Source organism: Rhipicephalus microplus, chromosome X, assembly GCF_043290135.1.
Source record: "Rhipicephalus microplus isolate Deutch F79 chromosome X, USDA_Rmic, whole genome shotgun sequence".
Classification (NCBI taxonomy): domain Eukaryota; kingdom Metazoa; phylum Arthropoda; class Arachnida; order Ixodida; family Ixodidae; genus Rhipicephalus; species Rhipicephalus microplus.
This window is the reverse complement of record NC_134710.1, coordinates 57,398,405-57,470,493: the sequence shown is the minus strand read 5'-3', so window position 1 is coordinate 57,470,493 and position 72,089 is coordinate 57,398,405. Positions and strand designations below refer to the sequence as shown.

General features: G+C 46.9%; 1 protein-coding gene across 1 annotated transcript; it reads left to right on the top strand.

Annotated features, from left to right (window-relative positions):
* The first annotated feature begins 38,284 nt into the window (after nucleotides 1-38,284).
* Nucleotides 38,285-46,847, top strand: LOC142775400 (uncharacterized). The gene is made up of 2 exons (XM_075876769.1): nucleotides 38,285-39,480; nucleotides 46,705-46,847. Exons 1-2 carry the CDS (start codon nucleotides 38,326-38,328, stop codon nucleotides 46,816-46,818), a joined length of 1,269 nt encoding a protein of 422 aa, XP_075732884.1. The 5' UTR covers nucleotides 38,285-38,325; the 3' UTR covers nucleotides 46,819-46,847.
* The last annotated feature ends 25,242 nt before the right edge of the window (nucleotides 46,848-72,089 follow it).

The window sequence follows — 72,089 nt, the reverse complement described above, 5'->3', positions numbered from 1 at the left end:
CGACGTACATCCACAGCACAACGCGAACATGCGGAAGGCCAGGGGTGAAGCACTGCTCAAGAGTGTTCGTGCAAACCCGGAGTCTGCATGCATCGTAGACGCGGTGCAATACGGTCGAACAGCCAACTTCTTGGTCATTGCAGTTTACCACGCAGGTTGTGCTATTCACTCCGCGTCTATCAGGAACACCACTCCCGCTAAAGCTGAACAGGTAGCCATAGCTCTCGCTCTCCTTGACGACTCCCGGCAACACATCTATACAGACTCACGAGCGCCAGTGCGAGCCTTTGCATCTGGATCAGTATCGGGTGAAGTAGCTCGCATCTTAGGTAATAGGGATATTTCAGAACACACCATAATTTGGTTTCCGGCTCACCTCGGATCGCATCTGGCCTCCATGGCAAATCAAAACGAGATCGCCCACGCCCGAGCACGTGAACTTACTCACCATGCTGGACAGCCTAGGGGATCTTCAGATTCCATCCTAATGATTTTAAGGAATGTTCTCCTCACTTTTAACGAGGTGACAAAACATTACCAGCTGAACAGGAAGATTTTCCCCTTTCTCATATACAACTTTGTAGGGCCCAGGCATCTACCCTCCGCATGCTTCAAACCAGGTCGTACGCCAGTCTTCGTTCCCACAGCCAGTTTATCGAAAGCATTAATCCAACATGCCCAGATTGTGGCGCCGTGTCCACGTTAGAACACATGCTCTGGCAGTGCCCCTCATCACGCGATTCTCGGCACATAACCGAAGAGGAATGGAGCTCTGCGCTCAGGAGCTCAGAACTTGCACATCAACTCTGGGCTGTCCAGAGGGCCCACGACGCGGCGGTGAGGCTCGGCCTACCCGTTCCGACGTGGGAGCGACCCGCTGCTCTACCTTCTTGAGGTAGTTTTCCTCAGGACCTCAATAAAGTTCTGTGTCTGTCTGCCTGTCTATCTCTATTTATTTCCTCCTGGCTTTCTTTCTTTTTTTGCTTTCTCTCTTTTGTCCTTATTTCTTTCATCCTTTGTTGCTTCCGTTCCTCTTTTCTTTTCTGTCATTGTTTCTTGCTGTGTTGCTAACAGCCGTCTACGGAAGGCTGTTTACGGCCAGAACCAACATGGCTTCTTTCATTTTCTTTATTTAGTCAGCATACCCCCCCTCCCCCCCAAAAAAGAACCATATACGCGATTGTGGAAACGCGAGTCAAAAATGTAGTTTTCATGCACTCGACACTTTTCTAGAATATGGGTATCAACCTTATGCGTTGTCAAGCAGATTGCTTTTAGTGCGCCAACAAAAAGTATTTCAATGAAGTGCCCATAGCAAGACAATATAGTTTATGAAGCTGGAACAAAGTAAAAAGTGTGAACAAAGTAAAAGTAAGACAGGTTAGAAAAGAGCGCGGCAATCTTTTTTCCTCTGTTTCATTTTTCCTGCAAATTTTTTTGTAAAATCTACCATCAAGAACTCCGACCAAATATCCCAGGCTTCTACACTTGTATACAGTTTCCCCCCCTTTTTTTTCAGTTCAATTTTCATTGAGCAAGCATATGTCACGCGGCCTGGAAGCCACTGGGTTTTCGGAACAGTGAGACGCGGTCATCTGTTGCTGATTCTTTAAATAATTGAGGCAGTTTATTAGAGGAATATTTACCGACAACATTTTTCTCATAGTTCTAAATTACTTTCACAGTTCCGAAATCTATGTGCATGTGGCAAAAGTACACTTGGTAAGCAAGCATATGCGGCGGGGGCTGCCAATTTAAAACTCTCGCCTCGAATGCGGTTGTGATACATTTTTTATATGAACTATTAGGTCCCCGAGTAGTTCCTAGTCGACAAAAATAAAATACATAGCCCTCTAAAGGAGTCTTAACATAGCAAGTTTCAGAAAATTTTCGTGAGATACTGTCGAAAAAGGAGAAATATGCCTTTAAAATATGTACCGTCACGTGCGGAGGTTTCCCGCGAAATTCAAAATTACGCCTATGACGTTGTTAGTTTGCTTTATTAATAAGCTTTCCTTAGTAATATTAACGACATTACAATTCTCGTAGTAGAATTTATCAATATAAATCTATTCATAGTTTTCGTGAATCTAAATTTTTCATTGTTTCTCGTTCAATACATTGTCCCTTGAAGAATTTGTGGATATACCGAAGATGTGAACTATTAGCACGTTTATTAGCACGTTTATTAGCAGTTAGAGCGCCTACTCACCCAGTTGCTAGACGAGCAGCACAGGCCTTTCATTCAGTTAACCTAGACGCTAATCAAGCAAAAAAGTCACAGCTTTGCCGCAAAGGTGAAGCAATGAACGCGATAGCGAAAACTTGGAAGGTCGTGCGCAGGATGGCAAGCAGGTGAAAACGTGCCCCGCGTTTCTCACACACAAAGGACGCACAAAACGTACTCACAGGTACAGATTAACGCGAGTAAGCGTCTTTGTTGTTACTTCGCTGTGTCTGGAAAGCGTGCACTTTTCGCAAAAGGTGGCTGTGCAACGATTGCGGTGACCTTTGTGCGCCCCGTTACTACAACAGAATCGTTCCGCTAAACTCAAAGGCTAGCCAAGACGTATAATTTTCCCCACTGCAAGATAAGGGCGCGTTATCGAGCGTACACCCCCTTATTTTCTACGCGGGTCAAAGTACGCGTGGGAAATGAGAGCCACCGCGCGCTCACTGCGCCATCTTGCTGGTAATGCGGAAAACACGATAGTTTCCCCACGAGATGTCCGCCAACAGTAGTAAGGAATAGATATGAATAGCTTGCCGTTTGATCGCTGGCAGATGTGCCTCTTTTTTCCTTTCCTTAACTTCGCTACTAAACACTGACAGAACTTTGGTAGTTTTTGGAGACTTTAATTGTGTTTGTGACGCTAGAGATCATTCATATATAACAAATCGTTATGATGCAAGTGCAGCCTTATTGCAGAAACTATTAAATGACCACAATTTAATAGATGTGGGAGCGCATGCACCTTCCTCGGTGAGGTTCACACACTTTCAAGGCATCTCTCACGCTCGGCTTGACCGTGTATATTTATCTCTAAGCTTATGGTCTCACATTCATAATTATGCTGTAAAGCCCATATTTTTTACAGACCATTGCTTGGTCACTGTTTCTTGGGGTCCTAAAAATTTTCGTAAAACCCCTCTAAACTGGGACCTATGGAAGCTTAACGTACAGTTGTTGCGCGAAGATTGTTTTGTTAAAATAGTAAAAGAATCGGTACAAGGGGTAACACAGTGTCGACATCTACCAATTTTCGCTCAATGGGAAAGGTTCAAAGAAACAGTCAAGTATCAGGCAATTCGTATTTCATGCGAAATAGCGCAAAAAAAAAAAGCTGAAAAGCGCTATCTTTATGAATTACTTCATAAGCTCCATACTTTTGAAAGTCAACAGCCGGGATTGTACGGGGACGAGATAAATGTGATTCGAGCACACATACAAAAACATGATACAGATTTATACAGAGGAGCTAAGATTCGTTCCCGTGTTACCCATTTCACTAAAGAGGAACCCACTAAAAAATTCCTCGGGGATGAAAAGAGATATGCACTTTTTAAACAGATACTGCAAATTGAGTCGCGGGGTTCCCTTTGCACAGCGACATGTGAAATAAGAGCCGCATTTGAAGATTATTACAAATGTTTGTTCACCGCGGCTGAGCTTCAGGAGAATTTTGAGGAAGAAGCTAACCACTTCATTGCCCTTGTGCCTCAGTTACAAGATGATGATGATAGACTTTCTGTAGAGGGGCCAATAACCAGAGAGGAAATTAGATTTGCAATAACAACGTTGCAGGAAAACAAAACTCCTGGCCCAGATGGCCTTAGTGGCGAATTTTACATAGCTTTCCAGGAACTTCTGATACCTTTCCTTGAGCAACTTTTTAAAGAGGCTTATGACCGTGGGGAACTTCCTCCTTCTTTCTATCAGAGCCATACAACATTAATCTCAAAAAGTGCTGATCCTAACGCATTAAAGGGAGTTAACGAATACAGGCCTATATCGTTATGTAACGTTGACTACAAAATATTTGCTAAATTGTTCACAAATCGGCTACAGACAGTGATTACTAAATGTGTAGGTGACCACCAAACATGTGGAATTCGTGGTCGCTCTATACAGACAAACATTCATATTGCACGTTCAGTTCTTGAGTGTATAGATGGTAGCATAGACCAAGTAGCCCTCCTTCAAATAGACCTCACAAAAGCATTTGATAAGGTACAGCATGCTTTTTTGTTCTGGCTCCTAAGACACCTGCAGTTGGGTGATGTACTATACAATGGTATCTCACTCTGTTATAAGAAGTGCACAACTAGGCTAATTGTAAATCACACACTTTCCAATACAATGGAGTTAAATTCATCTGTACGTCTGGGATGTCCGCTGTCACCTTTGCTTTCTGCAATTTATCTGGAACCATTATGTTTAAGTGTGCTTCTAAAGTCCAGCATAAGAGGCTACCGATATGATGCTGAGGAAGTTAAAGTTCTAGCTTATGCAGATGACATTGCCTTCTTTTGCGCTGATAAACCCAGCGTTCAAGAAGCAGTCAACACTACCGTTTACGTTTCTGTGAAGTCGCTGGCGCCAGCATAAATTTTGATAAAAGTAGTGGATTCTGGCTAGGCATGTGGGCTACAACTCCTTCGGTCTTCGCAAATATTCATTGGAATGCGACTCCTATGAAATACCTTGGTGTGCCTCTCGATAACTATCGTAACAGCGGCCCACACTGGACCGCTGCGATAACTACGATCCGCCGAAAGGTGGCAACATGGCACGGACGGGAGCTTTCCATTTTTGCCAGAGCGAAAGCGTGCAATATATTCCTTGTATCGAAGCTTATTTATATTCTGCAGGTGTTGCATTGCTCTCGGGTACACATTCAAGCCTTTCATAGGATATTTGCCTGCTTTATTTGGAGCTCTTCCTGGGAGCCCATGAGAAGAGACAATCTTTTTCTTCCACTCGAAAAGGGTGGCCTCGGCCTTGTGCATTTGTTCGTGCGACAGTTGGTGTTGCGATTTTTCTACCTCAAGGATGTGTGCCACCCATTTTTATTAGCGGTTCTTCGTAACCGTCTATGTTACCACCTTCCTTTTATTCATGTCACAACAAGCGCTGCTAAGGAATTGCCGTTGCGGGGATTCCTAAAAGAAATTGTTGATACTGTCAGTTTTTTGAAAGCAAGGTTTACCTTAGAATATTTGTATACTATTGACAGAACAAATTTAACTGCTGCACTTGTGAATAATTTTTCCCCGAACCTGTTTTTCGAAAACCATATTCGCTTCTGTCTGGTCACGATGTATTATTTCGTGTACGTAGAATGTGTATATCTCCTTCAGCGAAAACATTTTTCTTTAAACTGCACACTTCCACGCTGCCAGTGAAAACGTGGCTGAATGAAAAATCAATATACGTACCCGGGACAATGAATTGTAGACTCTGCAACCAACCTGAGACTATAGAACATTGTTTTATTCATTGTCGTGATGCTTTTTATTTTTGGGACATTCTAAAAAGAATGTTAAGAAAAGAACTTTCAATCACAGCACATGGTATTAGGTTCCTTCCGTTCAAAAAGAGTCTGACTGATAGTACTCCTTACGACCTGTTTATGTTGTTAGGACTTTATTCATTATGGAAAGGTCGCATGATCGATAGACACGCCGAGCCACCACGGTCGACGAGATCTGTGTTCCGAGAAGCAGCTGCTCAAGTGCGCAGTGTTGTCGAGACTTTTGACCCCGTTCCGGAGTGACTTCCCGTTCTTGACGCTTGTGTGTGTTTGCCTGACTTCTGATGAAGTATGTTCTGTGTACTTCACTGGTGATAATGTCATTCATTAAAGAAAAAAAAGTGCCTCTCGGTGGCTCAGTGGTTAATGCCTCGCATTCCCGACACGCATGTCCCACGTTCGATTCCGCGCACCGGAGTGTTTTTTTTTTCTGAGATTTTTTTCTTGCGTTTTCATATATATAGATACGTATACATATACGATGAATGGCGCCGGCGGCTAAATCCAGCCGAGAGTGTTCATATAATTGCTATCGCAATAAAACTTCTGGAGGCAGAAAGCACCACATTGCGACCCTGTGCAGGGCGTCGTACTTGTGGACTCAGCTGAGACAACGCGAGAGTGGTTCACCATACAGAAACACCGAAAGCAAGACGAGAGAGCAAGTTGCGTGTTTTGTATTTGACGCAACAGTGACAGCAGTGATTGGCATGAGCGGTGAACGACTACGTCTCACGACGATGTCTCCCGTATGCCATATTCTCAAGATTGCGCTGGCCCTTTATTTTTTTCTCCCTTCTTCTCTGTAGAGCGGAGCTGCTGTTCCTACAAATTGCGCTTGCAATGTACAAGGTTATCTTCTCGGGCTGAAATGCAAAAAAAAAAAACAAATTGTTTAAAACAAAACAAAAAAAAACATTCCTCGTCTGAATGGTTTTCCGCTTTGTTACAGCGAGTTTAAATGAACGGTGTCTTTTGTGTACATTTTTTTTCACCATATCGACTGGCCTGAAAGGTATGAAAAGGTGCATTATTTGGATTTTTTTTTACTCTGGTCGTCAAAATCATTTTGTGTCATAAAAGCTATTGCTATTTTGTATATCCGAAATATTGGGTAAAGAATTGGACCCTTAAGCTTCCCTCCCTTTTAAGAGATGAACGCGATAGCGATACCCTGTCGCTAATGCTTCCTCGGTTCAAAATGGCTAGTGTCAGTGAAGCTTTCGCATACGGTGACATTTCATGTAATGAGTAGCATGCATGCTTAAAACCACGCACAATCGTGCGCATAGAGTCTTTTCAAACTTGCTACCCACTACGTGCCCCTAAAGGAGAAGGTGCAGTGTGACATGTGTGCCTTTTTGTAGTGGGTGGCCTGTTTTGACTCAAGAAGTCGTGATATAATGAGATGTTCTGACGCCCTATCACAATGTACACTTCTACCACGCATTATTACGGTGATGTTACATGTGTGTTTCATTGTGAAATCAATATACAGGATGCGTGTATTTGTAAAGCATGCAGGATACTTTCACTGCATTTCCAAGCAGAGGAAGGTGTTTCTACATTACTTATAAGCCGACGCGTGACTCGGTGGTAGAACACTTGCTTGCCCTGCAAGCAAGCCGGGTTTAACCCGGGTTTGTTAATAACGTAGTTGAATAGGCACAAATTACTTCAAATGAGCGATTATGCTGTGTTTAATCCAACCTGTGTACATACCGTTCGTGAAGTTACCCATTCAAAATGTGCCATTATTCTTCATCGGAAAGTGATGATTACCGCTAAATGGTGTTGTCTTTAAACAGATTATAAGAGCCATGTATATAGACCTCCGCTACGCTCCGCTACGCTCCGCCGCCGTGGTCTAGTGACTAAGGTACTCGGCTGCTGACCTGCAGGTCGCGGGATGGAATCCCGGCTTCGGCGGCTGCATTTCCGATGGAGGCGGGAATGTTGTAGGCCCGTGTGCTCAGATTTGAGTGCACGTTAAAGAACCCCAGGTGGTCGAAATTTCCGAAGCCCTCCGCTACGGCATATTTCATAATCATACGTTTGTTTTTGGGTCGTTAAGCCCCACATATCAATTAGACCTCCGCTACACATGCCCCACAGGCGCTACGAACAATCTCATCTAGAGTATGTGTCTTTGTCAACACTTTCTTCCGTCAACTTAATCTTTTAAGCCTATTTCTCTTATCTGAGTATCCCGTATATGTTATCTTCGGTGCCTTTAACGAGAACAATCATTTAAAGAGCCGATGTGATCTCTTAGAAGCATTGATGTTGCTTTATGCCCCCTTCCCATTCCCCCAGCGTAGGGAAGCAAACCGGTCATGTGCCTGGTTAACCTCCCTGCCTTCTCTTTTGTTCTTCATCCCCCCCCCCTTGCTAGTTGAATGGTGACAGCAATTTAACCGAACTAAAAAAATAAAGAAATTGGCAGATCCCACGTACAGTGGGAATGAATGATATACGAAGCACGAATGAGGAAGGTCGATATGTCATTTTCAAATCACCATAACACTTCCTAGGCGCATGGATGTAGTATACACAGTACACATACATAGAAATGTTATGCGCACTCAGGTGTCTGGATACGATGCGAGTATGTGTTTCAGTTACATAATGACGGCATCACTAACTTGTTTGCAATACCAGCCCCAACAGTGGTATAGGCATGTAATTAGGCTGTACGTGGCTTCCATATCATGATCAGCACGCTAGCACCTGGCATTTGTGTTCGTCGTCCATTTACGTCACGTAATACCAAATTTGGCATATGTAAAGCTAGCGGAACAGCCACGAGCGCGCCATGAGCGTAGCATGTGGTAATGTTTCACATGACACGTATATCATGATTATCATGTTTAGATGTTTCACATACCTTTGTCGTCCATTCACGTCCCGTAATACCAAATTTGGTATATGTGAAGCTAGTGAAACGGCCGCGAACGCATCACGAGCGTGGTATATATATAGTCATGTTCTGACATGACACGCACGTCATGATTATTATGTTTTCACCAGTTGTATACCTTCGTCATCCATTCACGTCACGTAACACAAAATTTTGTATATGGGAAGCTAGCGAAACGGCCGCGAGCGCACTATGAGCGTAGCATGTAGTTATGTTTTACATGACATGCATGTCATGATTATCATGTTGGGATGTGTAATTTTCTTCGTCGTCCTTTCGCGTCACGTAATATCGAATTTGGCATGTGAAGCTTGTGAAACGACGGCGAGCGCATCATGAGCGTGGTATGTAGACATGTTTTACTTGACATCCATATCATGATTATCATGTTTGCACCAGTCATTTACCTTCGCCGTCCATTCGCGCCCCGTGATACCATATTTGATTAGGTATATGTGAAGCTAGTGAAACTACCGTAAGCGCATCATGAGCGTGGCATGTAGTCATGTTCTTACATGACAAGCACGTCATGATTATCGTGTTTGCACCAATCATATCTTTTCGTCATGCATTCACGTCACGTATGATACCAAATTTGGTGTATTGGAAGCTAGTGAAACGACTGAGAGTGCACCATGAGTGTATGGTGCGTAGTCATGACTTACATGTCATGCATGTCATGATTTCCACGTTAGGCCTGCCACATATATTCGCCATGCAGTCATGTCATAACATACCAGTTTTGTAATATGTCATGTGAACGAAACCACCGCTAGAGCAGCAAGACCATGACATGTAAACCATGACATTCATGATATACATATCATGATTTTCATGTTATGACTAGTTACTTATGCTCGCCATATTGATATGTTATAAAAAATTTGGGATAGATCCCATCATCAAAATGGCCAGGAGAGCTAAAAGTCGTAGGTGGCTACATAGATAGATAGATAGATAGATAGATAGATAGATAGATAGATAGATAGATAGATAGATAGATAGATAGATAGATAGATAGATAGATAGATAGATAGATAGATAGATAGATAGATAGATAGATAGATAGATAGATAGATAGATAGATAGATAGATAGATAGATAGATAGATAGATAGATAGATAGATAGATACGCCTGAAGTCACCGAAGTTCGCTAAGAAATACTGCTCACTTAAAAGAAAAAATACTTTACAGAGCATTAACTGCGAGTCAGAAAGTCTATTATCAGCAATAACAATCAGCTCGTAATTAACACAGTGAAAACTACGTTCATGCTATTTTATTCCTCACGTAAGACCATACGATTCATGTCATTTCTCACAATTGACTAGCATGTTATTCATCCCTCCGATACAACGACGTTCTTTGTTGTTACCATTAACTCTCACCTAAAGTTTCATGAACACACTGTAGCAATTTCGTCCAAAATTTTTTTGGCATTCATGTTTTAATTATAACTTGCCCCTTTTTTCCATTGCACATTCTTCGTGTATTATACTTCGTCTTCATTCATAGTGTTTTAACATATTGCTGTTCTTACTGGGGAAACACTTACAGGATTCATCTCTCCAAGATTGCTCATTTGCAGAATAATGCAATAAAAATTATCTCCTTCAGTCACTGGAGGGAGTCTTTGCTCATTTACAGAATAATGCAACAAAAATTATCTCCTTCAGTCACTGGAGGGAGTCTGCCACGCGCCCATGTACCGTAATCTCGGCATTGTTGCCATCAATCATTCCATTTCATTGAAAGTGGGTATGCTCATTTTTCGTGCACGTCATTTTGAGATTGAACTAAAAAGCGACCCACTCGTTTCCTAACAAACACAAATTCGATTATACTCTCCTCTGACCTTAGCTTACTGTTGCCGGTAGTACACTCGAACTATAGCAAACCGACAGCGCTTTTTTCAGGTATTTGCCTATGGAACTCGCTTCCCTTTATCAATAAAGTTTGTCATAATTTAACAAAATTTAAACTGAAATTAAGGAAACATTTCTTTCAGCTTTCATGTCAACATTTTTTTTTCAGCGTATTTATTTTCTTTGATTGATGTAAGTCTTTGCAGTATGTATGTTACTTACAAGTTGTTCGTTATTGCTGGTGTTCTATGGCTTGCATATTTAAAATTATTTGCGCTCTTCAATTTCCGTTTCTGTTAAGAAATTCACGCGTCATAATATGTTTCTCGTCGTCACTTGTCTGCCCTGTCTTTCAGCAATCCATTCTCGATAGGAGGTCCCCCTGACGGTATTTACCTTGGGACCTCCTTCTGTAGCACTTACGAACCATGTCATTAGCATTTGATGATGATATTTCAATAAACCTTCAAACCACATTGGGCTGCAGCGTGCCTCACGTGGTTCCTGTGCTGTTTTAATTGGGTCGGGAAAACGCTATATAATACCTCAAAATTCTCAAAACGGCGCACCTCAGAGGTAATTCCGCTGTCGCACCGATTCCGTGGCCTTGACTGGAGCAATCTAAATGGCAGCGTATAAGTGCTGCTCCGGTCGTCCGCGCGCATTTCACTTTCCTTATGTCGCTGCGGTGGTTCCGGTACAATTGTTTCCAACCGCTCGACGCCGGCGAACGGGTTGGCCTCACAGCTTTTTACTCATGCGAGCGACGTGATCCCAAACGTGACTTCAGCGGGCAACCAATGGAGTCCTCCGGCTGACTCACACGCACCGGGAGCAACGCGCCACGGCTAGAAATGCTCCCTCGCCCTGGCTGAGGCCGAACGAGAGAGTTGCCGTCGGCTGGTGTGTCTGCTTCAGCGGCGTCGGCGACCTTGGATGCCTGGCTAAACCTTGGCCGCCTCCCAACGCCTCCGTCGCGAGTGGGAGACGCCGCGCCACCTCCGCTCCGCGCGAGCGTCAGCTGACGTCGCTGTTTTGTCCCGATTTCTCGGCTCTTCTAGAGGGACTATCAACGAACCACCGTGATTGTTTGTCTTGGCGCTTCCATGTGACATAAAGTGTTTGGACGGGTTAAATTAATGAGAACAAGTTCGTAAGGTGAAGAGCATAGGAAGGATTATGTGACCACGAGGATATATGCCAACCCGTGCGAATTCCGATGAAAGTCGGAGTGACATCGAGTGCCACAGTATGTGTGCTATATCAGCAAGTGTGAATTTCCCCTTTGTTTTTTTGCCTGATCCCCTCACAGTTTCTCATCTAACCACGTACAATGGACGTTTGGTTCTGCAGTCGATGTGTCAGGAGACCTGTATCGATATTGAGTCGCCCCACCGCGGTGGTCCAGTGGCTAGGGTACTCGGCTGCTGATCCGCAGGTGACGGGATCGAATCCCGGCTGCGGCGGCTGCATTTTCGATGGAGGCGACCATGCTGTAGGCCCGTGTGCTCAGATTTGGGCGCACGTTAAAGAACTCCACAGGTTGTCTAAATTTCCGGAGCCCTCCAGTACGGCTTCTCTCAAAATCATATCGTGGTCTTGGGGTTAAACCCCACATATTTTATCAATCAAATCGTAGCTATTCATTCATGCAGAGTAAAAGCACCATGTGCCATTTGGGAGAAGATTAATATAAGCGTCCATTTTCTTGTAGTACATTTTGTAAACGAGTATGGAGAAACCAGTTGCATATATATATATATATATATATATATATATATATATATATATATATATATATATATATATAAGGGAAAGAAGTGTATACCTTAGGGCTCGTTTTTCCGTGTTTTAACACAATATTAATGAGATCTAACAGACAGTAATGCCAAGGGATATAAAGGGGAAGTTATTAGAACCAATGGAATGTAAATAAGAAGAAAGAAAAGTGGATGAAAAAATTTTATCCACTTTTCTTTCTTCTTATTTACATTCCATGGTATTACTGTCTGTTAGATCTCATTATATATATATATATATATATATATATATATATATATATATATATATATATATATATAATGTGTGTGTGTGTGCCAAGATAGCGGGCAGACAATGAAAAATAGATGAAAAAGAGAACAGGAAGGTTAACCGGAAGAGAACATCCGCCTAGACTGACATACATAGGGGAGCTCAGTGGTCGAAAGATACGAAAAATGAAGAGAGTAAGATGGTCAAATTTATCTGCGTGGTGGTTCACACGAAAGCGATTGAGAGTCAACGCACGTGTGGCCGCTATTCGTTCCTCTCGACCGAGATCAGCCGACTTTGCTCTTTTAGCTCCCTTCACCTGAAAGGCCGGTTATCTCCGAGTGCCCGCGCTGAGAGCACGGCGATATCACATGATACGTGAAGAAATTTTGGAGTACTGTGGCTTTATATTTTTCTTCTGGCTGGAAAAGTGCGATTGCAACGCCGAGCGCTTCACGTAGTTGCAGGACACCACCAAGAAAGCGTTGCACGTACAGGAAGCGAGTTGATGCATCATATCTAAACAGTGTTTCGAGCGCAGATATGTGTGTTTATATGAACAAATAGCAAGTGCTCCACGAGGAGTGTTGGTAATTATGTAATCAGCAATACCAAAACAGTAAAAGCGATTCTCCCCTTTTAACTTCGTCAAAGCTGTTTTAACAAACGTTCACGCTTTTTGGTATGAGTGGGGACCGTTAATGCGGATATACAGTACTAGAGTCCCACTCTTTACTTGTGAAGATTGCCGCTTGTGCCATTATGTAGGCAGTGGGCTCCTCTAGCTGTCGACACAGCTTTTATTGAAGGCTCCTCTGTCTGTTTCTGCAAAAGATACAATGCTGTTTATTTATTTATTTATTTATTTATTTATTTATTTATTTATTTATTTATTTATTTATTTATTTATTGTCAGCAAATCAGATTTTGTGGAACAAATTTTTCTGATCCATGACACGTGCAGCAGACAGAGTAACGACCACACATAGGGCTGTCACCTGAAGTTTGTTCTTTTGAATCGCGTACGACCGGAATCCAACTGAATGAAAATATCGAAACAGTCTAAAACAACGAGAAGCCGTGTCAAGCACCATTAACACAAAACAATGACCACATCTTATGCATCACATCTAAAACTTTTGACGTTAAAATAGAAATTATATAGCGTTCTAATAATGTCATAAAAGATTCATTACAAACAAATAAGCAATTCACGTGCTGATTTCGTCAGTGAACTTTGTCGAACGAACGTCGTCGTCAGCAGACTAGTTTCGTTGTGCTCGTGATGCCAACGTTCGATTAGGGGACAAGCGATGAAGCGAGAACTGGATTTACTCGCTACGTTGGCGCGCAGCCTGGAATGTAATTGGCACAGCACATGTGCTCTGCGATGAACGAATCCAGAATGTTTTCCTGAGTTGGTGGAATTGTTCCTTTTTCGTGGCTCACGATATTGTGCAAGCAGCTATGCCATCCTATCATTTATCGAGTGGAGGGAAATATGCGCATCTTGCACATACATTTGCGAGAATCGATTAAGGGCGGAGCATTTTGTAGTATATGACTGGCTTTTCGGCTTTATTTTGGGTTCTTCATTTGTGTGGTGCAGTGTTATGCACTCCCTTTTCTCTCCGACGAAGAGGCGTTACAACTCAATCTGTCTATACCAGGGCAGTTTCCAAAGTGGGCAAATACAATGTCGCACAACGTGTTAGTCTTGTTAGCTGATCCGGGGAAAGGGCTGACGAATGTTGACCGGTTCGGCTCCGGCACGAGGGGCGCAACATAGTAGCTTTAAGTGTTCACACAGAACATCACGGCGACGGCTAAAGTATAGCTAGAATGTCCATGTAATTGATGTCACACAATCGCGTTTAAAAAGCTTTAAGGACAGTTATTTGTGGGGTTTAACGTCCCAAAACCACCATATGATTGTGAGAGACGCCGTAGTGGAGGGCTCCGGAAATTTCGACCACCTGGGGTTCTTTAACGTGCACCCAAATCTGAGCACACGGGCCTCGACTTAAGGACAGTTAACACGCACAGGTTGCAGAGACAATGCTCGCCTTGATGCCAGCGAGAGGGATTTCGTTTGTTCCAAGGCATTCTCAAAGGAGTCTGAGAACACATAGTTTTGAGCCCAGAAGAGACCTCTCCCTGTTTGCAAACAGTGTAACGTCACTGCGAGCACCCCGTTCACCATGTCCTTCCTCGGAGCAGGAGCTGCTTCTTTCTACACGGCAGAGCTGTGTGTGCCTGCATTCCTTCGACAGGAATTTCAACATTACTATGTTCTAAAGTCACAACTTTCAACAGGAGGTGGTCCTGGAAGAGTCACTGCTCATAGTTTGGATATTAGCTCGCCGTAGATAGATATATGGTCGAAGGAACTTTATTTAGCACTGAGAGGCGTGACTAGCCTGCAGTGCGATTCTCGCACGTAGATGGGAGCCATAAAAAATTCTTACCTTCTTCGAAACCGAATGTTTTACATGGATGTAATCTTACTCAATTTCCATCGAGGCTGTGAAATGTAGTCTTCAATGCAATACAGCATTGGCAGCAGCTTGGTATTGAGCTGCTGTGTGAAAATTCACGTCTAAAGTTCTCACTCATTGCAAAATTCTGATAGGAGATGAATAAAAAACAAAGGAAACACCTTTTGCCGTGTTTTATGCTGGAGTTAACATATCTCCGTGAAAAGTAAAGTGAAATTATGCCACGGCGTTTCACAATAACCCACTGAAAATTCATGCGATTTAATATCCGATAACTTAATATATACATAATATCTTGCACAGTTACCTCGCTGCATTTGACAACAACAGTGTGCTTTTATGCCTACATTGCTCCTTAACACTTCTTACACAAACTCACTTTACGAAGATCCGAGTCGTAAAAGTACGAATTATATGATAAAAAAAATATTTGCTGTTTCTATTAAGATATATCAGGTCTCCGATAATACGAGCTATACCTCTACCAGGTTTGCGTATTTGCCGTGGTAAAGCGTATATGCTGATTCGAATAGATCATGCGTAGTGTTGGGACTCCGGGTCCTGCCGGTCTCGTTTTCGGTAGCTGGCCCCGTCGCAGGATCCATCGTCCAACAATTCAGCGAGAAGAAGCGCCCGAACGAACAACAGAGATTTATTTACATGTGGAGAAGTGGTCAACTGATCCAAAGAGAGAAGAGTGAGAGTGATACAAAACGTCTTCGGCGTTTTATGGCGCCACGTTGTTAACACTGGGCGCCTTGTCCGCATCGTCAGCCAATACGGTGTCCCCGGCACCTCGGCCACGAGGGAGGGGGAAACACCTCTCACAACACATGGAGTGGCACAACCTAACACGATGTCCATATATGGTCACGGCGCCCTAAAATGTTACCAAACATGGTCACGAACGCACAGCAGATTCCGGAGTTCTCCCGGCGAGAGGAGGAGCCTGAATGGGGAGGTGGGGGTGGACGACCCCGTCGGTCAAGAACCGGTTCTCCCCCAAACTCTTCTTGCTTGGTTCCCTAGGGCCGGTCGTAACAGTCTCTCGCGCGGGGGGGTGAAGATCTCGATGGGCTGAGGTTTGCAGCCACTGTCCGGAGAGATCAGCGCCGGCAGTCGGTTTGGTGACGACCATCTTTGATGAAGTAGAGGGCAACACCTGCTTCATTGTGGGCTCAACAGACATCACATACGCACATGAAAACACAACTACTAAGCCGGTGAGCGCCGGACAATTCCGCCAAACTCCACCAGGCAATTTTCCCCTTTAACTGATATTAAAGGAAATACACAATTTATTCAAAATGTTACTCACATTTTAAGGTGACACAAAACAACAACACTGGAAGCACACCGAACCCGAAACCCTGGATAGCCGTGTCTTCAACGTTTTCAAACAAGTACACCTAAAAGAGTAAAAAACAATCACTAGCTCTTGTCAAGGTCAGGAAAAAAAATGCCAGAGTTCTTGAGACATCCTCTCGCGTCAGGGGCATCGACTTAAGCCATCAGCGTTGCCATGGAGTACACCCTTTTTGTAGCGTATTTCAAACGTATATTGTTGCAAAACGAGGCTCCAACGCAGCAGGCGGCCGTTCTTAGAGGACATGGTCTGTAGCCAGGTGAGAGGACAGTGGTCCACTTCCACAATGAACTTGCTTCCGGCAATATAACAAGCCAGTTTCTGGACTGCCCAAACCAAGCACGCACATTCCTTTTCGCTAGCGCTGTAAACCTGCTCGCGAAGGGTGAGTTTCCGGCTAACATAGAGGACGGGATGCTCTTGATCCCCCTCATCCCTTTGACTAAGAACTGCCCCCATGTCGCATTGGACTATGAAAGGCCTCGAGTAGTCCGGTGAACTAAGCAAAGGTTGGCTCGACAAGGCTGCTTTCAAAACGCGGAAAGCCTTTTCTTTCTCCTCATCCCAGTCAACCATTTGGGGCTCGGTCTTGCGCAACGCGTCAGTAAGAGTGCTGGCAATGTCGGAATATCTGGGGATGTACTTACGATAGTAACCAGCTATTCAAAGAAAAGCCCGAATATCGGTTTTCGTTCGGGGCTGGGGAAAGTCTCGGATAGCTGCCACTTTCATTTCAGAGGGACGGCGATGCCCTCGACCGATAACATGCCCGAGATAGAGTACCTCTGCTTGTGCTAGCTGACACTTGGGCGCCTTTACCGTTAAACCTGCTTCGCGTAGGCGTGTCAGTACTGCTCTCAAATGCGCCAAGTGTTCTGGCCAGGACGAGGAAAACACGGCGACGTCGTCCAAGTAAGGCAATGCGAAATCCTTTTGACCCCGCAAAACCTTATCCATTAAGTTTGAAAAACAGTAAGGCGCGTTCTTTAGGCCGAAACTCAACACTTTAGGGCGGAATGTCCCCAATGGTGAAATAAATGCAGCATACCGGCTCGCCCTCTCGGTGAGCGGCACCTGCCAGTAACCTCTCACTAGGTCTAGCGTTGAGATAAATTGCGCGCTGCTTACCCTCTCGACGCGTTCCTCAATGTGGGGAATTGGGTATGTCTGATCTTTGGTGATGAGGTTTAACTTACGATAGTCTACGCAAGGACGCGGATCTTTGCCGGGTACCTCCACAAGAATTAACGGGGAAGTGTAATCACTTTCACACGGCTCAATCACGCCCAATTCCAGCATCCTGTTAACCTCTGCTTTTATTAGCTCAAGCCGGCGAGGTGACACCCGATACGTCTTAGATCTTACCGGTTCCGACGAGGTAAGCTCTATGTCATGAGTGAGGACGGATGTCCGGCCTGGCTCGCTTACAAATCTATCCTGAAACTCGGTCAAAAGACCACGCAATTCCTGCTTCTGCTTCGTTGTCAGTTGTGACTTTGATACTAAATGCTCAACTCTTTTCTCGATCGGGACTTCGTCCGATTCGGGAGCTAATTCAGGGATTTCTGCCGGAACCTCTTCCGGAACATTTAAAGTCATGTTCACGATGGCTTCCCTCTCTTTGTAGGGTTTGAGTAAGTTGCTATGATACACCTGGTGTGCCTTACGACTTCCTGGTAATTTTACCACATAGTTGGTGTCAGACAATTTTCGAGTAATCTCGGCCGGGCCGACCCATTGCACTTCAAGCTTATTCTTTTGGGAGGGCCTCAACAACATGACCCTGTCTCCTACAGCAAAGTGTCGTGCTTTAGCTGTCCGATCGTAGTAAAGCTTAGCCTTCTGCTGCGCTTTGGTCATCGCACTCTCGTTCAGTTCTTGGGCTTTTGTTAGACGATCCAATAAGGTGAGGACATATTCCACTACTACAGGATCATCACCCTGACCTTCCCACGACTCTCTCAGCATACGAAGAGGAGACCGCAGTCTGCGGCCGTAAACAAGTTCCGCTGGCGTAAACCCTGTTGTCTCATGTGGTGCAGTTCTTAGTGCAAAGATCGTTGCAGGTAAGCACATTTCCCAGTCAGTTTTTCGTTCAAAACATAAGGCTCTTAACACTCGCTTCATCACGGAGTGAAGCTTTTCTATCGAGTTCGACTGCGGATGGTAGACTGAACTATGCAATAATTTCATGCCACACCGCTCTAGAAAGGTTGTCGTTAAGGCACTCGTGAAAATGGTGCCCTGGTCTGATTGTATCTCGGCAGTAAAGCCTACCCGGGCAAACACGGACAGAAGTGCGTTCACTACTTCCACGGAACTTAGCTCTTTTAGCGGGACCGCCTCTGGAAATTTAGTAGCTGGGCAGATTAAGGTCAGGATGTGACGGTAGCCTGAAGTTGTCTTGGGCAAAGGACCTGCTGTGTCAATTACCAACCGACGAAAGGGCTCCGTGATTACGGGTACCAGCTTCATTGGAAATTTCGCCTTATCTCCCGGCTTACCCACACGCTGACACACATCGCAAGATTTTACAAACCTCTCTACATCTTTAAAGCATCCAGGCCAGTAGTATTCCTGTAAAAGACGGTTTTTCGTCTTCTTTACGCCTAAGTGGCCTGACCATGATTCTCCATGCACCAAACTAAGCAAATCCTGACGATACGCCTGAGGTACGACTACCTGGTCAAACTCTACTCCTCGCCTATCTAGATATTTTCGATAGAGTATGCCGCTCCTCTCTTGGAATCTCACATTTCGTTTGGCGATTCCCTCTTTCAAACTGTCCTGGAATTGCTTAAGCGTCGGGTCCCCCTTTTGTTCGGTTATTAATGAAGCGGGACTCACCTGCAGCAGCCGACTGAAATTATCCGAAGTTGGCATGACACACAACTCTTTTGTATTTCCTAGTACCTGGAATGTGTCACCCTCTGAGCTATCCTCTGTACTACCAGGAATCGGCTTGGGAGCAACGGCATTTTCTATTTGCTCGGTCAACGAGGCGTAATTGACCCCTTCCAATTCGGGAGGAGGTTCATCGTCGCCTTTAGGAATGGTTGCTTCCGCGACTACGGCTTCTGCAGCCTGTTCTCGCACAAGTCGATTTGTTACCGTGGTGTCCAACTCGCAACCAGGCCCGTTGTCGATTTGAGGCTTGTTTGCTTCAGTGAATATTGCTCTCGCAGCCAGCGCACGTGCCTTCGATCTAGTCAATGCCTGCACTATGCCTTCTCCCAACGTTAGACCTTTCTCCTTCAGCATTTGATCTGACTTATTTGAAAATAAGTAAGGATACTGAGGGGGTAGATATGGCGATACCACGGCTTCCGTTTCCAACGTTCCAAATGCGCCTTCAAGGACAACTTTAGCTACGGGAAGGCACTGACTGTTTGCTTCTACGGCTTGTCTAATCCAGGCACAGTCTCCTGAATACTGTCCGGACTGAACAAAGGACGGATGAACTACGTCCATAGTGGCTGCGGAGTCTCTAAGAACCCGACACTGCTTGCCGTTCACGGTAAGGTCGTACATATAGGGCTCTAACAACTTCATGTTCTCGTCGGCTTCATTTATAGATAAAAAGGCCACCTTTTCTTTCGGGCAATGTTTCGCGAAGTGCCCTGTTTCGTGGCAATTGAAACAAGCCGCCGGTTTTTTTTTTTTTGCCTCAAATTTGCTTTTGCTTGCCTCTGCCGACGCCCCGTGGTTAGATGAATTGCTTTCCTCACCCTCTTGTGCGAGACTTGTCGGTTGTTTTCTAAACGGCGCCTTATTCGGTAGTAGGAATTTTTCCCTTTGAGGCTCGCTGTTTGCCCCGAGGGCGCGGCGCGTAACGGATTCTTCAGCGAGCTCTGCGGCCTTCGTTACGGTGTTCACGTCCGGTCTATCCTGCACCCAGAACCTCACCTTTTCTGGTAACCTTTGATAGAATTGTTCCAGACCGATACACTCGAGCACCTTGTCATGATTCCCATACGCCTTTGCCTCTTTGAGCCACTCCCCCATGTTGGCCATTAACTTGTAAGCAAACTCCGGGTATGAATCATTGTTCTCTTTTACGGCGTTGCGAAATTTTTGTCTGAAACCTTCCGCTGACAACCTGTATTTCTTGAGAAAGCTCGACTTTACCTCACTGTACTCGTCAGCCTCCTCTTTCGTGAGGCGCGCGATTACTTCTGAGGCCTCCCCCGGAAGTAGGGACAACAAGCGTTGAGGCCATGTATCCTGGCTGAAACCTTGCCTTTCACAAGTTCTCTCAAAGTTGACGAGGAACAGCCCAATGTCCTCCCCTAGCTTGTACGATCTCATTAGGTCCGTCATTTTGAACCTGACCCGCTCTGCGGTACCGGATGCCTCGCTGCCTCCTGCTCTAATATTATGGCTAATCTCTAGCTCGAGGCGCTTCATTTCAAGCTCGTGCTTTCGCGTCTTTTCTGCCTCGGCTTCTGCCGCTTTCCTTTCGGCCTCCGCCGCCTTTCCTTTGGTCTCGGCCGCAGCCGCCTTTCTTTCGGCCTCTGCCGCTTGCCTCTCCTGAATCTCCTCGACCCATTATGACAGCTCGTCATCCTCCGCCCCCAATGCGAGAATCGCCTCTATCAGCTCTGGCTTTCTTTGAGAGTCCGACACCTCCAGATTCAGCTCCCTTGCAAGTAGCAACAACATGGACTTTCGCAGGGATTTCAGATTCATGGCTGCCTCCAGTACCGCTGTCTCTGTTCCACAAAGATTCCTGTCCTGCAACTAATTAACCTTGACGGCAACGACAGCTCTAGGTTCCTGCCTTGCCTCAAGTTTTCCGTTAACCTTGTCTACAAATAAAGCTTCAAAAAGCTCTTATACGGAATCCTGCCCTGCCACTGTTAACCTTGACGCCACTGACAGAAAGAGCTTAACCAAGCTATCACACAATTTCTGCCTGACGCAAGTTACCTGTTAACCCAATGACCAAGACAGCCCCTCTCTACCAGCTTTTACTTAACACATAGAGTAAATGCCTGGTAAAATTTAACAGAGAAAGCCGGCACTCACCCAGTTCGCAGTCATGTCTCCGGCGTCGTGACTCTCAGAAGTGCCGTTCGATTCCCTTTGGAAGTCGATGAGCTCGTGTCATCCTTCTCCTGTCGTCCCGTTGTTGAACTTCGGGCTCACTCCGTCCAGTGGTCGCTTTCGGGGTTATCGGCATCCCGCCGCTGCCATCCAGTTGTTGGGATCAGCCTCCTCTTTTGTGAGGCGCGCGATTACTTCTGAGGCCTCCCCCGGAAGTAGGGACAACAAGCGTTGAGGCCATGTATCCTGGCTGAAACCTTGCCTTTCACAAGTTCTCTCAAAGTTGACGAGGAACAGCCCAATGTCCTCCCCTAGCTTGTACGATCTCATTAGGTCCGTCATTTTGAACCTGACCCGCTCTGCGGTACCGGATGCCTCGCTGCCTCCTGCTCTAATATTATGGCTAATCTCTAGCTCGAGGCGCTTCATTTCAAGCTCGTGCTTTCGCGTCTTTTCTGCCTCGGCTTCTGCCGCTTTCCTTTCGGCCTCCGCCGCCTTTCCTTCGGTCTCGGCCGCAGCCGCCTTTCTTTCGGCCTCTGCCGCTTGCCTCTCCTGAATCTTCTCGACACATTATGACAGCTCGTCATCCTCCGCCCCCAATGCGAGAATCGCCTCTATCAGCTCTGGCTTTCTTTGAGAGTCCGACACCTCCAGATTCAACTCCCTTGCAAGTAGCAACAACATGGACTTTCGCAGGGATTTCAGATTCATGGCTGCCTCCAGTACCGCTGTCTCTGTTCCACAAAGATTCCTGTCCTGCAACTAATTAACCTTGACGGAAACGACAGCTCTAGATACCTGCCTTGCCTCAAGTTTTCCGTTAACTTAGTCTACAAATAAAGCTTCAAAAGCTCTTAAACGGAATCCTGCCCTGTCACTGTTAACCTTGACGCCACTGATAGAAAGAGCTTTACCAAGCTATCACACAATTTCTGCCTGACGCAAGTTACCTGTTAACCCAATGACCAAGACAGCCCCTCTCTACCAGCTTTTACTTAACACATAGAGTAAATGCCTGGTAAAATTTAACAGAGAAAGCCGGCACTCAACCAGTTCGCAGTCATGTCTCCGGCGTCGTGCCTCTCAGAAGTGCCGTTCGATTCCCTCTGGAAACGATGAGCTCGTGTCCCCCTTCTCCTGTCGTCCCGTTGTTGAACTTCGGGCTCACTCCGTCCAGTGGTCGCTTTCGGGGTTATCGGCATCCCGCCGCTGCCATCCAGTTGTTGGGACTCCGGGTCCTGCCGGTCTCGTTTTCGGTAGCTGGCCCCGTCGCAGGATCCATCGTCCAACAATTCAGCGAGAAGAAGCGCCCGAACGAACAACACAGATTTATTTACATGTGGAGAAGTGGTCAACTGACCCAAAGAGAGAAGAGTGAGTGTGATACAAAACGTCTTCGGCATTTTATAGCACCGCGCCGTTGACACTGGGCGCCCCGTCCGCATCGTCAGCCAATACGGTGTCTCCGGCACCACGGCCACGAGAGAGGGGGAAACACACCTCACAACACATGGAGTGGCACAGCCTAACACGAGGTCCATATATGGTCACGGCGCCCTAAAATGTTACCAAACATGGTCACGAACGCACAGCAGATTCCGGAGTTCTCCCGGCGAGAGGAGGAGCCTGAATGGGGAGGTGGGGGTGGACGACCCCGTCGGTCAAGAACCGGTTCTCCCCCAAACTCTTCTTGCTTGGTTCCCTAGGGCCGGTCGTAACAGTAGTCATATCGTTGAACCCAGAGATCATGCACTTTTTAAAAGATGATAGTCTTTGTTGGGGTACTTCGACGCAAAAATTTTGGTCTGTCTGTCGCCACACTGTTTAGAAAAAAATTATTTACAGTATGTACAGAACACAAAGCCTTCATAACACTCCACACTTGTCTGTTTGTCCATCGTAACGATACCCCAAACGGCTCCAGACTATACCCAAAACGAACGACCTCATCCGCAGCGCCCGCCAATATTGCTCAAATTTCAGCATTCATACTTGTGCGATGGTCAGTTAAAAAGCAATTATTGCGCATATCTGAGGCACCATAACAACCCGTCAATATTCTGTATGTGTGTCTTTATACTTGAGAAGACACACATAAGTAATTCTAAGAACAGTAGCGTTTATCACGCTGCGCTAACAATGCAACGCGATGCTCCAAAAAACAAGTGTTTCCAACGCTTTGCTAAGACGACGCGGTGGTGGCACCTGCCCGTCGCTTTCTACCCCTTATCGCTTCGGATACAGGTGCGCAAGCCTTCCTTCTTTTTCAAAGATAACTGCCAAATAGCGCTCGTGTCTATAACGTGCCTCGATTCGACAGTGGCACAGATGCGCTCCATCGCCTTCGTTGCACGGATCGAGACACTCTAACGCAGCGCCTCCAGAATACAATTCACCAATTTTCTCGCATAGAACATCAAATAAACGTTTTGTTCCCTTTATTCAGACGCAATGCTATCGTCTTTTTATGACATTTGCAGTGAAACATGCAGATACGGGGCCATTTTTTTTCTGCACGCCGTGCAAACGCTAAGTGTACCTACTCGCAATTATCGCATCAAATGCATTTTACTTTGCCTGAAATGTCGTATCGTGAAGTTCTGTTGACAACCAGTTATTGCCACCGGCCCAGAACGAATACCAGTGTTTTCGCAAATAGGACGCATCGCGTTATTCACACTGCACACACGCACAATATTTTCAGTCTCAGCGTCCGTAAAGGTGATCTAATATTATCGATGCCTTTCAACGGACGCTACACGCCTCAATCGATTGATTTGTGGGGTTTAACGTCCCAAAACCACCATTTGATTATGAGAGACGCCGTAGTGGAGGGCTCCGGAAATTTTGACCACCTGGGGTTCTTTAACGTGCACCCAAATCTGAGTACACGGGCCTACAACATTTCCGCCTCCATCGGAAATGCAGCCGCCGCAGCCGGGAATCGAACCCACGACCTGCGGGTCAGCAGCCGAGTACCTTAGCCACTAGACCACCACGGCGGGGCTACACGCCTCAATCAACACTGCACATTTTCGAAGACGATTCCGCTGTTCCTCGCACAGGCCACCCAGTGTGTTCACTTCTGCGATATAAACAGCCAGCCAGCGTGTCAAATATTTCATCACGATTTACTACACACATAGATGTTCTCTGACACATACCACAGCTAGTGTTGCCACTCAGGGATGAAGTTAGAAATTTCAAAAAAAAAATCTTGCCCCAATCACCGAGTGAGTATACCCCACTCAGTCGCCGGCGGGAGTGTTTTGCCGACCGCCGCCTTGCGCGTACGCCGGTGTCGTCACACTGTGACATACCCCGGTAGAGGTCTATTCACAGTGGTCGGTACATGAAATAAAAGATATGGATGCTGTTTGCAAGGCATGCGAGAAAGAAGTATGCACGCTTGAGCATATGCTCTCGGGATGTGGGTTGCTTGGCCCTGGCATTTCCCTGGAATGGTTTACAGGGATAATGAAGTCTCACGGCCATATTGTCACGGGTTCGTGACAACAACGAAGGGAGCAGACAGCAGTAGGTCGAAGATTAAACTGTTTATTCAGCCGAACTTGTGGCCACGTAAAAGTAAATTGAGATTGCAGCAAGACACTGTCACTGATATCGGTGAATGCAGCATCGGCCGTCGATCAACTGGCAAGTGGCGAAGCGTGTAGGCACTGATACCCTTGCCATTGATTATTCTAGCGTTATCGCTAGCGGCGACATAGGTTCCCGAATAATCTGTGACGTTCCCGAAGTGGGCGTAATCTTAACAAAACGATCTACTGAAGCCTCGAAGTTTCTCGAAAATCTCAGGCGTGGTTTGCGCTGAACGTATTGTAATGGGGGGATAACAAAACTTGAGGAAAGGAACGTGGCAACACTCCCCAAGTCCTGGCTGTCCAGTACGCCCATGAGAGGGCTGGGAGGCTTGACCTCCCAGTACCGACTTGGGTATGCCAAGCAGGTGGCAACACCCTGTACAGGATGTATAAATAAAGCTATTTCCATCAATCCATCCCGCTATACACGTGTAACTTTACGTGGGAGCGCTGGCATTTTCTCACCACATCTGTGGCAACACGCATGTAATGATTGCTCGCTGACAGTGTTTATTTATTTATTTATTTATTCATTTATTTAAGTTACCTTACAGGTTCCCGTAGGGACATTGAGTAAGGGGGCGAGCAAAGAAAACACAAAATATAACAGAAGCAACAGAGTACAAAACATTACAATGTGGTAATATAACATAACTTACAGAGGAAGGGCATGCAAAAACAATGTAGTTACAATGGTGGTGTCTAATACAAAGTTGAGTAAATGGCAGGTACTCAAAATAAATGGTGCCAAAACATGAGCACGAGGAACAAAGTCAGAACACATTTGCAGATATGTACAGGTATACAGAGCTACATTTTTATGGAGAGTAATGCCGGTATACTTTGTTGCGGAATAATGTATGGTCAGTAATTGAAACTATTGCGCTAGGAAGATCATTCCACAGTGTTATGGCTGTGGGCAGGGCTGATAAGTTAAATGCATGTTGTCTAGGTTTACAGAAACATGGCCTAATGCCTTCATTCTGATGCGTCAGTGACGAGAACACCTAAACGCAATAAGGGTGAACAAGCTCGCGTGTAACAGGTATAGCGAGAGCGTCAACCCCAGCGGCAGCGAACGGCGGAAGTCGCGACGAAGCGCAGGAGCTACGATGGATGCCTGCTGGCGTGCGCTGCTTGCTGCGGCGGCTCAAGCGAAGGGTGCGCCCGTACCTATACGTGCTGCTGCAGCTGCGCGCCTCAATTTACACAACACTAGGCCCTGTGTGTGGGTCTCCAGCTGCGCCGTCGCTTCTCTGGGAAGCGAGCTGCTTGAAGCGAATAGCCCGGATGCCACGCGCGAAAGCACGCGCTCGCGGTGAGGGTGGTATATTAACTTTAGTTTTTTTTTATTCTTCTTTCTCGTGTTTCCAGTACGGTGACTACCCACACACACACAACAAAAAAACAATTTATATTCAGCTTTTTTTTTATTTGTCTGCCTTCTATGTAGGCTGATGAGAAACACAAGACCATCATTTTAACGGGCCGCATGAAGTATTAATGATCATATCACCAAAAAATCAGGCATCGTGCTACTCACGGACAGTTCTAGCTTATTTTTGTCTATTTCGGTAACGCGCTGAAAGCCTCCAACTTCTTCTAAATGGGTCCTTTAAGTGGACATCTGGCAGCATTCAGACGATATGCAAAGCTTTCTTGTGCTTCTTTTGTATATAGTGAGGCTCGATTTTACAATAGCTGTAGCTACTTAACGATACTATACGTTGATCATAAGATACAGCTCAAGCTTCATAAATACACGTCTCGTTTTCATGCCCTGAACCACATAACATTTATGAATGATTAAACCGATCTCTGTCATAACAGCATTATGGCAGTGGTGGATACAGAGACGGGGGAAAAGTCTATGAGCACCCCCTCCCCCTCTCTTTAGTACTTGCCCTCCACCTGCTATCACCCATTAGGACAAATGAGTGGAATCCCTTTGAGCGCACATTAACACTGTTGCTATGATACAGTTTTCGTGCTAGTAAACAAAAAAAACTACGCCTCCTCTCTGGTGTTACTTTAAGCGATCGCCCCGCCCCCCAAAATGAGTGACGGAATCCGCCCCTGCATGACGGTCTCCAACATGTGCAACGTTCCCCTTTAACACTTCTTGAACATAGCGCATGTACTAAACAAGGGGACTGTACAGCACAGACACTACAGCGAAGTTGTATTTGGCTAAGATCAGTGGTTTCGTGGCGCCGACTGGGTGTAAAAACTGAGACCGAAATCCTGGTGACAAAAAAGGATTTCCAAGGCAGCCGTGGGCAGCTTCGAAGGTATGCATATCTTATATACTATATCAGTATTCATGGGCTAGATTTCTTCTATTAAAACGAGCTCTTAAATTTACACTTCTTTCCTTCAAACTATCTCAAGTACACAATGGTTTCCTTGTATCTGCGTCATGGTACCTTCGGCGGATAGTGTATCAGAACATGTTTTTCTGATCCATTCTACGAAGTATCGAATATATAAAGATACACCTTTGGCCAGCGGCATATACACGGGGTGGTCCACAGGGCTCTCCCCCCCTCCCCCCAACGATTTGGTTTTGTCACGGCATACAGAGCAAAAAATTGCCATTTCAAAAAGGTGACACCCAAACCACCCTCCGAAAAAATTTCTGCCTACGCCTCTGCCTTTGACACGGGGCACTGGCGATCTATAACAAATTGTGGTGGTTCTAGATTAATGCAGAAAATTATACATTAACGCTAAACTTTGTAATGAACAAGAGCAAATGACTGAATCAGATGCTGTGGGCGATAGCAACACTTATGAAAGTTTATAGATGATTTTTTCTAATTATACTTGTTATGGGGAATGTTCACCTTTCTGAAAATTCAGACCAGTCAATTCTCATAGCAAAAGGCTTAGCCAGAATTTTTTTAGGAGGAAGAGGGAGGGGGGGGGGAGGGGGTCAGTTATGCTTTACGTATGTTTCTGAGTGCGTTTGTATGTGTGCTTTTGCAGTTACATGAGAAATTCTGGTAAGGTACGTGGGGTGGGGGTGGTGGGCAGTGCTTATTTCATACCTTCTTCTTTACCTTTGCTCATGCTTCGAAGAATATGTTCTCAACGTACGTCATGCAGCGCAATTAGAAGCTATGTTCTAGCTAACAGGCACTCGTAAAACATAGTTATTGTAAAGGGGAGGCACGTCTTATCTAGAATAGCAAGATACATCGCTGCAAATTTGAGCACCTATATCGATGATGATGATATGTGGGGTTCAACGTCCCAGAACCAGAACTCCGGGAATTTCAAGCCTCCTGGAGTTCTTTAACGTGCACCCGAATCTGAGCACATGGGCATACAGCATTTTCGCCTCCATCGAAAATGCCACCGCCACCGCCGGGATTTGATCTCGTGACCTGCGGGTCAGTAGCCGAGTATCTTAGCCACTAGACTACCGCGAATGCGCGGGTTCGCAGCTCGTCGACTTTCATAAAGTGGGGTGGCTCATGATGTATTTCACATTCAGTATTTTGCGTCCTTTCGCCTGCAGGGGAAGAAATGAGAATTCAAGCTGTTTCATCATTATTCGTCGTTTCATTTCGAATAGCATTGTAAACTGGCGGCGAATGTGCGAAGTGAGTGAACCGACAGGCACGGATAAATGTCGCACTTGTTACTTATTACTGTGTTTTTGTTGCTGCCTACAGCTTAGGGCTTTTGTTCATGGCTGTGCAGAATGGGAATCGACAGCGAGTAGCTTGAACCGCTCCGAATTCTCTAGCGATATACGGGATGACGATGATGGTATGCATGCGCTGACTATATACTCTAACGCTTCACAAGCAGTGATGTTGAGAGGTTGCTTGGGAATAGCATTTTAACATCAGCGCTAAATGAAAAATGTACACGCCCAATCCAATTCAGGGATAAGGTATGACGTATACGTGCCATAAACGGAAACGCAAAGATAATAAACAAAATACCCCATTTTCGCTTACGCATTCGTCGGTGTAGGTTGTAGCAGCGTGATTTCACCTAGGATGATCACCATGTTGGTCATGTAGAAATATTTTGTTGCTCAGTTATGACAGATCACACTATTCGTCATTACCCTTTACTTTTATTTTCGCATTTGAGCTAAAACCGATGGCGAGCACTGGCCGAGACAATTTTTGTGTTTCTAATTAGAATTCTAGACGACTCTCATTGTGTTGTTGACGCGCGAAGTATTTGGAGATCAGACGAGGTGGTACTCTTGAAAAGCGGGTCACGCGGCCCCGTGTAGGACATCAAAAGACCAGCAGCGCGCCACGGGCTACACTTTTCCACGGGCATTTGAAAGCTATTCCGGCCTCTGCGGAGCGAGTGTGGCCAACGTACACCATTGCTCAATGCCTGAAGAAACGCCTCCGGGGCGCCTCTTTAAGTGACTATTTAATCGACGTAGTTCGCTCTCGGGGTTCCGTGCGTTTCGTCATTTGCCGCTGCCAGTCGGTCAAGGACTGCGACAAGTGGAAGCAGGTGTTGAAACAGTTACTGTCGCTCCTTCTCGGTTCGTGTTTTATATTCGCGAACGCTCGTGGACACTGGCAAGAAATTAAAATAAAGCTAAGCTCGCCACTAAGAATCCGCTCCAACGGAGCGGATGATCAGGTGTCTCGCTTTTATGCTTGATGAAGCCGATAAAGAAGTAAGTCGTGCGGCACTATTTATACGCCAGGAGCTCCGATATGTACAGAGAGTAGTTACCATCACCAGTATAGCAGTGATTATCGCATCACAACCACAAGCACCATTGATTGATTGATTGATTGATTGATTGATTGATATGTGGTGTTTAACGTCCCAAAACCACCATATGATTATGCGAGACGCCGTACTGGAAGGCTCCGGAAATTTCTACCTCCTAGTCACAAGTGCCATCATCATGACGCCATCGCTAGCTGACATTACTTGCAACAATGTTTAGTACAGATTAGACGTTCTTGAACACGGGGTGTACCTGGAGCTGATGCATCGACAAGTCGTCATTTCTGTTTCGAGGCGGCCACGGATGTTCCAGACTTGAAGAAGACAAGACCGCGAGTCGAAACGTTGGCTGAATTTGTAGCTTTGAGAACGTCTTGATTATTTCAATTCCCCCTTTATTAATTGCAGTGACTACCGTCCGGGGTCCGCATCGAGACACACTGACTCCAGAGTAGACGTCTTAGTGTCCCTATAGAGCCAACAGACAACGTTGCTAATGCTAAAGTGACAGTTGCTAGTTTTGAGAAGCGTGTATGGTGCTGAGAACGCTTCATTGTGCGCTGAAGTGGTGACAATCGCACAACATGCCAGAAATCATCTTTTTTAACTGCGTACTTCGCGATCTCTTTGCACCTCTCGCCGTAACGATAGACATTGGTAAATGCTATAAACTCCCACAATGACCTATGAGAGTTACTGTCTGTCGTGTGTTAATTAGTACGGAAGAGAGAACTTTAGATTTACCAGGATGAAGGGAACAAATAATAGCGTTAATTTGTGACTGACGATATTCACAGGGCCTGTGCGTGCTCTCGTCCAAAGCCGCGCGGAGCGTTCTCACTGCATCTCCCTTTGACTTGGGGTGCGCAGGTACAATTTAATGTGATCGTGTTAAAGAGTCCGTGTCGCAGAAATCCCGGTGTCAGTGTCAACGGCATTGTTTACGAGAAATGAATGGGCATCGTTCGTGAGCGAAAAATGACGAAATGTGGTACTCTTAAACGTCAACTTAGAGAGTTGAACGTGACGGCAATATCCACACCCACACACATCTTGCCACATGGTTTGCTTGGGTGAGATCGAAGAGTGAAAGAGGACAAAAACGATCTCTCTGAGCCACTGCTTGGCTAGTCGACTCAACGAGCCCATTGTATCCAGTTTGTCGTGAGTAATGTGACAAGACTGGTGGAGGTGCTGGGTACAACGTCTCACGATCCACCCGATGCCCAAGACCCTGCCCAGCAGCCGGAACACAAGCCCTGCACCCGTGGACACTCCTGTTCATAGAGTACGCCACCGCCAACGAGGCCTACCGCCTGAGACACCAACCACTGACGCAGCGACTATGACTTCGACACAAGATCCCGTGCAAGCTCCGACACCTTCTACTCCGATCTACTGCACCGTCCAGAACCCGCTCATGCCTAGCCCCTTTCACGGAGAGCAGCATGAAAATGTTGACGACTGGCTGAGTGAGTTCGAACGTGTCGCAGCGATCAATTACTGGGATGATGCCGCGAAGCTCCAGAACGTGTACACTTGCCTAAAAGACGGTGCCAAGACGTGGTTTTTGAACAGGGATGATGTTCTGACATCTTGCCGCGAGTTCCAGCGTCGCCTCCTGGAGACCTACAGGAGTCCCGACCGGCGCGAACGGGCGGAGCGTGCACTACAATCACGCATCCAGATGCCCAACGAGACCGTCTCGATGTATGTCGAGGACATGACACGGCATTTCAAGCAAGCGGATCCTGCTATGGCAGAACAAAAAAAGTTGCGCCACCTCATGCGTGGTGTGAAGGAACAACTTTTTGCTGGTTTGGTGCGTAGTCCCCCCAAAAGTGTTGCTGAGTTCCTTACTGAAGCGGCAACAATAGAGCGAGTACTGCACCAACGGTCTGCCCTGTTTGACCGTCAAGTGAATGCTGCCTCAACTCCCGAAATTTTCACCACCCCCGGGAGCAAGAGCCCCGAATGGATTCGTGAGATTATCCAATCTGTCGTCCGGGAAGAAATGGAAAAGATGTACGGGACAAGGCAAATCGATGTTGGTTCTATCACCAGTGTCATCCGTGACGAGGTACAGCAGGTGCTGCACGCCCATCGTTTTCCGCCCATGTCGGTTGATCCGGAAACGGCTCCTGTGTCTACTGACAACTACCGTCGTACGTACGCGGAAGCCTTGCGATCTGCCACGCCTCTTTCTGGTAAAGGAGTTCCGACCCAGACAGTGCCTCACGTCCCGACCCAGACAATGCCGCACGTCCCGATCTAGACAGTGCCGCACGTCCCGATCCAGACAATGCCATACATCCCGCTCCAGACAATAATGCCGTCAGTCGCGATTCAGTCAGCGCACGCTGATTTGGACATCGATAGTCGCCGTGCACCGACGCGCAAGTCGCATCTCTGGCGTACACCAGACAGACGACTCCTCTGCTATCATTGCGGTGAGGCTGGTCACATTTACCGCGAATGCCCATAGCGGCAACTTGGACTGCGCAGATTTTCCGTCAATTCCCCTCGTCCCCGAATTGGTCAAAGGCCAAAAGATATCGAAGAGTATCTCGCGCAACAGCGTGCACCCTTTACACGACGGCAATCGCGGTCACCATCTCCGAGGAGACCCGCAGCCACTGGGCCACGTTTCGGGGTGACGGCACGGGAACGCTCTCCGAGCCCTCATCGGGAAAACTGAAGGCAGCACCCTTCGGGGGCAAGGTCGCTGGGACTCAAAGTGCGGAAAACCTCCCATCGACGCTTGCACGCAACGCCGAAGGCATTTCGTCAGAGAATAATCGCAGTACCGAAGAAACGCCGGCATCCACATCTGAACCTAATGACCGCGTGTCACTCGATATACCTGTGCTGATTGACGGTCTTCAGGTCAGTGCATTGGTAGACACTGGTGCAGACTATTCGATTATCAGCGGGAGGCTAGTGAAATATCTCAGGAAAGTGATCACGCCGTGGAATCGAACGCGAATTCGAACAGCTGGAGGACACGTTGTAACACCGCTGGGTCGCTGTACCACAAGAGTGAAAATTCATGCGTCAACGTTTGTGCTCAGCTGCCTCGTTCTTCACGACTGTTCGCGTCAGCTGATTATCGGCATGCACTTCCTTCGGGAATACGGTGCCATAATAAATCTCCATGAGCGCATCGGGACCTTCTCGACTCAAGGCGCAACAGATCGAGACGCTGATAACTGCCGTAGACCTGCGCTGCGTGTTGCTGACGACAGTGTGACGCTGCCACCTCGAGCAACTGTTCCCATCGAAGTCACTTGTGAAGACTTCCAAGACGGCGACGTGGTGGCTGAAAGCAACCTATCACTTCTGCTGCTCCAAGGTGTGTGCGCCGCCCGAAGTGTTGTGCGCGTCCGTGACGGGCAGTCAACGATACTAGTTACGAACTTCAATTACGAGCACCGGCATCTTTTCCGCGGAACCACCCTAGCTTATGGAGACCCTGTTGCCGACGTCACGGAGTGCTTCGCGTCCGAGGAAACGCATGAGGATGAGAAATTTCTAGACCGCATCGACATTAATTCGACGCTGTCAGACGAGAGAAAGGCTGCACTTCATGACCTTTTAGGGGGTTTCGATCTTGCTTCGCCTCTTCTTCTAAAGTCCGTCAAAGACACCTCACGAAGCACCGACGATGACGTCCGCCCCATCCGGCAGCAGCCTTATCGCGTTTCTGCCAAAGAACGCGAGGCTATTCAGACACAAGTAAAAGAGATGCTCGATGACGGGATTATTCAACCATCCAGCAGCGCTTGGTCCTCGCCAGTCGTTCTAGTGAAGAAAAAAGACGGAACGCTGCGATTCTGTATTGACTACAGGAAGCTTAATAGCGTCACAAAAAAAGACGTCTACCCGCTTCCACGGGTCGACGACTCCCTCGACAGGTTACGACGCGCGAAGTATTTTTCGTCCATCGATCTAAAGAGTGGATATTGGCAAATTGAAGTGGATGAACGAGACCGAGAAAAACCCGCGTTTGTGACTCCAGACGAACTTTACGAATTCTGAGTTCTTCCCTTCGGCCTCTGTTCTGCACCAGCCACTTTTCAGAGGATGATGGACACAGTTCTCGCTGGCTTGAAGTGGCAAAGCTGCCTTGTCTACCTCGATGATGTGGTCATCTTTTCCGAGAGCTTCGAAGAACATCTGAAGCGTCTGAGAAAGGTTCTGGAAGCCATTAGCACAGCTGAACTCACGCTGAAACCTCAAAAATGCCATTTCGGCTATGAAGAGCTGAAATTTCTGGGACATGTCATTAGTGCGGATGGAGTGCGACCTGATCCAGACAAAACTGCTGCTGTCGCCGCCTTCCCTGTTCCATCAGATAAAAGAGCAGTACGCCGTTTCCTCGGCTTGTGCGCGTATTATCGCCGATTTATCGCCAACTTCTCGAAGATAGCTGAACCTCTTACGCGACTCACCCGAGATGACGTGCCTTTTACTTGGGGCGCAGAACAAGATACAGCGTTCACAGGGTTACGACAGAGAATGCGAACAGCCCCTGTTCTTGCCCATTTTGATGAGGACGCTGCTACAGAAATTCATACAGATGCCAGCAACGTCGGACTTGGTGCTGTCCTTGTACAACGACACGGCGGCGTTGAACATGTGATAGCTTACGCCAGTCGTACTCTTTCTTGAGCCGAGGCCAACTATTCTACGTCAGAAAAAGAATGCCTCGCAGTCGTGTGGGCGACGACCACATTTCGGCCTTACCTCTACGGTCGTCCCTTCAAAGTGGTGACTGACCACCACTCGCTCTGCTGCCTGGCAAATCTCAGAGATCCATCCGGCCGTCTCGCATGGTGGAGTTTGCGTTTGCAGGAGTTCGATATTACGATTGTGTACAGGTCAGGGCGCAAACACGAAGACGCCGACGCGCTTTCTCGAGCGCCTGTGGGGAATGCTGTCAGGGGCCTCGAAGATGAAGATGCCTTTCTCGGAGCAGTTAGCTATTGCGAATTTATGTCAAAGCAGTGGGTAGACGATGAATTAGGCCGGTCATTGATTCCCTGGAAGGCCGCAACTCTCAGGTCCCTCAACACTTTGCTCGCGAACTGTCCTCTTTTTGTCTAAGAATTAAGAGGCATTATTTACAATAAAAACGCCCGTGGTAGCGACAAAGCCTTCCTACTCTTTGTTCCTACCGACATGCATGATGAGATCCTCCTTGCGTGCCACGACGAGCCCACGTCAGGACATTTGGGCTATTCGCGAACTCTCGCCAGAGTACGCCAACAGTATTACTGGCCGCTACTATCAACTAGTGTACATCGATATATGAAAGGCTGCCGTGAGTGCCAGTGCCGCAAGACTCCGCCTGTGAGACCCGCGGGCCTGCTCCAGCCGATCGCACCACCACGAACACCGTTTGACCTCGTGGGAATAAACCTTCTCGGGCCCTTCCCTTTGTCGTCCTCTGGGAACAAATGGATTATAGTTGCGACAGATTATCTTACTCGTTATGCTGAAACAAAGGCGTTACCCCGGGGCACGGCGTCTGAAGTCGCGCAGTTCTTCGTGCACCAAATCGTCCTACGGCATGGTGCCCCGTCATGCGTGATTACGGACAGAGGGACGTCGTTTACAGCACGAATGATGGAGGACATTTTTAAACTGAGCTGCACAAGTCATCGAAAAACAACGGCTTATCACCCGCAATCCAATGGACTGACAGAGAGGCTTAACAAGACCATAGCGGACATGTTGTCAATGTACGTGGACGTACAACACAAAACCTGGGACGAGATTCTTCAATACATCACGTTTGCTTACAATACGGCAACGCAAGAAACAACGCGATTTCCGCCTTTCCGACTTGTTTACGGACGCAACGTGCGAACCATGCTCGATGCTACGCTTCCGTGCGACCAAAGCAATGATCTTGCTCAAGACGCTGAGCAATACACTCAATACGCCGAAGAAGCTCGTCAGCTAGCTCGCATAAACACCAGTCACCAACAACATGCAGACGCACGACGTTACAACCTCCGCCATCGAAATGTCACCTACCACCCTGGGGACTGAGTGTGGGTATGGATCCCTGTCCGGCGACCAGGCTTATCTTAAAAACTCCTAAGCCGTTATTTTGGACCGTACAAGGTTCTTAGACGAGTCACAGATGTTACCTACGAGGTATTTCCGGACGGCGCAGCGTCTTCTCGTCGACAGCTTCGGCCCGAAACCGTGCTTGTCGTTTGGCTGAAGCCCTACTTCACACAGTAGACCTTGTGGTTTCACGTGCTACGACATGCCGTGACTTTGCGTGTCTGCTGCTGTTTGTGTTCTCCTGTCTTTTTATGACTTTTCTTTTTGCGCTTGGCGCAAGCGTTGACGAAACTTCCTCATTTGCGCTGCGAGTACTGGCACTCTCCCTCTTTTGGTTCTCTATATCTGCGTGTGTATGCCTTCATTTTTTTTTTGTTTACGAGCATCGAGTCGATGCTTTCAAAAGGGGGGGGGGGGGACTATTGCCACATGGTTTGCTTGGGTGAGATCGAAGAGTGAAAGAGGACAAAGACGATCTCTCTGAGCCGCTGCTTGGCTAGTCGACTCAACGATCCCATTGTATCAAGTTTGTCGTGAGTAACGTGACATTATACACACACGCACGCACGAGATGAAACTAGACGGCCGCCTCCGTCACGCGAAGGGCTCACGCGATAACATAATCGCACGTGCAAGGCTTTCCGCGTTACTCAGCAAACAGAGAGGAAACGCCCCGCCAGTTTTTCGTGGGGAACATGCAGCGAAGCAAGTGGGGTGCGTCGCTCGAAGGGTGAAAACAATGGCGCACGCGCTGTCTCGAGGCAGGAACAGTCTGTACACTCAACACTTACCTCGCGTTTACAGATCTGACGGCACGAAAAGCGTCTCGCTTCCATGGGAGCAGCATATTCTATTAAACCAGTGTTTTGTTAAGTTTAGATCTAAAAGACTTAGATAACTGATAGTCTTGCTTTGCATAACAAATACAATTTGTTGGTATCTTATTCATTCAAAAACGGCAATATTTTTTAACCGTCCGCTAGGGACCCTGCAAACCAGGGCAGACATGTAAATGGTGTGGCCGCTTCCAAGATTTCTTTCTGCGATGTCCAGAAACAGAAACAACACACATTCTGGTGGCACTTGTCTAGTTATCTGTGAACAGTGCTTTAATTACGAGTCATGCGACGCTTGAAACGAGCTCCCAGCAGCGTTTCTGGAGACACCGTCCACCGATGAATCGTCGCCACGCGTGCACGAGCTGCCGATTGTCCTGGATGTCACCAGTCTCTGCAGGGAGCGCGTTTTACCGTCGAGAACAGAAGCTGCGGATTCACCGTGCACGGTATTGCCACTTACTCGGGATGTACACACGAGCGCTATTTATTCAGCGGAGTAATTCTTGGTAAGTCGTTGTCGCGTTGGCAGCCTCAAGATGAAGTTTCACACGTTATGGCCAGCCATCGGTGTGATTGCTAGCGACAGGCGCTTCCAAACCAGAGGCTTGGGCGCAGTTTGGTAAAACTTCCGTCGATATATTGTAACGAGGGCACAGTAAATCCAATTCGGCGCACTTTGAAACAGTTGGTGCAAGAGTGGAAACACTGAATAGTGGGCACTTTTCAGCGGTACTACTTGCGGTAGACCGTAGGGCCGCCTAAATTGGTCAGTGTTATGCGCATGTATACATTCCTCTCTTCGCAGCATGGTTGAGGTGAGGTAGATTTGGCACGGCATCGCATTAGTATATGAAGAACATTCAATACAGCTCATGGCGTGAATGTCATACCATGCGTCCCGCGACATACATGCCAAGGTCTTGGTGCTGACTGTCCGTAACTCTGGAAACATATGGCCATAATAGTAAATCAGTAGAGTTGAGATGTCCGACGTCCCACTCAAGTCCCACATGGAGTTATTCTGCGACATCCTGCGAATGAAATATCTTGTCTCACTTGAGGAATTTTCAGATTACTCACTTACATCCTTAAAGAGTTCACATACTCACAATGTGCAACCACACACCATTTCCATAGATACCAGTGTGTTTCTGGGGAAACACACTGATCCATCACAGTACATCAATTAAAGGGGCCCTGCAACACTTTTTGAGCATGGTCAGAAAACGCTGCCGATGGGTAGTAGAAGCTCCCGACAACACGCAAGCCAAATATTATAACAGAGCACGCGACCTGGAATTCACAATAAATTATCAAAGTCAGCTGAAAATTGCTTTCTCTTCTCTCGACCAATGACGGAGGAAACTCAAAAATCACTCGTAGAAAGTCATCTATCAGCCATTGGCTGTTTAACATGGCGCGCTTGGTCGTTACAAGGATTGCCGTGGGAGGTCGCGACTTGTCCACGCGTGCGCGCGATCTCCCTGAAAGAGCCACGTATTAGGAAAAAAAAAAGAAAAAGTGCTCAAGGTCATGAAGCATGCGGGACGTATTCTCATTGCCCATGTAATCCTTTCCTGCTTAGCTTCCAGCACTATCGTTGGGACAAGAGAAGAGAGAATGCAATTTCAGCGTGTGACAAATAATTGTAACTCCACTCGTACTGGACGGATTTTTTAAATTTTTGCGGCGTTGAATTCGTGAGGCAATAAGCTCTTTTAGTGAATCGGTTCCATAGTTACTCAAAAAAGTGTTTCAGCACCCCTTTAACACACAAATTTTAAAGTAGTACGAGGAGTGGGCCCGGCGGCACGTTAAGGATGCATCGCCCTAACTGGCTTCGTTTCTTCGTAACGCAGCTCGTCGTGCTTTCCTGGCAGCCTTTCCCGGTTCGGATCGAGAGGCAGCCCGTCGGTGTTCTACAGGATGCCGGCGTTCCGCACCCCGGACCTGCAGATACGCTCAACAGTGACTACAGTTTCCACGAGGATGGCCGTGATGGCTGCATGCCTGCACAAACAGTCTGCGCAGAATCATCTGCGCGGCAGGCTCATCTTTGGTGGTACGGCCCGCGCATGGATCGGACTTACTACGTGCTATCTGCAACCAGCATATTACCCTCCCCCTTGGAAAAGTCTATAAAGCCTGGTGAAACCATCGCCGCGACTAGTGGGCCCGGCGGCACGTTAAGGATGCATCGCCCTAACTGGCTTCGTTTCTTCGTAACGCAGCTCGTCGTGCTTTCCTGGCAGCCTTTCCCGGTTCGGATCGAGAGGCAGCCCGTCGGTGTTCTACAGGATGCCGGCGTTCCGCACCCCGGACCTGCAGATACGCTCAACAGTGACTACAGTTTCCACGAGGATGGCCGTGATGGCTGCATGCCTGCACAAACAGTCTGCGCAGAATCATCTGCGCGGCAGGCTCATCTTTGGTGGTACGGCCCGCGCATGGATCGGACTTACTACGTGCTATCTGCAACCAGCATATTACCCTCCCCCTTGGAAAAGTCTATAAAGCCTGGTGAAACCATCGCCGCGACTAGTGGGCCCGGCGGCACGTTAAGGATGCATCGCCCTAACTGGCTTCGTTTCTTCGTAACGCAGCTCGTCGTGCTTTCCTGGCAGCCTTTCCCGGTTCGGATCGAGAGGCAGCCCGTCGGTGTTCTACAGGATGCCGGCGTTCCGCACCCCGGACCTGCAGATACGCTCAACAGTGACTACAGTTTCCACGAGGATGGCCGTGATGGCTGCATGCCTGCACAAACAGTCTGCGCAGAATCATCTGCGCGGCAGGCTCATCTTTGGTGGTACGGCCCGCGCATGGATCGGACTTACTACGTGCTATCTGCAACCAGCATATTACCCTCCCCCTTGGAAAAGTCTATAAAGCCTGGTGAAACCATCGCCGCGACTAGTGGGCCCGGCGGCACGTTAAGGATGCATCGCCCTAACTGGCTTCGTTTCTTCGTAACGCAGGTAACGAATCAGCATTGCCTCTATGCTAAGCGTACTAGCTCTCGTGCATTGTTTGTGCTGCCGGGCCCACGGCGAACGCTCGTGATAATATATGACTGTACATGCATGCTGATGAGAGTACTTTTGTTAGCAGGTGATGTCGAAACTAATCCCGGCCCCGCTACCAAAGCGTCGGGCGACTTACTTGAAATGCTCAAAGTGTTACAAAATGGGCAGTCAGCTATGATCGAACAATTAACTTCCATTAAGGAGACGCTGTCCGAAAACGAAAAAAAGTTTAATGACATCAATAACAGACTCTACAAGATTGAATCCGACCTTAAGTCAATTCAAAGCATCAATCTCAAGCTTGAAAATATAGAAACAGTCACGAACAACTGCGGTGTTCAGGTATCTCAGCTGACTGCTCGCGTTGAAGATATGGAATGTAGATCTCGCCGATGCAACCTAGTGTTCTATGGCCTCGCAGACAAACAAACGGAGACGTGGCGCGATTCAGAGGAATTAATCATCCAGCATTGCGAAAAAAATCTTGATATAACAATTCAAGCACGCAACATTGAAAGGGCTCACAGGCTTGGCGCTTTTAAAGACAGAAAGAATCGACCAATAATTGTCAAGTTTGCCCATTTCAAGGACAAAGACCACATTCTTTCTAGGGGCGGCAAGCTGAAAGGCACTGTCTACGGTATAAGTGAAGATTTTCCTCCGCATACGCGCTTGGCCCGTAGACGCTTGGTTGAATTCGGCAAGGCTCAAAACATGCCCATCAAACTGCGCTACGATAAACTTATCTGTGGTAACAAAACATACGTATTTGATCATCCTACTCAGACTGTTGTCGAGTACAAACGTTAGCAACTAGCAAAGAAAGTCGGCAACCCAGATAAGCCTTCTAAACATGATGTATCAATTCTTTACAGTAATATTCGTAGCCTCATACCGAAACGTGACGCCATAAGCAGCCTCATTTCATCCTCTTCTAGTAACGTCGTACTAATCACCGAAACTTGGCTCAATTCTCTGGTCTCAAGTCCTGAGCTCTTTCCCAACCTGCCTGAGTTCGATATCTTCCGCAAGGATAGGGACAGCTCTCGCGGTGGCGGTGTACTAATAGCCACTAATCGTCAATTGCAATGTTCCCTTGTAAGCGTGCAAACGCCTTTAGAAATGTTGTGGGTCCGCAGCCACGCAACCACGCCGCATATGCTCATTGGCGTCTGTTACCGTTCACCCAATTCTGAAAGTTCGTTTGCATCTGATTTTCATGACGTATTACATGAGATAACGCTTACAAATCCTAGTACTCCCATCTTGCTTTTTGGCGATTTCAATTTTCCTTTCATTGACTGGTCCAAGCTATCCACCTGCCAAAACACAGATAATGTCTCCAATGAATTCTTACACACGTGCTTAACGTTTGGTCTATCACAGCTTGTCACTTCTCCTACGCGCACAACCGATCATTCAAGCAACGTTCTTGACCTTCTGCTTACGTCGCATCCTGATAACTTTTCTTCTCTTTCTTATATTAGCGGTCTCAGTGACCACACCGCGATCCACACTACGTTTCCCGGTAACATGATAAAAAAAAGCGTCAAATCGAAGAAATTACTGACTCTTTACGACAAAGCCGACTATGTCGCTATGAACAACGACTTAGCAGCCTTTTATAGTGAATTTTCCTCAACTTACGATCAACAATCCACTGAATCTAATTGGGCTTTATTTAAATCCAAGATGCAGGACTTGATCAAACTTTACATTCCAACAATCACTATATGTGAAAGATCTCGTTCTCCCTGGTTTAATGTCAATATAAAACGTATGAAAAATAAGAAGAAACGACAGTTTCGTTCTGCCAGGCAATCGAACTCTCAACTAGCCTGGGACAAGTATAAAAGTACAGCCAAAGAATACATGGCATTATTGGCATTGGCAAAGAGAAACTTTTTTTCAACCACGCTACCCAACATGCTTCGGGACAACCCACGCCGCTTTTGGAAAATAATGAAACCGGATGATAAAACTACACTTTCTCTTTGTGACAATTCTGGATCCCCTATTGCCGATTGTGACGTTCCATCTGTCTTGAACTCTGCATTTTGTTCCGTTTTTACTAACGAAGCTAGCGGAGAACTTCCTGAATATCCGCATTTTGCTTTTCCGCAAATGCCGAAGATTGAGTTCAGCTCAGAGGGAATCGTTAATGTAATCAATCAATTAAAAAATTCTTCATCATGTGGTATAGATGGCATCAATGCCAAAATTCTTAAAAATACTAAGCATATCTCTGGTTCCATACTATCAATCATTTTCCAACAGTCGCTCGATACAGGTGAAGTCCCATTGGACTGGAGAATTGGGAAGGTCATTCCGGTCTTCAAGAAGGGCGATCGTTTATCTGCAGGTAACTACCGCCCCATCTCGCTCACTAGTGTTTGTTCTAAGATCATGGAGCATGTCATCTTCTCTCATGTTGCCAGCTTTTTATCATCTGCAAGTTTTTTTCACCCAAACCAGCATGGCTTTCGTAAAGGTCACTCCTGTGAGACCCAACTAACATTATTCCTGCATGACATCCATCTCCACATAGATCGTAACATCCCAGTTGATACACTGTTTCTTGATTTCGAAAAAGCATTTGACAAGGTGCCTCACTCTCGTCTCCTACTAAAAGTCTCGCGTCTAAGCCTTCACCAGTATGTTTTCAACTGGATCAAAGCATTCTTAACAAACCGCAAACAATTTGTGCATGTTAATAACCTTTCTTCCAACCTCTCCCCAGTTCTGTCTGGCGTGCCCCAAGGTACCGTCCTCGGGCCTCTCCTATTCTTGATATATATTAACGACATTCCACTTTCTGTTCAATCTAATATTCGTCTTTTTGCCGACGATTGTGTCCTTTACCGTCCAATACATAACTCTACCGATGTTTCTTCCCTACAGCATGACCTCTTACGCATTCAACAGTGGTGTAACACTTGGCTGATGTCTCTGAATACGAATAAAACATTGCTCATTTCTTTCCATCGTCGCAGAAACTACGCGCCGGCTACTTACACCATCAACAACTGTCCTATAGCTGCTACTAACTCAATCAAATATCTAGGTGTCCATCTTACGAGCGACCTATCATGGGGTGACCACATAGATCACATAGCTTACTCCGCTAACCGTGCCCTTGGTTACGTACGCCGCAACATTTTCATGGCACCACCTTCCGTTAAACTACTCGCTTATATCACCATTGTCAGACCTAAACTTGAATATGCATCTGCCGTCTTTGACCCCCACCAAACAAATCATATTAAAATTCTGGAATCTGTCCAGAACCGAGCAGCCAGATTCATTGCTTCAGATTACTCCCGTTACTCCAGCATCTCCAACCTAAAAAACCAGTTAAAGCTTCCTACCCTCGCTTTTCGTCGTCATATTGCACGTTTGTGCCTTTTTCACAAATTCTTTCATTCAGCCACACGTGACAACCAGCTCATCCAACCAGTCCATCGAGGCCATCGCAGAAGTCATCCAAACGCTGTAATTCCGCCACGTGCTCACACCACATCATTTCAACAGTCATTCTTTTTGCGCACCGCCCGAGACTGGAATGACCTTCCGGAAGAGGCGGCTGTCATCCGGGATTCTGCGCGCTTCAGGAATGCCATACAAGCAGCAGACTCAACTGCATCTTAACCTTTACTTTTGATACCGCCTTTCATCGCCCACCCCTCATGTAAAGTTCCATACGGAACCTTTGAGGATATAATAAATAAAATAAATAAATAAATATGAATAAGAACAGATTGGACACATACTGAATATTGTCACATTGTACTATGCAAGAGTTTAAGACAATTAAGTCATAGTTATTACGAAAGTGGGGGGAACTCCAGATGTCCCTTCCATAGTTTTGAGAAATGGTTCTGTTTGAAACTATATGCATATAGAAAGAAAATGCTTAGCTCTTGAAGCCCATAATTCTTCGTGGTCTAGCAAACATATAGTTTCACAGATTACCTGTAATCAAAAGTGGTTACCTGTATTAACATCCGGCAGATCCCACGTGATGTCATGCGAAGCATGCCCAGGGAAAGTCACTACATGTGTTATTTTTTTTAGTGAAATGGTCTAGAATGACGATAAACATATGTACAAACTTTATACGCACAGACATGCATGTTGGACTATCATATATGTTTTATACCGGGTGCTCAAAATTAAGCTTTATAATTTTTTTTTTAATTAGGCACTTGAAGACACGTGAGAACCACTTGTGCAAATAAGTTAAGCGGTCAGGGGGACAGAAAGTTAGATGATAACTACCGCTGTCAGCAGCCCAGTTAACTAAAATTTAATAGTTATCTTTTTACTTGCTGCGGTAAGTTGGCATGTTTATATTTCAAAAATGTTGGCAGTGGTGTTTGTACACAGTTTCAGTTGGAAGATTTTTTTAACGCGCCTGTGCTCCGAGAAATCCGGCTCCAAAGTTTAATTGTTTTTCGCATGATTACGCATGCAAGAAGGTGAGGGTCCGTGCAAAGCCCCTCCCTAAAGCATCGAAAAACACCTATTTTCATCATTTATTCTCGGTAAAAAAAAAACACCATCCGAATTTCGGAACGTAGGAACGGGCCCCTTGGGCACCCCTGACCAGGTGACATGGTGATCGTGTGGTATTCGTTGTATTACCTCTCTGTGTACTAAAATGTGCATCACGTGACGTGCATACATCACATAACGTGATGAAATCGTCGTGAAGCTGTCGCAATTGTATTGTCAACGCTGTGTGTACCAGAAAGTACATGCCTGCATGAAAAATATGCGGCAATATGCGGTGTGTACTAATGACATGATTGGCATGGCACGAACAGTATAATTGACAAGGTACCATTGCATTCATCTATTTACATTGTGTATTTGAATATGATAGCATACCATGAATTACATAAAATGTTTCATGGCATGTAGCCCATTTACTCGTATAAAACAAGCACAGTGTTGTTTAACATTTCTATAGTATTGGCTAGTAATAATGCTGGCTATTGGCGGCAACTGCTGGATGGTGCTGACTATAGTACTACATAATGTTCGCTAAAAGCACTTATTAACTTTTTACTACTTCTGTGTGCATCGTTCGACGAGATTACGAAGTGCCAGAAGTAAGCATTCGAAAGTTCGATATCCTTCGTGCCCCTTAGTCACTCTCTTTTCTCGTTCCTTCAATTTCTAACAAATGTGATCGATCAAAACAGAAAGTAATCAATCACCGTTCAATTTCCAGCATATTCAGATTTGTCGGGAGCAGGTGTCTCTGATGCGTGAACAAGAGCGTTTCGTTTTGTTGTTGTTTTTACGCAGCCGTCATGAAATTGCTTTCGTCGTATTGACTTCACTTATTTGATCCTCGAGGCGAAGGAAAGGCAAGAAGAAAAGAAGTACAGGGCTCAGCAGAAATAAAACAACAAAAGCGCGAACTTAGGGGCTTCGCCACTCAGTCAGCGTACACGTGCACTCACACCCCTTTTGTCAAGCCGTCCATCGACCCAACTCTATAGAAGCATGGCCGACAAAACATCGGGAACGTTCCCTAATAACACCGCCATCTGCGGAAAGTACAAAACAAGGCGAAAGGAAGAAGGGTGGGGAAAATTGGGAAAACTCCGCGAAACGAAATGACTTCGTATAGGCGCTGCACTGCGGTTCCAGCACGAAATTGCAACCTGCAGACTCGGCGTTGTTTCCCCGTTTGATTGGAACACCCCCCCCCCCCCCCGACTATAAAGTGAGTCTGTTTTTTTTTTCAATTTCCATTAAAGAGTCATGGAATAACTTCATAGCCAGTAGCAGCTTCTAAGCCAGACACGACGCAAGCGCCATGTTTATAAACTTGCAATGAGCAGCTTCCTTATGACGTTTTGCTGCATTCTTCTAGTGCCCAGTTCAGATTTGTGAAGGAAAAATGTTCTGGTCTCACCTTCTTTTGGGGCTTTCTTATTGTGCAGTAAAAGACTCGGTAATATATCAATACAACCCGAAGAATGCATGAAAAGTGACGTGCATATATATACAGCTGTTGCTGGAAGATATGCATGGAAGACATCAGTGCACGCCATATAGTTAGACTGTGCGTCTAATCATGTGACAAACATGACAGTCTAACCTCCGTATTCTAGAACGTCCCTTCACTCAACGCTTCACCTTCACTTGAAAAAGCCGATGGGAGTGCCGCCTCTATAGGCACGGCAAGTCACTGCATATCAGCGATATTCTGCTGCATTTCTTGAGCAGTGCAGCATCATTTTCAGCCGAGCAGAGGGGCAGTGCTCAATTATGTCAAGTGAAGGGTAAAATTCGAGTCGAGGAGCGTTTCTGAATAGCCCCCGCAGATGGTATGGTCTTGCCATCGCGGCTTCTTGCATCTGAGTTGTTTAGCGCATGTTGCGCTGCTGGGAAAGAAGGCATGGTTCGATCAGTGGCACCGCCGGCTGTTATTTCGAAGACAGCGTCTCAGCGAATGTCTGTTTTTCGCGACCGGTCGATTTTCAAGCGCGCTGTCGACGGCAATTTCGCCACCACCTGTTCTCGCTCTGCGCGCTACGCGACGCTAAGTCCGATCAAACAGATGCGTCTATATATAGCTCGAGGTGTGTACGTGGTGGCGTTTCTTAATTAAGTGGCCAACAGTTATGGCACACGGTGACACGAGTGGTGTAAGAAGTTTTGCACGTACACGCATACTTGAAGGGCGGATTAAAAAATCCGAGCTGGCTAAAGTTAATTAGCAGTGCAAGGTATGAGAAAAATAGGGGCGACATAGTTGAACTGTTTCTACCGTTATGAATTGAGGAAATAAGTATAAATTTAAAGGCTCCCTTTCTTTCTTAGACGCAATATTAATCACAACTGACAGACAATTACGCGAAGGGAAGTATAGAGAATGACATTAGAAGTAACTGTAATGTAAATGTGAAGAAATAATAGTGTACAAAGAGATGACTTGCCGCGTTATTTTGACGCGTTATTGGAAGGTCGCAGGTGTGGTCCTTGCTGGAGGCAAGTTGTCTTTTTGTCCACTTGTCTTTCTTTTCATTTTCATCACAATTGCCACTGATGACATTCCCAATACATTCTCGGTATCAGTGTCTGATAGTTATCGTAAATATTGTGTCTAACAAAGAAAAGCAGCCCTTAAATTTACACTTCTCTCCTTCATTTTCACAGCGATGGTCTCGTTCTGGCAGACTTTGCAGAAGCAGAAGAAAAGAAAAGATAAACAGAGACAGAGAAGACATCAAAAAGACAGAGGAGAATAAATATAAAGAAATAGAGAAGTAAGAATAAACGTCGTCATGTTATCACTTTGATCCTCCGGGCTTTGCACTACAAGTGCCTCAATTTTTTTTTTCATTTTAATAGAGCAGCTAACGACTCGTTTATCGAAGCCTTGTTGGCTCGAGTAAACGATGGTTAATTATTTGAAGATGTATTTACAACTGCCTGCTGAAGTTTCGGTTTCAGAGAGCACCGAGTGAGTCGGTACCCAAGACGGTTTGTTGATAAACACACCTGACCATACAGAACAGCGACGCGCTCGTCGCGCGGAGCGTGGCCTGCACGTGATCACCACTGTAGGAGACAACTGTAGGAGACAACTGTAGGAGACAACTGTAGGAGACAACTGTAGGAGACACAACTGTAGGAGACAGCGCGCGTGAAGGAGCATGGATAGTGTCCCTGTGTGGGCTACCGTAGGTAGCAGGAAGCATGTACAGACGAATCCACTGTTAAAAGGAACACATCCGTAAACAGCATGCTTAGATTTCGCTATCTTATAGAACCATAGCGGCTTAGATATGCATAAGACTACTGGTGGTTTAAAGTTCCGACTCCTCTTGACAGACTATTGACTTGCATGAAGAATATTTCTTAATCCACTTGCTCTTAGAGGGCCGGGAATATTGATGGCGTGCATTTGAGTGTTCCCTTGAACAGTGGACCATACTTTACAGTAACCCCATGCATGACAGCCAAACTTCGCTTCGAAAATTGCGAAGTCTGAGTAAGCACTCCCTTTCCTTTTCGGATGAAGAAACAATTTTCTTGAACCAGTGCACGCGTTGCTTGATTCCTAATTTGTCCATGAGCTGCTTATGAGTTGAAAATTCTTACCATCCCTTGCTGCGTAGTACTTCAGCCACTGTGACTTCTACCTACTCCGTTCTACCGACAGCCACCTTACGCTGAAGGTTTTCGTGGTTGCCAACGATGCCAGAACGCATAGTCTAACGAATGGTGTTGAGAGTACGGGATGCATATCCAATGTAACACTCTAGATTACATAGCACAACAGTTTCCGGTACGTGAGAGTGTCTATGTGCGTATGTCCCACATGGGCTGGGCGTGTGTTAATAATAATAGTAATGTATGGGGTTTTACGGGCCAAAATCACGGTATGATTATAAGGAACACTGACATGGGGAACTCCAGATATTTGTACCATCTGGTCTTCTATAACGTGCACTGACATCACACAATACACTAACCTCCGAAACTACGTCACCATCGATACGTGACCACCGCGAACAGCATCGAACCTGCGACCTTTGGGTCAGCAGCCAAGCGTAACCGCTACACCACCGTGGCGGGTGCTTGCACACGGAGTGATGACCGCGAAGAATCCTAAACTTAGGCGTGGTAAGTACTGGTGGAAGTCATTTCTCGTTTTTTAGGGGCGAAGCTCCTCTTAGTCTAACATTGTCCTGCGTCTGGCGTAACCGAGAGGAGAAGAGACCAGAACAACAGGAAGACAGTATCTCCCGAACAGTATAATAGACGGCGCTGTCTCCTAGAAGTACATACAAACTGCACTTGAGTGAGGATATTCTAGATGGCGCTGTACTGCTACCCTTCGATTGGCTGCTGCGCGAGTTATGCCTGGGTGCGCGAGGAAGAAGTGCCTCTCTCAGTCTCCTGCATCGTAGCCGTACGTGGCGGTTCGTTGGTGGGGCATGGACGAAGCAGAGCAGCGGGCGCGCAGCGCCGTGGTGGATCGTCGTCTCGTTAGTGGAGCATGGACAAAGCGGAGTGGAGGGCCTCGGCGGCTCGTGCTCATCGCCAGTTTCACAAAAAGACAGACACACAGATAGACTAACGGACACACGTACGGCCGCATGGACAGACGGACGGATGGACAGACATACAGATGTACTGACAGACAGACAGACAGACAGACAGACAGACAGACAGACAGACAGACAGACAGACGGACGGACGGACGGACGGACGGACGGACGGACGGACGAACGGATGGATGGACAGACATACAGATGTACTGACGGACAGACAGACAGACAGACAGACAGACAGACAGACGGACGGACAGACAGACAGACAGACAGACAGGCAGGCAGACAGACGGACGGACGGACGGACGGACGGATGGACGAACGGACGCTTCGCCCCACTCATCATCATTCATTCCGTGGATGTGCTGGCATTTTTCTTCTTTTGTTCGGATCACTAGTGGTTGCAGTCGGGCTAAATGAAAAACGTCGTAGCGTCTCGTTTGTGCAAGGTGTACATATAGCATCCCCCATCAGCGGTCACATTCAGTAGAGCAATATATGATTACATTACGTGAAGCGCCATCGATACAAAACGAAGTTGGCCTAAATATCTGCTGCTATCTATAAGCGCGCTAACAATAGGGCGACACTAACAGCAGCCCGCTGCTGCTTCCTTTTTTTTCATTCACGCTCGGAAAGCGCCATGCACCAACGCGTCATGTATGGGGGCGTCCTGTGTAGAACAAACGAGGAAATCAGGTTCATTGTTTTGCGCCATTCGCGGTGGCCAGCTTGGTCAGCGAAGCGGACACAGCGCGACAGCTGAACCGGCGTAACCACACCCGTTTTCCTCGCCGCCAACTGGGCAGCTGCAGCGTGGATGTCGCGTTGGTGATTCACCTCGTTACACTTTCTGTCACGGCAACACAACAGCAAGTCGACTTGAAACTGACAAAAAAAAACAGAGCCTTCACGAACGCCAGAGACTTGTTTCTATAGGAAGCGTAACATCGTTTCTTTTTATAACCCGCACAATGATAAATGGATCGGGTATTGCTAGAGGACGAACATTCCAAACCATAGGACAAATTCTATATTCGAATGAGTCAAGGCGTCGTTTGTAGGTCGCAACTATTGCAGAATGCGCCCAGATGTTTCGTGCCTCAGAAGAAGCAGCGTTCAGTGACCTAAACTCATCTGCCAAATCAATTCCCACAGCCCGTTTCTTTCTTCTCGCGGCTGCAGCAGTTCAGCGAAAGTCTTGAGGCGCCAGGTTGTTGCACAAGTCAAAAACAGCAACTTCTAAACTTCTGGCGGGTGAAAACATGCGAGGCCGTTTGCTAGAGGAGCACACTCGCCCTGACAAGCGTTCGCGTAAGATATGCGGCCTTTCGGGTCGTTAACCTATGACGCTAAATAATTTTTATTAGGGGGGAGGGAGGGGGTTGTCTGAACAAATTCAACCCTCGAAACAGTAAATAGGAAGCCCCTCAGCCGGCTGAAAGAGAGATGGTTCTTCTTTTTTTTAACAATGGCAGGTACAACGTAGCCCATGCAGTAACCGCTGTTTCGCTTGCGCAGCTGCTACATAACCAGCGGAGCCCCGAGCCAGAATAAACAAGCGCGCGAACCTGTCAAAGAAGAGGCATCTGGGAATGCTCGCAGTGTTTTTTTCCAGGCGCTCCAGAAAGGCGTACCTGTAGGCCTGTAGTGGCCGAGACCAGAGGGGACATATACGGGGACCTCGCGAGTTGTGCGCTGTATTGGTAGCAATTTAGATAGCAGCCAATGGTGAAAACAGGGGCTCTGTGAGACGCTTAACAATCGTCGCAGTGTAGATAACAGGATACGTATACGATTGCTCTTGGCTGCTTATTCAAAACATCGCTTTGCACATCGTTTTACACGTTGTCAAGGCCCATTGTCTAGCTACGTATAGAAGTGTCGTGCAGCAGGGAAGCAAAAAGATAAAAGTGCGTCGAATCCTCCGCTGCACCTCAAAGCGAGCGTGTTATTTGTCAATACACCACTGATGCTTTCGAAGATACATTCATTTCGATGGTTGATCGTGAAGCCAACGAATACGGCCATGGTGTCTCTGTGCCATAGGCTGCATAAGCTCTCTTTATGGCTGCAGCGCTTTTTCAAATCTCAAATAAATGAAAAAGTCACGTAGACAGTATGCAAAGGACGAAGGCTGCGCTTCTGTTTCCTTTTTTTTACTGTTTCAGTGCTCATAGCACCAAAAAAGGAAACCAGGTTGGCTCAGTAAGCGTGTTCAACCAGTGTCATGAAGTTGAAGTATGTTTTTAAGCGTGCGGAAATATCTGCGTCTAGTAAACAATCGCTATCGCATTTGGCACCCTTTTGTTTACACTTCCAGGAGGACGGGTAATCAGCTTTGCACAACCAAAAAAAGTTTATCCACAATGCAATGAATTTAGTTTCCGGCCTCGTCCCCAGAGTACCGCGAAAACGAACTGTTTTTATTACGCCTGAGTCATGTTTTACAAAAGGTACTACATGGAGCGAGAATCGGAGATTACAATGATGTTTCGAAAAAATAATTGTAAGATGGAAACAAACTACTGTGGTGGTTTGGATAGATATATAAAGATGACCACGCGGTGGTGGTCTAGTGGCTAAGGTACTCAGCTGCTGATCCGCAGGTCGCGGGATCGAATCCCGGCTGTGGTGGCTGCATTTCCGATGGAGGCGGAAATATTGTAGGCCCGTGTGCTCAGATTTGGGTGCACGTTAAAGAACCCCAGGTGGTCTAAATTTCCGGAGCCTTCCACTACAGCGTCTCTTATAATCATTTGGTGGTATAGAGACGTTAAACCCCACATATTAATAAATGAATATAAAGAGGAAGTCGCTTTTTCGTTTTTGCATATTCTTCAGCGCCATATTTTGAGATGAAATCTATACTCGCTGATAAACAGTGTTATCACGAACCAATCGTTGAAATCTGTGCTACATATTGTTTGCAGTAAAAATGACACTGCTTTGTTCTCAAATAATTCTTTTAAAAAAAGCCTTCAGCTTTCCGCGAAGCTATCTAGTACGTGCAAAATAATTCAACGCTGTAGATTAACTGTGACAATGTTGATGATGATCTTTTTCATGGCACATATCTAATATATGAAGAATAGGCCAAGATAGGAGGTTACATTTAAAACACTTAAAAAGATACATTTAAAAAAGAGAGTGCCAGTATAGTGTTCTTAATCAAGTAAGAGCAAATGATCATGAAAAAGTAAAAACAGGCACACATGAATCAATATCATCAATTAGGATTCTGCCCACCTCAGCCATGTTTAAGGAGCAAAAGTCTTTTTTTTTTCGTTCTTTTTTCTCGACACACCCACTTATACTGTCTTCTAAACAACAGAACTAATAACTTAACTGTGCATAATACGGTGACTTTTTATAGGAATATCAAGCAAATGTAATGAAAGTGAAGTGTTCTTTCGAAGTGCGATGCCCTGATACAAAAGCGTTCACGTTTTAGTCGTGTAATTCAGGCTGTCAGTTAGATGAAGCGAAAATAATGCTACTGCATGCCATATTGCGATGTATACACGTAAAAGAAAACGGTATCAGTAGGAGCGCTTTTGAGCGTCTTCTAGCAGAGGTAGCTTAACTAAAATTGGTGACCGCGTTCTCTCTCTCGCATTCAGGCTCCCTTATCGGGAACAGCAGACATGCGCATTGAGATGCCGTCTGAGGCATCTGCACAAAAACGTCTGGCGAAGAAGAAAGAACTCCAAGCCCTTCCGATATGGGGGACAGGACGATCTTGAATCGGAGTTTAACGAGTTTAAAAATGACGTGAAAGAATTTCAGGCCGAATTAAGGAACACGCTCAAGTCCCTTAGCGAAGCGTTCCCTACTTTGAGCATGAGGGTTGCAACACTCAGATTCCAGGGTAATAGTGGATCATCACTCAGGTTCAACAGTGGCAGATCCTTCATTTTCATCGCGTAGTTCTAAAGTTGGGGCCACTCAAAAGGGCGGAAAGCAGGCCCCTATACGTAATGTGCTGCAAGGCGAATCAAAATAAATTTGCAATCATGGCAGGTCGTACTAGTAACACCGTAGTTTGGCAGTGGAACTGTTGTGGATCCCTGCGTAAAAGGCGGTCCTTCAGCAATTCATTCGATCTCATACTAACAAGCCAGAGATCGTCCTACTCCAAGAAACATTGACGGGTATAACTGTCAGTTCAAGCTCACGAATAAACAGAAAGGAAGAGAGGACAAAAAAGGAAGAGAGAGAAAAGAGAGAGGTTCGTGCGCTTGAACTAACAGTTATACCATGCATATCCAACTAGCCCAACTTTTGATTCTGTTGTAACATTGACGAGCCCATCCACCCCATCGGGCTATAAAGCTCACTGTTAAATCGGGCATGATAAAAGGCGCATCTGCACCCTTGTCTCTACGAAGTTTACCACCGTAGCTCACGATCTTTTCATGAACCGTAGTAAGACTGAGCACTTGTTTGTCGAGGTTATATACCAAGCGGGCAACTTCGGAACCGCCTCTTCATCCTGAACATTTACAGTACACCTAGGGGCATGAGACAGCGCTTCACACTCTCATATCTGGGCCAGTAGGAAAGGCAGCTGTGTCCCCACTCATAATGGCCGGGGACTTCATTGCCCCACATCAGGAATGGGGATATCACCGCACTAACGCTGAGGGTAGAGATCTATGGCAGGCTGCTTCAGAATACACCATACCTCTACTCACTTATCCTTCATTCTCTACTAGAATTGGAAATTCATGCTCCAGGGACATTACTCCGGACCTAACCTTTGTGACAAACTCGGTGTCGGTAACCTGGCACAATCTCAACGAAAGTCGCGGCAGTGATCGTTACATTCTCGTCACTTCCATGGACAGACAGAGTAGACCTCCAAGGGGATTTCGATGCACGTATTGGTATCGTTTCCGTGAAATCAGGGCGTGAGAAGGTGAGAACAGGGAGTCACCAGATTCTTTCAATCACTAAGTGGCACAGCTCAAGGAGGATATAGCTGCTGCCACCAAGTTCATAGTCACTGATGTTAGGGTTGACAGAATGGACAGCTGTCTAGCGCATTTGCTTGAAGCTAAAAACGCCCTTCTCCGTAGATGGAAGGGACAGAAGCTGAACCATAGGCTGCGGAAAAAAATCGCTGAGCTGAATCACCAGATTGAGGAACACTGCTGACGCTCTCTAGTCTGCAACTCGGTCGATGCAATATGCGCACAGGAGGCAGGTGGAACTTGCTGAAGTACTTGTTAACAAAATCGAACTTGAAATTCAACCAGAGGGGTGCAATAGACAAGCTCCTCCATATGGCCAAACAAGAAGACTCGGAACAAAAAGTACTCGAACATCTCGCGAGAAGCTATCTGCCAGTTGATCTCTCGTGCGACACCAACTATCGCCTTTCCGAGGGTCCGCGCGTGGATTCCCTATAGACGAACCTTTCAGCACGGCTGACGTGAGGAAGGCCCTCATAAAACTGAATTGTCGATCAGCTGCAGGCCCGGATGGTATCTCAAATCGGACCCTGTGTAAGCTGGATGATACTTCTATACAAATACTTACGCACGACACTAACAAGGTAGGGGAACAGGGCACTGTCCCGGAATCGTGGAATCTGGCGTCAGTCATCTTCATCCCGAAAGTGGGATGTCCTCTGGAACTTTGCAATCTAAGACCCATATATCGCTTGGATCCTGCATGGGAAAGGTGGCCGAACACGTCATTAACAGCCGCATTACTGAACACATTGAAGACCATGGTTTATTTCCATACAACAGTATTTCCATACAATAGTACAAGTAGCAGGCTAGAGCAAACTATCGCTCAGGCCGACCTCTCTACCTTTCTGTAAATAAACATACTTCCTTCCTCTTCCATACAACATGATTGGCTTCCGACCGGCATTATAAACTCAGGATGCCATGAAGTTGACAAAACACCAGATTATCGCCGTTAAAATTAGATATGTCAGGGCAATCTTGGAACCAGTGGCGTACCAACTCTTTCGCGAATGGGGGGGGGGGTAGGGGGCAGACCTACCCTATTCTTCAGCTGATATATATATATATATATATATATATATATATATATATATATATATATATATATATATATATATATATATATATATATATATATATATATATAACTTTTTTGACGCACTCGTACTCAAAGGTGACACGACGCGCTTTCTTAGATACCACGAAGTTCAATCACTCTTTAAAAGGCCGAGGAATGGCGCCCTTAGCCCAATTTCCGCCTCCAACATGCGACGCTCATCTTGCTATCACTCCTCTATCTCTCTCTAAGATTATGCTTTTGTCAGTTAACATCTATACAGATACCACAATAGTTTGTTTAATAAATTTATCATGGATGTTAGTCATCGGGATGGAGATGTACCAAGTGTCAACGAGGATACATATATAAACGTTAAACGGGGCTATAGCTGCCAAACACCAAAACACACATTCGGCAAACCCTAATTTATCAATGTATATTAAATATTCACTTACCTTTGTAAAGGCGCGTTTCACTTTCACGTTTTACTTCTGCTATCGCTACAACTTAAGTTACCATAAACAATCGAGGCTAATCAGGTTTATCTGAGACTAGCAGAAACAATTTTTGGCGTTTCAGTGTGGAAAAACTTTTCCGCACTGAAAATGAGTGTGACAAATCAAAAACGATTTGTCACACTCATCGGCTCGCAACAGCTTCGACAGAGCAGTGGTGATGATATACCCGTTTCAAAGAAAATTATTTTCCGGAAGCCGCAAAGGATTTGACTGGCCCATGAAAAGTTTGCTTGTTCTAATCCGTAACTGCATCAACAAGTCACAGCCGAATTAAAGCATGAAAAAGTGATGTAATATTACAGGGCCCCTGTTCACCACTTGCCTGCTCTGCAGTACTACAGCGCAAGACGAGAACATCTCGCATAGGTGACCTGCACCACAAAGAACTTACAAGAAAAATTATCACAGCGGAGATGTTGGCAACATTTCACTATGTAGTTACATTGCACTGTAGCGTTTTCATTCTCCCGTAAGAACATAATTGAGTTCTAACTGTTGTGATGGAAAACTTCGCCTTACTTGTTGGTTTCCCCAGCGTGCAGCCAAGAGTGACCACTGTTGATAGTGGGGGGAGGGGCTTGCGTTTCCCTTGCCCCCTCCCCCCCTCGGCTGATACGCCTATGCTAGGCACTTTACCTATAGAAAGATTTTGACAATCTCTCCGATACTCATATTCTCAACTCCATCTCTAGTTTTGGCTTGGAGCATAAATTCAACGCATTCATCAGCTCTTTCCTCAAAAGCAGAAAGGTCATGAATAAGATAGGAGATCTCAAATCAGAACCCTTCGTTCTTGGCTCCAAAGGTAGGCCACAGGGTTCAGTGGTCTCACCGCTTCTGTTCAATATTGCTCTCTGTGAGCTTTCTAAGAGGCTATTACAAATACTAGGCATATGTCATACACTTTACGCTGATGACATCACCGTTTGGTGCACGGGTAGCAGTGGGGGCAGAGTAGAAGAGGCACTCCAACAGGCTGTAGAATACACCGAAGCGTTTCTTAGTGGCACCGGACTCCGACTCTCTCCAACCAAATCGGAACTGCTTTACAGACTTAATAGAAGGGGTGTAAAGCCTCAAGGCTGGGTTCCCCTTTCGGATATCAATATAATGCTTCGCACCAGCTCTGGTCATATCATCCCTAGGGTAGAGGTAATCAGGATACTTGGTATGCTTATAGAGCCGAATGGCACAAATGGACAGACCATAAACAAGCTCATGGCATCAAGCATGATTCGGCTTATCATTAGTGTCTCCAACTTTAGAGGTGGCTTGAGAGAGGACAATTTACTAAGGCTGTTCCATGCTTTCTTATTGAGCCACATTACTTCCGTTGCTGCCATGCACTGCTGTCAAAGTTATGAAAAGGTTGAGATTAATCTCCTGATCTGCAATAGCATCAAAAGAGTGCTAGGGGTTCCTTTGAGGACTATGTACAGAATGCCTCATGCAGTTGGGCATACAAAACACGTCGGAAGAGATCATCGAGGCACAGCATACGGCTCAGATGTCTAGGTTCTCCTCCTCGGCCGCAGGCAGGAGTATCCTGACAATCCTAAGGTGTGGTAGAAAAGAAACGTAGTCAGTCTCTCACTCAGAACCAAAGGGCTAACATTATGGTCACTCCGTTTCCCCGCAACGTACACCCGCAGCACAACGTGAACAGGTGGAAGGCAGGGGATGTAGCCCTGCTCTAGAGCGTTGGTGCAAACCCGGAGTCTGCATGCTTCGTAGACGCTGCGCAGTACGGCCGATGATGAGCCAACTTCGCGGTCACCGCCGTTGACCACGCAGGTTGCGTTATTCACTCCGCGTCTGTTAGGAACACCACTCCCGCTAAAGCTGAACAGATAGCCATAGCTCTCGCTCTCATTGACGACTTCCGGCACCACATCTATACATATACTCACGAGCAGCGGTCCGAGCCTTTGCATATAGATCGGTATCGGCTGAAGTAGTTTGGATCTTAGGTCATAGGAATATTTTTGAACATACCAGCATTTGGTTTCCGGCTCACCTCGGATCGCGTCTGGCCTCCATGGCAAATCAAAACGAGATCGCCCACGCCCGAGCACGTGAACTTACTCACCATGCTGGACCGCCTGGAGGATCTTCAGACTCCATCCTAATGGTATTAAAAGGATGTTCTCCTGACGTTCAACGAGGTGACCAAACATTACCAACTAAACAGACAGGTCCTCCCCCTTCCTCCTATGAAACTTTGTAGGGCCAAGGCATCTACCCTCCACATGCTTCAAACCAGGTCGTACCCCAGTCTTCATTCCCATAGCCAGTTCATTCAAGGCATTGATTCATCATGCCCAAATCATGGCGCCGTATCTACGTTAGACCACATGCTCTGGCAGTGCCCCTCATTACGCAGTTCTCAGCGCACGACCGAAGGGGAATGGAGCTCTGCGATCAAGCTCAGAACTTGCACATCAACTCAGGGCTGTCCAGGCCCACGACGCGGCGGTGATGCTGGGCCTACCGCCGCGCCATCAATAAAGGACATCAATAATGTTCTCTCTGCCTGCCTGCCTGCCTGCCTGCCTGCCTGCCTGCCTGCCTGCCTGCCTGCCTGCCTGCCTGCCTGTCTGTCTGCCTGCCTGCCTGCCTGTCTGTCTGCCTGCCTGTCTGTCTGTCTGTCTGTCTGTCTGTCTGTCTGTCTGTCTGTCTGTCTGTCTGTCTGGTGTTCTTAAAGGAGTAAGAGAAAATGAAGATGAAAAAAGGAAAAACAGGCATACATGAATCAATATGATTAAGTAGGATTCTGCCCACCTCAAGCTTAAGGAGCAAAATTTTTTTGTGTTCTTTTCTCTCGACGCAACCACCTATACGGCCTTGTAAACAACAGAACTAATAACTTAACTGCGCATAAGACGGTGGCTTTTTATAGGAATATCAAGCAAATGTAATGAAAGTTAAGTGTTCTATCGAAGTTGAATGCCCTGACACAAAAGCGTTCACATTTTGGTCGTGTAGTCCAGGCTACCAGTCTGATGAAGCGTAAATTAATGCTACAGCTATATTGCAATGTACATACATAATAATAAACACAGTCACCGGTGCACGTGCTGGCTAGATGAGATTCTTTTGAGTCACAAAGAAGTGTTTCGAAAGGCAAAATAACTTCTGCGAAACAGACATCACTCTGGTATTCATATAATCATGCTATCACGCGTCGACAGTGACTCACTGATGCATGCATGACAACAACAACAATAACAACAGTAAGGCAGACATTATATACTTATACCAGTCCACAAATGGGACACTGCGAAGAACGAGCCGTGTGATAAATTAGCGAAAAATTCTTCACGAGCCTCGTGGCGTCCCGTAGCTAGCCGCCATCTTGCACCAAGGCCCGTGGGAACGTTGTCTGCGAAATTTCCCCGAGAAGACACGAGTGACAAAAAAAAGCAGCAGTGACTTGAAGCGTTGCATAACAAGAGAGATATTATGAATACGGTGTGTCATACCTTTAGTCCAGTGAGGATCTTGGCATCCTGTTGAGGAGGCCGAGTACGCTTGAGTGCGAGTATAGCTGTCTCTTTCATGTCTGATAGACATTCGTACATACTACAGTTGGGATCTCAATTAATGCATCCACCTTCGCAACCATTTTCTCTAATACGGATTCGTAGATCATGAACCTGGAATGTGACGACCCGCGCCCAGGAGTGGGCGCCAATAAATGCAGGCGCAAGACGAGATGAAAATCAGTGTCCACCGTGGCCCCTGCATGATGCGTGGCATACTATTCATTTTCCGGTATGTCCGTAAGTGGCCGCTTCGTTGTAATCCGGGCAGCACTGTCAATGTTCCGGCTCGGCACTGCTGGAGCACGAGTGCAACAAAAATGCAGAAAGGTCCTCTGTTTCTGCGTTCTTTCTCTTTCTCTGTCTTTTCTATCGGTGTATGAGCTTCGAATGAAAGCAGGGGGGCCCATTGGCTGCAAAGTGCGGATACGAAAGTGGCACAAATGAGCATACGTGTGTGTTACAGATTGCTCCGCCATCCTCGTTTAATCTAAACAAGTTTTATTAATGGTCTCAACTTGCTTGTAACACTTAATAACGATTGCTAGAGTTATACACGTCAAAACACCGATGCGAATCACGCCGTAGTGAGGGGCTCTGGAAATTTTGAACACCTGCTGTTCTTCAAATCACGTGTACTGATGTCGTGAAGTATACGGGCTTCTAACATTTCACCGTCATCGAAATGCTACCGCCGTAGCTGGGATCGAACGCGCGACCTTTGGGTCAACAGCTTAGCACCGTAACCACTGTAGCACTACGGCGGGCGGCGTACCATGCTTAGCGCTTCTATCAGCGGCAACCAATTCAACTTCTTGAAAATGTGGTCGCATGTGAATTTTAAAGAATGCAAATGCAGCCTAAAGAAAATATAAGTACAGCAATGCAGCAAAACCGACAGTATCCTGCTGCGGCGTACGTTCCTGCAGTATTTCTGTTGCTTTGATAGGTGCGTGATGGGGATTGAGGAAATGATCGAAAGTCATATTCCCTTCGGGCAACATGCTAAGGCGAGTGCAGGCGAAAGCGCAAGCCCTAACGAGATGCTCATTAAATTCCATTCTAAGTGAACTGCTTATCTCCCCCCCCCCCCCTTCTTTTTAAAATCTTTCAATACCTCAAGTAGTTTTGCACCGTGTCCGGGATCCCCTTTGACAAAGCCCCAGTTTGAGGTGATAACGTCACACGATGACGTAATCTAACCTCGCGTTGTGAGTGCCCGAAGTCGCCAAAACAAATGTTGCAACATCTGTCACTTCTAGGCAATGAAAAGTAACAGGACCGCAATGATCGGCATTCGAGTTCGTCTTCTCCGGTGTTTTCATTTCCTCTCCCTCCATGGTTGTAAAGCAGAAACGCATAAACACGGTTGAACACGGTTGCGTCCTTCCCGCCTTCTTTCTTTTCTTCGTCAGCGAACGCGGATGCGTACGGTGGTTGCCCAAGAAGCGACGGCCGCTGACAAGACTCGTTTGTCGGCTTTTCTCCTCGCGTGGCTGGAAAGGAGGTCACAATGTACTAGGCTGTGTGAAGAAAGCGTAGTGTGGCCTGTCTGGCCGTCTCCAACAATAGATGACCTTGACAGCGCGCGCCGGATGGGCTCCTTCGATGAGGGCACTATCCGTCGCGCCCACGAGTGCAGATAGCGGCAAAGGGCTCACGTGGACAGCCTTCTGCATACGGCGTCGCCGCGTCACTCTCCGCCCTGCTCACTCGCGCATCGCCACTTCAAGGAAACGTGCACCACGCAAAAAGGTGCGCCCAGAAAGGCCATCGCCACCGTTCGTTTCTATTGCTCGTTTCGCTTAACATTGGAAGTTAGGAAGGCACGGAGGCATGACTTCGGATCCTTTAACAACACTGAAAAAAAGAAGTCCGCTATTTGTAGACTACGTCAACCGTGTGCCGTCCGTGCGAGTATCAGGAAGAAATTGACCCACTGTTAACCCAAAAAGCATCATTGGTGTTAAATGTAAAATACAGGTAAAAACAGAGAAAAGAAGAAAAGAAAAAAAAAACGAAATTTGCGTTCAAGATTTGTAGCGATGTGTTAATCATGAGAAGAAACAAGTCACAGTTTAATCGTAAGTGCGAAGCAATGAATGAGATAGCAACTAAGCAATTACAAGGTAACGCGAAGAACGGCAAGCAGATCGAAACGTGCATGCGCTGCTCCAGCTCGAAGACGCAAGAAAAGAACACGCCGGCCAAGCGTGCACTAACGACGTTCACCGCTCGACACTTATCGCGCTTCTCAAACACAAAAGACGCATGAAACTTACGAACAGGTATACACAGGACAAGCGGAAACTAACAAGTGTCATAGTTGCCACTTCACTGCGTTCGCCCCTTTCGCAAACGGGGCCTATGCAGCGAGCGAAGTGACCTTCGTACGCTCTGTAACTCGCATGCAATCTTTCCGGTGAAAGCAGACGACGTACAAACTGCCCCCAACACGAGATAAACGCCTGTGCACGGTTGACTACGCCCCGTAGGGCAAAGTAGTAGTGCACGTGTCGGACCAAACTGGATATATATATATATATATATATATATATATATATATATATATATATATATATATATATATATATATATATATATATATATATATATATATATATATATATATATATATATATATATACATATATGGGGGGGGGGGGGGCGTCCCTGTCAGTGCTGCACCTCTAGTTGCAGCTTCCAAGGTGCGGACAGTCGCTGCTTGTACCCAGTCATCATTACCTACCTAACTCGTCGTGAACCACAGTGTTCTGTTATGTTTGGCTGAATCACTTTTTCACGCACGTCCTTATCCCATCAAAACCGATTTCTCAATGACGTTCCCTTTTCCTGGCAACTTTTTCCGACAGGCGTACGTTGTGTACTTATTAGCCGTGAATATTGTTTTTCTTATCTTCATTTTTATTGTCATTTACGATACGAACGGAACCACAAGCCGAAAGCTATCCGCGTGCAAAACAGAGTCGGCGGAATGATACTGCCACAGCATGAGAAAAAAGAGAAGGGGGGGGGGGGGTAGTTGGTGGGTTTACCTTAGTTTTCATGTCTTTAATTTTTAACAAAACTTTCAGTTCCGTATCAAGTTATGTGTGCATTTTTTTAAATTTTTCTAGAAGTACCTGCCGTTAGTTACATTTCATATATGTGTACTTAAGTATATTTTAGCATCTTGGCCTATTCTAAATAAGATGTGCAGATGGCCATATTGGCATAGGTCCCTCTGTGAAGGGCCTTCACTTTGTCAAATGCACCTTATTATCATGCTTGGTGTGTTACTTTTAAAAAGAGTTAGTTTCTCACGTCATGAGAAACGTCGGTCCACCTAGTCTGTCCGAGGTGCCTGTCGCTGTTCTTTCAGCCTTTATAGCACATTGTGGCTCTACCCATCGGCTCCAACCTTAGTTTCTTTCACTGTTCTTTTTTTACTATTACTCCACTTAAGATGAAGAGATTGGGCAGCATTTACTCTAAACACAACCGGACTAACATATTGCGCAGAACAGCTAGTAGCTACTTGTTCAAAGTTGGAATATTTGACTTGTTCGAATTTTCCGCGGAAGAACACTCTTCGCCAGACTACAGGAACGCTCCGCTTGGTGGCACCACCTTTCAAAGCTTGAGCCAGAGAAACCTGACCGGTTGCACGGAGCATGTTATCTTTCCGTTTCGGTGGCGAGAATGAATGACTAACCTTTGAAGCAAAAAAAAAATATAAGAAGACACGCGCCATGAACTGGCCGTTACACTAACATTGGATGCCTATAGAGAGGAAATGATGTCGTCTTAACTACGTAGAGGTCAGAAATAATCACAGGCGTGCTCCCGAAGACAGGGAGGGGGGGGGGGGGGCGGTCTGAGGAGCCCTCTTGGACATCTGAAGCGGGGTGCCAATTCTGTGTGATAACTCAAACATTTTACGTCATTTTTTCAATGCGCAGAGTTATCGCTACGCTTGTTTTATTGTGTTATAATAGCATAATGATGAGCAAGGAGCCCTGGTGTTTGCTTTCAACGAGCAGCTACTTCCCACCTTAACCCCGGAAAGCGATGGACGGTTTTTCGGTTTTTGTGATAAGCGCATGACTACTTCATTTGCATTAGGTCTCCATTGCGCACCTCATTTTTTTTCTGAATGAGCCAACGAGGAGTGCGGGGGAGGCTGTGTTTTCTATAGGAAAACACTACGCATGCCACCTCTTTGCACGTACATAACGAATAATTCCGAATTAATTACTTGTAAACACACACACACACACACACACACACACACACACACACACACACACACACACACACACACATATATATATATATATATATATATATATATATATATATATATATATATATATATATATATATATATATATATATATATATATATATATATATATATATATATATATATATATATATATATATATATATATATATATATATATATATATATATATATATATAGAGAGAGAGAGAGAGAGAGAGAGAGAGAGAGAGAGAGAATTTTAACACTATGTCGTTTATAACAATAGCAAGCTGCTGCACCATCAACTAACTTTTGTATGCTTTCTATGGTGGAATAACCCGCTTACAGCTATGTGTGCCCGCATGCCGTTATCTATGATCAGCTATTATATCAATGAATTCAGGCTGTTGAGTCTCCGTGCCGACAGGTAATGGAACACAAAGACCTTGAAGTGAAAGACGAAAACGAGGCTGAACCGCCGCCCACAACCCCACAGAACCCAGATGTGTGGTAAGCTTCACCGCGTAGTGTTTTCGTATTGCGGCAAAGTTGACTTTTGAAACCACTTCGGCGTGGGAGTCGCGGTGGCTTCATGCAATATGAGTGAAAATTTCAGCGTCCGAAACTTCAGACGTTGACATACACCGGCGATATGGGGCTTGCGCCTGTCCCGTGAAAGAATTCGAGCTTTCAAACATGTCTGAAAAATCGGCAGCTTTGTCATCCTTGTCACGATTTCTGTTGACATATCCATCCAATATTAGTTTTCTCACAACAACCAGCCGTCCCTTCATTTTGCTTTATTGATGCAACCCATTTATAGCGACTATTAGTTATGTGAAGAGGTTTATTAGTCGTTAAGGACAGCGGCGAGGTAGCGTGAAGAACCGTCCAGAGACCAGCACAGCAGCGAACCGAAGCACGAGCCGAGACAGCCGGGCGTTCGCGATAGGCGCATCTTCTTCCTCACAATCGCCCTCGCTGAAAACGGAGCCATCCTGACGACCTAAGAAATTTCAGGAAGAGGCTCATGGTACGGTTTCAGGTGAAAAAATGGACGATGTCACGTGCATGCTGGCGCATGTCGTTCGATCGGGAAACTGGCTCAATAAAGAAATTAACCGGAGAAGTTTTCTCTAAACGGTGTAAGGCCTCTCGTACCGGGGGACAAGTTTCGAGGAGAGTCCCGGAGTTCGGTATGGGATTGCGAGCCACACAAGAGACCCTGGGGCATGGCTTGGATCTGGAAGGGAGGTGCTACTGTTTTCTTTCTGGCGTTGCTGCCCCTCCGAGGTGAACGTGCGGGTGAGCTGACGGCACTCTTCGGCTTGTCGAGCAGCCTCGGAGATAGGTGGACACTCGGATGCATCAGGACGGTAGGGAAGTAGAGTATTGATTGTATGGGAAGGCTCGCGTCCGTAAAGAATAAAGATGAAAATCCCGTGGCTGTTTGTATTGAAGCGTTATATGCGAATTACGTATGGGAAAACGCAGTTCCAGCTGTAATGATCAGATGCCACGTACATTGAGAGCATATCGCCGAGCGTGCAGTTAAACCATTCCTATAGCCCGTTAGTCTACGGGTGGTATGCTGTCGTTGTCTGATTAATGACGCGGCATTCCGAAAGCAGAGCTTCGACGACCTCGGAGAGGAAAGCGTGGCCTCTGTGACTAAGGAGCTCTCGAGGTGCGTTATGTCGAAGGATAAAGTGACGTAAAATGAAAGAGGCCACAACCAAAGCGGTATACCGCTCGGCAAAGCGGCTGTTTCGGCGTATCATGTCAGGGCATCGACCACCACTATAATCCACCGATTGCCTTCTGGTGTCAATGGAAAGGGGCCGTAGAGGTCAAAGCCGACGAGATCAAATGGCTTGGCAGGGCATGGAAGTGGCTGCAATGCGCCAGTCACACGTAGAGGTGTTGATCTTGCGTCGTTGGCAGTCAGGACAGCACTGCACGAATTCGCGTACGAAATCATATATGCCGCACCAGTAATAGCGATGGTGAAGGCGTTCATAAGTTTTGAACACCCCGGCGTGGCCGCATTGTCGACATCGTGAAGAAAGGCGCATATTTGCGATTGTAAAGTTCGTGGAATGACCAGTAGCCACCGACGGCTATTGGGAGGTTAGTTGCGGCGATGAAGAAGTTGATCGCGGATGGTGAAATGGAACGCTTGGCGGAGGGATCGAGATACCGGAAGGTTGGACGTGCCAGATAGATATGCGAAAAGAGATGCGATCCACGGGTCACGACGTTGTTGGGTTGCAATCGAGTCGATATTTAGCGATGACAACGTCTGAACCCGAGTGTTTCCGTTCGTCGGATCTGGTGGTAAAAATGAGCGGTACAGGGCGTCAGCGTCAGAGTTCTTGCGTCCGCAGCGGTATACGACGTGAACTCCTGGATGCGGAGTGCCCATCGCGCAAGGCGGCCAGAAGGGTCTTTCAACGTGGAGAGCCAGCAAAGCGCGTGGTTATCAGCTACTAGATCGAACGGGTGGCCGTATAAGTACGGCCGGAACTTTCCAAGAGCCCGCACCAGAGCCAAACACTCTTTTTCTGTCACGCTCTAATTAGCTTCGGTTTTCGGCAGAGTGCGGCTAGCGTATAGGCTGTAACGTATTCTGAATAGCCGGGCTTTCTTTGAGTGATGAGAGCGCTCAGCCCGACGCCGCTGTCGTCGGTGTGCACTTCGGAGCAGCCGTCGAGTCAAAGTGGCGAAGAATAGGTGGGGAGGTGAGCAGACGGCGCAGAGTAGTGAAGGCAACGTCACATGCAGGGGACCGGGAGGAAATGTTCACGTCACCGCGAAGACGCTGGGTTAACGGTAACACGATGGATGTAAAATTGCAAACAAAGCGCCGGAAATAGAAGCATAGGCCTACAAAACTGCGAAGTTCCTTGATGGACGTCCGCTTGAAAAATTCTGCGAGTGCTCGAAGTGTAGGTGTTCTGTGGTTTTGCTGGGTCGGGTAATACGGCGGCTGTGCTTGGACACAATGTGGCCGATGATGACGAGCTCCCCTGCAGCATAGCGGCATTTTTTCAGGTTAAGCTGGAGGCCAGCGTTGGTCAGACAAGTCAAAACGTGCCTGAGGCGAAGGAGGCGCGTAGGAAAGTCATGCGAGAAAACCACGACATCATCGAGGTAACAGAGGCACATATACCACTTGAGGCCACGTAGCGTATCATCCATAAGTCGTTCAAACGTGACAGGCGTGTACAAAGCGCATGACGTTAACCTCGTATATTCCGTCAGGTGTAATAAATGAAATTTTTTTGGCGATTTTTTTGGGACTTGCCTGTAGCCGGACCGCAAATATATAGCGACGGGAAGAATTCCGCTTCATGAGGGGTGTCAATGGCACCATCAATGCGCGGCATAAGAGAGACGTCCTTGTGGGTTATCTTATTCAAACGACGATAGTCCACGCGAAACCAGATAGATCCGTCTTTCTTACGCACCAGGACGACAGGAGATGCGCAGGGACTTTGAGATGGTCAAATGACGTCTCAAGAAGCATATCTCAGACTTGATCGTTGATGTCGCGGCGCTCTTCAGTGGAGACACGGTATGGTGTTTGGCGCAGTGGCTGGTGTACGCCGGTGTCAACATGATGTTTGACTTGTGACGTGCGACCCAGTTGAGGTAGCGACACATCGAAAGAATACCGGAACTGATGCAGATGATCAAGTAGGTCGGCATGTTCGGTGGGAGTGAGGGCGTTGGCTATGACGCTGGAAAACTCTCCGAGTGCCGACTTTCCGAGTGCTGACAGTGCTTTTGCGTGCATGGTCGCAGTAGCCATCCGGGACACCAACCAAAGACGAAGGGTCGAAATCCTGCACGCGGTCAAGACATTTCTCCGCAAGCAAAGTTACAGGTGCGCAAAGCGGATTGAGTACGAATATACTGTTGCTTCCTGCGGCAATGCCAATCTTTGCGGAAGGCAGCAGCAGAGCTCGACGACTCGTTAAGATACCGGATGGCATAAAAAAGAATGCAGCGTCAGTGTAGGTGTTGTATGAAACGGGAACAAGTGTGAAATTTCCAGGAGGAATGTCGGTATATCTTCACGAACGAGCGCATTCGGCGGCTGATGAAGAGCGTCATGTAATGGGACGTCACACTAGAGTGAAAACTCAACTTCAGCGCGTCCGCAGTCGATGACGGCATTATGGTGGCTTAGGAAGTTCTCCCCGATGATGACGTAATGCGAACAGACAGCAAGTACAATAAACTTCCCGATGTAAAGAATGCCTTCGATTGACACTCTTGCAGTGCGGGCTACGAGAGGCGTCCCTTGCTGTGCGCTTGCGGTGTGGAGAAACAGTCCCGAAAGTGGCGTCATGACTTTGCGTAATAAATGGCAGAGATTAGCGGCTCCGGTGTCCACATGGGCAAAAGTACAATGACTTTGAATAGTTACTGCGACCACGTTAGCAGGGGAGGAGCGAGGGCTTAGACAGTTCAAAAATGGCGCAGTTCTTGTCTCTTGAACAGTGGTGCTTAGTTTTCCTGGTCGGAGGGTCCGGACCGGCGACGCATCGGGGAGGACGATAGCTGACGAGGAGAGGGTGAGCACGGCGTCAGGAAGTCAGGGTAGTGAGTAGCGGCATAGTGAGGTGACGAGACTGGCGCGTTGGGTGAAGGGTTGGCTACCGAGTTGCGAAGATCGGGCATTGTCACCGAACGTCTGAGGTAGACGGCGGCAATAGCGGGCGACGTGCCTGGGAGTGAAGCAGGCGTAGCAAATCGGTCGGTTATCGGGCGTCCTCCAAGGATTGGCGACTGGTGGTGCCGCCCAAGGTGCGGTATAAGCAGCTGGGTGTGCGGGCTGTGAGCGCGTGGTGTAAGGCGGTTGCGGAAGCCTACGCACAGCGTTTGCATATGTGAGCGGCGCGGCTACAAGCTGTTTTCTTGCGAACAGGAGGCAGAAGGAGCCACAGGCTGCGCTGCATACATTAGGGGCGCAGCCACAGGCTGCACGGCTGGCGGATAGGCGACAGGAGTGCCAACCGGCTGTGCGGCACGCGGGCAGTGAACACGGCCACATAGAGGCGACTCCATGGTGGTACGCAAGGGGAACCGCATGGGCAACCTCTTCCGAAATAGCAGTGCGAAGGGGGGCAGGTAGACACGTGGTGGTCTCGTGTATAAAGGGCACTAGGGAAATTTGCCGGGCGATCTGCTCACGGGCGAAGGCTTGGACTTGACGAAGCAATGGTGAATGGTCAGGCATGGTGTCGAAACTGGACAGCGACTCGCCATGCACCACATTGAGGCTGCCTAGTCAGAGTGCATTGCTTCTTCAACTCGTCGTAGCTTGCCCCGCCGTCGTGGTGGTCTAGTGGCTAAGGTACTCGGCTGCTGACCTGCAGGTCACGGGATCAAATCCCGGCTGCGGCGGCTGCATTTTCGATGGAGGCGAAAATGCTGTCGGCCCATGTGCTGTGTCAGATTTGGGTGCACGTTAAAGAACCCCAGGTTGTCGAAATTTCTGAAGCCCTCCACTACAGCGTCTCTCATAATCATATAGTGGTTTTGGGACGTCAAACCCTACATATCAATCAGTCGTCATAGCTTTGACACAAGGTGACGACTTCGGAAACTGTGCTCGGATTATTAGCTAAGAGAATTTGGAATGCTCCATCGCCAATGCCCTTCATGATGTGTTTGATCTTGTCAGCTTCGGGCATGGTGTCATACGCACGTCAACAAAGGTTGACGACGTGCTCAATATAGCTGGTGAAGTTTTCGCCAGTCTGCTGTGAGCGGACGTGCAAGTGCTGTTCTACGCGCTGCTGATCTAGGCGGGTTGGTACCACCTGAGTGTTCCAGCCACCATGCGAGACGCGTAGCCACCATTCGCTCCAGGAGTTAACACAAGGTTATGGTGAGCGCAATTGGTCGCATGCAGGTTCCCGAGAACGCCATGGGGTTTGCCCTGTTTCGAGATGGCCACAACAAGTGCATGTTTCCATGACGCTGGGACGTGTCCTGACATCCAGTCCCCAATAATGGTATGCAGAAGCCACGTAATTGCCGGCTTTTTTTCATGTTCTTGTACATATCATATGGTATATCCTATCAACGCCTGGAGCTGTCTGAGGTTTAGCCTTGTCGATCACCGCCAGAAGCTCGGCCATAGTAAACAGTGACTTCGTACCTTCGAAATTTTTGGGGCTTGCCACTGCTCCCACCTGTTTCGGAATGAATAATGGCCGTGAAAACGAGATTGGTGCACTGTTAAAGTTTAAGTACAACCATCTCGCAACCTGTGGTGCAAATAGAGCAGGATTTTTACCATACGCCAAACACGCTGCGGGTACCGAGTCCGATTTTTGTGCACCTCGCTCCATAGCCTGAAAGGTACGCCAAATCGAATGAGTTGTCGAGTAAGGGCCAAGCGACGCCCAACATTGCATCCAGTTGCTTCTAGAAAGACGCCTTTCATGTCTGCGAGCCACTGCAGCCAGGCGGTTGAGGTTGTACCAATACGTAAAAGAATCTGAGGAGCGAGAAATAGCTTTTTTTTTTTTTCGTACGACGACGCTCTGCCCACAACCGTAGCAGTTGTAGATCAGGCAGCACTCGTCGACCCAAGAACTCATGGTAGCTTTGGAAACTGTATTTCGAATGGCATTTAATGGGCTTCCTCTATAGCGGCCTCCAGTTGCAGATATTCACTCATATAACTTCTAGCAGAATATCTTCCACTTCGTAACATGACACTTACGGTGCAATCCTTGTGGTCTATCCGTGTGCAGTCCTACTTTTATGGAGGGATGATCGCTCCCCCAGCAATCTAGTTCTTGTTTCCATTTGAGTGAGGCAGGAACTAGCCACCAAGTGAGGTCGGGAGAGTAATAAGGAACACCCGCATGATCATGGCGTCGAATGGATGAGTCTGATGAATTTAGCAGCTTGAACTGTGTGTCCACGAATCTTCCATCACCATTTGACCCCTATGGCTCGTAATAGGATAACCCCAGGCGATATGCGGTGCCTTAAAGTCCCCCTTCACTATAGATAATATTGGTCGACCAGAGCACGTCTGCCGTAGATGTCGCAACCGCCCGAGATTAATGTGCGAGTTTTGTCCTCTGTATGGACGCAAATACAAGAAAATCAGAATCACGTCAGTGCAATGGAGTCAAACCTACACGGCAACAACTTCCTGCCACCGGTTGCACCATTGTGTCAGGGTGATGGATGGGTGACTAGGGATATTTATTGGTCGCACACACTGCCACTTTTTCAGGGGTACAGTCGGAAGCGCCGCAGCATTTGTATACGATAGAGGGGTCGGAATACGCATTAAAACCTTAGATGCGTGACAATTAAATAGTTTCTTGTATAATCAAATCTCACACATCCAGTTTGTTCATGCGTATTCACTGATGAACCTCACCAACTTTGGGTTTCAAACCACGGCAATTCCACTGTAGAACGCCAGGGAGAGAGTGGTTGATCGCCCGCGAAGGTGTTTTGAAAGATTAGCTGCTAACACCGCTGATATGCTTTGCAGTTGTTTTGCTTCAAACTGCAACAGTTCCGTAGCAGATAAGGCACCAGGTGAGGCAGGCACTGGCGGAGACTGGTGACATGATGGACGCTCCGCCTCACACGCGTGTGTGCTCGGTTGATGTTCGAATGGTCGGGTGATGCGTTGACGTACATTGCGGGCCAACGCTGCGTCAGATGGTGTACTTCTTGCGGAGATGCCAAGTGTTTATCTAGCTCAGCTAATGCGGTATCCGAGTCCATTTCCCTGTTCAAAGACGGCGTGCACTTGTCGTTTGTTTATGGGACGTTTCTGCCCTGCCTTGCACCTTGCAGTATGTCAAATGAGTGGGAGTCGTAAGAAAGCTTTCCCGCTGAGTGTCATCATCATCTTCTTCCTTTTATACTTCTACTACGGTACTGCAAAGTGATTGGTTGTGAGCACTGCAGTAGTGAAATCTGGGTTTGCTGTATTGTTTTTGTGGCATGCCTTCCGCTTAGGTTTCGTGGCTTGTTCCTTGGTAGGTCGAGCCTTGTCTGTAATTTCATGCTCATTTGATTTACACAAACCACACTTATATGCAGGAGCGTCTACCACCATCATGTTGGTATCGACCTCATACGGACACTAGGAGCACATATGTCTGTCCGGAAATAACTGTAGCAATGAACCATTGATGACTGGTAGGGACGAAATTGCAGTATGCATCCATAGTAAACAATGCACCCCGGAGGAATTTGGAGGACTCCTCGGAGTGTGGAGACACGTTCGACCTTCCCCCATGTAACGAGCATTAACCACTTCGTGCGATGCACGAGGTAGACACTGCACCAATGGACTTTCCCCATATCCCCGCCGGTGACAACATAGCGGCAAAGGTCAGTACCCGGCGTCAGATAGGCTTGTACAGGTACTGTTAATTGGGTCTTCAAACGCGGCCACAGCCTGCAGTGTATGCGTAGTCGATCCACATCCTGGAGAGATCACCCAGACCAATACAGTGTTCGTGCATGGATTTGCGGATGGCAAACTCTTGAATGTTACTTGTCTTGAGGCAGGAATTCAGTGCATGCTGTAGTGCACGGTTTGAGAATGATGCCACATCGAAGCAAGCAAGGGGGGCTTAATGGCCACATTGTAAACAGGCCCCGAAGCACGGAACGTGGAGAACTCGTTGTTTGGAACAACGCTGCTTCGTTTAGACGCCGGAGAAGCCATCGATGCAGCAGATGCGGAAGACGATGCGTCTATTTGGTGTTTGCCACATCCAGAGGCATTCGGTGCTTTATGCGTCGGGGTAGAAGTGTGCACATATCGGTATTCGTCGCCTCAGCACAGCCCTGCATTTTCGTCAGTAACGAATCTGCTTTGCAGGTTGTTGGCATCGCTGTCACGCACAAGTGACGAATCACTGCTGGACGTGAGACGAACGCACCTTGTTGAGCTTGGTGCCGTCCGCCGCTGCGGCTGAAGGTTAAGCCCAAGTCTCATCTCGGAGCCTTCGGTGACCCGGGGCTACCCCCAGAGAATTCTGTTCGATTACTGACAACTCGACGAGGAACCAGAAGATTGCTTCATATAACACAATGCACAGGGACC

What these genes read in the sequence shown, in the direction of transcription:
- LOC142775400 (XM_075876769.1), top strand. Translation starts at nt 38,326, where the DNA reads ATGCATCGCCCTAACTGGCTTCGTTTCTTCGTAACGCAGCTCGTCGTG. An exon ending in TTCGTTTCTTCGTAACGCAG is followed by an intron (nt 39,481 to 46,704) that starts GTAACGAATCAG and finishes TCATTTTCACAG; the next exon opens with CGATGGTCTCGTTCTGGCAG.